The sequence below is a fragment of the Strongylocentrotus purpuratus genome, unplaced genomic scaffold (assembly GCF_000002235.5).
Source record: "Strongylocentrotus purpuratus isolate Spur 01 unplaced genomic scaffold, Spur_5.0 spur5_scaffold_21, whole genome shotgun sequence".
Lineage (NCBI taxonomy): Eukaryota > Metazoa > Echinodermata > Echinoidea > Camarodonta > Strongylocentrotidae > Strongylocentrotus > Strongylocentrotus purpuratus.
The window spans coordinates 31,885,844-31,957,932 of NW_022145607.1; the positions used below are offsets into that span (position 1 = coordinate 31,885,844).

The 72,089-nt window shown below is 36.3% G+C and overlaps 1 protein-coding gene and 1 long non-coding RNA gene across 2 annotated transcripts; one reads left to right on the forward strand and one right to left on the reverse strand.

Annotated features, from left to right (window-relative positions):
- The first annotated feature begins 5,302 nt into the window (after positions 1-5,302).
- LOC105446680 lies at positions 5,303-57,536 on the forward strand. The gene is made up of 17 exons (XM_030994327.1): positions 5,303-5,385; positions 7,658-7,759; positions 10,675-10,875; positions 17,494-17,607; positions 20,557-20,691; positions 21,072-21,278; positions 24,465-24,560; positions 25,156-25,350; positions 30,128-30,236; positions 30,975-31,132; positions 36,089-36,172; positions 37,496-37,682; positions 44,112-44,156; positions 45,098-45,142; positions 46,092-46,136; positions 47,075-47,119; positions 54,856-57,536. The coding sequence occupies exons 2-17, from the start codon at positions 7,757-7,759 to the stop codon at positions 54,900-54,902; spliced, it is 1,716 nt and encodes a 571-aa protein (XP_030850187.1). The 5' UTR covers positions 5,303-5,385; positions 7,658-7,756; the 3' UTR covers positions 54,903-57,536.
- LOC115928016 lies at positions 12,540-12,961 on the reverse strand. The gene is made up of 2 exons (XR_004065822.1): positions 12,712-12,961; positions 12,540-12,640 (listed from the first exon to the last, which is right to left on the reverse strand). It is a non-coding gene; the product is annotated as an uncharacterized LOC115928016 (long non-coding RNA).
- Positions 57,537-72,089: the final 14,553 nt, after the last annotated feature.

Genomic DNA, 72,089 nt, shown 5'->3' on the forward strand with positions numbered 1-72,089 from the left:
TATATAAGGACATATGTGAAGGAGTTGCATCACATCACATCATATTTATATCTATCTGGTAACTTTTAACTTGCTACAAAGGCAGGATTGCACATCAAATTGTTCATTAAAATCATATCATTTAAATCACTCTAGAGTCATGCAATCTTATATGACAATGTAATATATGATACCATAGTAGAATATGATATATATGATGATTTACTTTCACAGAGGATGAATATGTTAAAGCTTGTGTGGATGAAAAAGCAAAGATGCTGACCATGACCCATACACAGGTAATTATCATCTCCATACAGGTATTGTTTTTCTGTTTTTACGTAAACCAGCGAGAGAAAATGAAATGGCTATCTTACTTGTTTAATAATCCAAATTAAAAATGTCAATGAAAGTAATTGTAGAACTCAGTTATGAGCTGTCTCAGACTAAAATGCACTGCAGCGTTTTACAACTGGGATTCCGGGGCATCCTGGGGTGCCGCGAGAGAAATTAATTACCGGTAAACATTTTTGTTGTCAATCAATTTTGTGAAGAAAAAAAATATTAAAAGCCTTTATGTATTTTCATGAAGAAATTACGTTGCAAAGACAAATAAGAGTCTTTTTCCCTCACTCACTTTACTTGCCTACAACATTTAGAAACAGTAGAATTTTAATTAGGCAGTGAAGTGCCTGAATAGCTACATAATTAGTCTCTTTTTGCAGCGAGGTGCTCAAATATATCTTACATTTTTATATCAAAATTGCCTTTTTACCACACTTGTTCGCTTCACTCGCCCTAAACATTTAGGAGCAGGATGATTCTGGACAACAAGATGACCGAATATCCTAATCTTATTCATGAATCGACATGACCAAATACATGTATATGATTTGTTATTCATGGTTTGGGCAACTAGGCTCCTGCATACATGATACCATATCTTATCTAGTGTTTTTCGTTTACAAAAGAACACTCTTACCACTTTAAAAACATCATTGTTATTGCTCACTCGCTTCGCTCGCTCCTAAATTTTAGAAACAAAATGTGTCCGTACGTTTGTACCAGAGTGATGGGAAGTGAATCTTCTGTAAGTAATTTGGGAATTAGGGCTACAGGAAACTTTTTATGTTTCAAGAGGGTGCTGCGACTAGAGAAAGGTTGAAAAACGTTACACTACAGTATGTCGGGGTCGCTGTTTCCTTTCCATATGCATTTCATGCATGATATTTAATTTTGAAACACACGTCTAACAGCCACAAAATATGTAAACTTTTTTAGAAAGCGGATTCTTATCATCATGCTGTTTTGAACTTCAATATCATCACACAAGTTTACATTTAACTCAGTATTAGCCATTCAAGTATTCATAAACCCTAGTACACGTGTTAGCTGTTTGCACCCGGAATGTCAAGTACATAGTCAAACATGCAATGACATACAGAATTACTCTAGACCATTCCAGATTGACAGTGTAAACAAATAAAGAGTGAAATCATCTCATCAACCATTTAAAAAGTATTTCTAGTTGCTAATTGTGATGCGGTTAGTGCAAGATGCTCGATGACAATCTTAATACTGGTTCATTGTGTGTTCAGGATCAAGAAAGTTTAGAATCACACAGCGATACTACTTTCGCCAGAGGCCTGAATCCTGTAGAAGCAGGTTAGTGTATTTTTTTTAATACTTTTTTTGTAAAGTTTGTTTTGTGTTTTTTTGTTTTTTTTAAGATAAAGACCAGTTATGGTCATGCGAAATTGTGAAAGAAACGTAGTGGCATCGATCAGAAAAAGGTTGATCATCTAGCATATAAGTATTGGTGTGTACTGCAAGGTTCTGGAATCATCAAAATTATAAGAAATTTGGCCCAGTCTTCGTAAAGTTACAAGTACTGTACACAGAAAGATATATATGGGACTACGCAAACGTGCGCGACATGTGCGTTTATCTCTCACAGTCCAATAGATAAACTAATATACCAAATATATCAATTATAAGCGGTTTCCCGGCAAAATTGTTATCATCATGTATTAGTCACAACATATTCTTTCAAATGATTGGTAATAAGAGTTTCCATTTCATTTTTGAAATTGGGGCGTTTCCAATACTGGTCTTTACCTTTAACCCTCGATCAATCCTTAAATCATCATCCATAAGATATAAAGTATCAATAAAATTTGATAAAAAATGAGTATTTACCTGTCCTTTGAAAGTGTTATCACAGAATTTTTGTCAGTCACATGAAATATTGTCATAATAACGACTATGATAAAAAATTGTCACATTTCAAGGTCTTATTTAGGTGGTAGAATGAGAGTGCACACACACCACTCCCCTAGAGCGTATTTTGAACAGGCGCTTTTTTTACAAACGCACACATGCCAATCTAACCACATTAACATTCGCATCCTTCTTGGTACCCATTTAACACCTGTGCGGAGAGTGGCAGATGTAGATTAATTATGAATTAATCCTGCAAGCACATATATGTATTTCTTCTTTATTACAGAAGAATTTGTCTTGGATAATGTGGAGGCACCCAAGGCTAAAAAGGAGGATGTCAATATGCCAAATGAAATAGCAAGTTTGGTGGAGAAAATGCTTAAGGAACAGGTTCACCAAAAGGTAGAATTCTATTTTGAACCTTGGATCTTTATGTGGGATAATATGTACAAGATTTTCTACAATGCCTTTGTTTTATTCCAGAATCTTCCACTTCTGTGTTCCATGTTGTTTTGGAATCTATATCCTTGCATGCAGGGGGCCTCGCCAAATGGGGGTGTGGGGTGGTGCGACACCCCCCCCCCCCACCTGTCAGGATATTGTCCGTAAAATTGCGCTGCCGTTGGGGGAAAAAGAGAAAAGGGGGAGGGAAAAAAGAGAGGGAAAGGGAAAGAAAAGAAAAAAAAGAAAAGGAAAGAAAAAAAAAGAGGGAAAGGAAGGAAAGGAAAAGAAAAGAGAAGAAAGAAAGAGAAAACAGAAAAAGAGGGGGGAGAGGAAAGACAGGAAAAGAAAGAAAAGGAAAAAAAAAGGGGGTAATTAATGGAAACAAAAGAAACAGGGGATGAAAGAGAGGAGAGAGGGGGAGGTAAGAGCCTGCGAGAGGAAGAGTGGGAGTAACAGAGAGAAGGGGATTGTTGGGTGGAGTCGTCTCGCCGAGGGACCAAGAAAGACACATGTAAATATGTTGCTGTGTCGGGTCAGCTGTGTCGGTATTCTTGCTAGATCCTCGTGTACTATATCGATGCTGAAGTTTGAAGTCGGTGAGATTTATATTGTCGGTCGGCCGACAAGTTTTTTCCCTACGAACTGTGACTTTTTATCTGCTGTGACTACAACTACAATACTTGTATTTGCTCGAAGTTTACTTTCCTATAATATCAGCTAAAGTAATCAGAGGTTTGAAATTTTTGGGGAAACTAAATTCAAACGAGGTTTAAGAGTCAACAACGGTACGACAAATCGTCTTCCTTTCTCTATATTGTGATGAAACGCCAAAAAATTCCGTTCTTGGCGCGGAAGGTGAAAACTTCATTTAGGCGAGTCGAGAACGGTACAATGAATCGTCTTTTTTATCTAATAATTTAAGGAACCGTCAAAGCTTCCGTGCCTCGCGCTAAAAGGGGAAACTGAATTCAGACAATAAGGGCTTATTAAGAGTAAAAAACGCTACAACGAATCACCTTCTTTCTCTAATAATTTAATGAAACGTCAAAACTTCCGCGCTTCACGCGGGAGGGAGAAGCTTCATTCAGACAAGGATTAAGAGTCGAGCACGGTTCAATGAATCGTCTACTTTCTCTATTTTGTGATGAAACGCCAAAAAATGCCGCTCTTGGCGCGGAAGGTGAAAACTTCATTTAGATAAGGATTAAGAGTCAAGAACAGTACACCGAATCATCTGCTTTTTCTCATAATTTAATGACACGTCAAAGAGGGGGGAGAACTTCATTCAGACAAGGATTAACAGTCGAGAACGGTACTATAAATCGTCTTTTTTCCTAATAATTTAAGGAAATGTCTAAGCTTGCGCGCTTCGCGCGGGAGGCCTAACATCCACACCCACCTCTAATGAACGTGCTCTGCTTTTTAAGTGATTCGCTTGCTCACTACTGCCCCTCCCTAAAATAAGATCCTAGCTCCGCGCCTGCATTAAAATATGTAGCTATGATGCTGACTAAGTTGACGAAATAATTTGTATATTTATGCAGTCGAGGAAAATGACCATTTTCTGATACGCAAGTATAGATAGTCCATAGGAAAAAACAATTTAGCCTTCGGCCCCGGGTTAATAGGGTTAAATTTGAAGATATTGGACATTTAATTTTGTCGGTAATTGGTGGCTAGTTTTGTCTGTAATCAGTGGCCTCTACACCCCCCCCCCCCATTGAAAACAGTCTAGCGACGCCCCTGCTTGCATGCATAATATATCCGCGTGTTATCACAAAATAACAACTTACTGGTAAGAGTGACCTGTAGCAGAATGTAATGAGTCTGTTTCTTTAAAGACGCAACAAACCACATTTTTGCGAAGCTTACAGAATTTACCAGGTTCAGTATATGACTATCTCGAAAGTGACTGTTGTGTAACATGACATCTTAAACGTTAATGGTAACAGAATGGTTTCTACAGAGCTATGACTGCCAGCATCACATATATATCCACCTCTGACAGCGGGTATGCTAATCTATAACAGTTAATGATATCACCGGATTATGTGTTACCGCATGAGTGTATATGAACTGCAGATTATCCATTAGACCCAGAAAGATGGAGAGATGGAAAGTAACAGTATTTCCAAATCCAAGAAAACATACATATGAGCATACCAGCTGATCTCAATCTTATTTGGTGTCAGGAGTGGGATGAAAAATCGATGTTAGATCCTGAGGCACATGAGAGTGAGAAAGATGTATGAAGGGGAAAAAAAGAAAAATTACCTTTATTGCAAAAGATTTCCATAGAAAAAATATCTTAAAAGGGAACAAAACCCCTTTTTTGTTTTACTTGCTGCTCCTTCAGAGACATGTTGGACTACTTCATAAATACTTGTTTGCTGCACTGGAGTGAATAAATATATACAGGATACAAAATGCTTATTTGCTTATGGGATGATTTTGCTCCGGCATACTCTGCTATTTAAAACATGATGCTACAGTATGTGATATAGAAGATTTCTTCATGATACAAGTTTGTACAAAGTGGTATTGAGATTGTCTTTAGGATACTGATGTTCCCATTATTTTTAATTAATTGTTTTTGATAATTGTTCATATAGATGTATATTCATTTGCTTCATTCCTCAGGAGAAAGGAACAGACAGTACTGAAAGCGGTCGAAGAGAACGAGTCTCACTAAGTATATGGGACTTTGCCGGACACGACATATACTACACAACCCATCAGGTAAAAGAACATTTTAAGAACATTAGATGCCTTGTAAATCATAAACTGTGGTGCCATGAAATTAAAGCAAATGCGAAAAGTGTTGTTAAATTCTGGAATTTAAAAAAGATAGAATACATTTTATTGACTACAGTCTCCCATGCATCCAGAATGGCATTCATGTCCTGGGATTTCTGTCTGATCAGTTTCAGTGTAGATATCTCATTCTCAAAGAAATTAGAAATGACTATTATTCCATTGTCTCAATATAATGCTTCAAATTCAGGGCACATGGATTCATGTACTTTTTATAAGCACATTATTACACCCTTATTAAGTATGTGAACAATTCATTTGTCCAGATTTATGTTTCTTGAAAATGTGACATATTGAATACATCTAAAAGTGTTTAACAAAGGTTCTAATTCAACAACTCCACCTTGCATTCATGAGTTATGAAAAACACACAAAAAAAACATCAAATTCACAAGGGGTATGAGTGATTCAGTTGTTAATCGTTCATATAGCTCCGTTTAATCTCATTTGAGAACGCCCCCTATCGGCAGAGTCCAGCAGCCTAACATGTACGATAGCCTATGGACTTTTACCCAAAAAAAAGTTGATAAAAATTCACTTTTTGTTTAAACGAAAAGCACATCCACCCCGACGTACGTTATCACTAGCTCTTTCATTGGAACCCTCATGTCACATTGACTTTTGAAAGTTCACGCACCGTAATTTGATGAAAATAGGTTGCAAGCTCGCCATTGCCTATATAACACATGTACAACAAGTCGAACTTTGGACTCAATTTACCACGCGATTGTAAGGTTATAAGTCAAGCACACAAAGGATAAGATAGATAGATAGAAGATAGAAATGGTTTTTATTAAAAAGATCATCGCAGCCAATGGCTGAATTGCGATCCATTTTACAAGATTATATACAATACAATTGTAATTCAAATTGAAATAACACAAAATATGACATAAATCAATAATCAAACATATAGACATATCATAAAAATTCATTGATCAGATTCAAATTTTTGTTAAAAAAAGAAAGAGATAGGGAGAGGTTTAGGAGAGGGAGAGTTGGAGTCGGATGACAGAGAGAGAAGGAGAGAAAGATAGAGAAGGGGGACGGGAGAGAAAGACGGAAAGAGATAGAGAGGGAGAGAAAGAGAGAGAGAGAGAGTTGAAGAGAGGAAGAGACAGACAAAGGGTACCTTATCATTACAGATGAGGGGAGATGGCAAGAAATATTCAGTAATGCAGAAAATTGAGATAAAAACTATCACAATTCATTCACATGGTTCAATCATAGACTGTGAAATTCTAAAAATATTGGTATTACATTTTATTCAAAAGATTTATAAAGTAAGGAAGAGAGCTGCACTGGAAGCGTTTTGTTTTATATTGGTATTGTTTAAACTTTGATTGAGATCTTAGAGAATAAGTGTTTTGTTGTCTAAGAGGTAAACGTTCTTTAAATTGCGGGTGTTTGACAAGTACATTTGCAAAGTCTATACATAACTGCTTACGTCTTGCTTCTAATGAACATAGATTGGACGTTTTCAATGCTGCTTCATAATTTTCATACTGACGTCCTAAAATGATTTTGCAAGCTCTTTTCTGAATACGTTCTAAAATATATATACATGAGTTTTTGGTAAATTACCATTAAAAACCGGTACTTCTTAAGGCAACGAAACATAAACAACTTCCTATTACACCTTTTTGTGAGATCGGATACAGAAGCATGAATTATCATAGATCACATCTGATTTGTTCATTATGTCCATTTCATCCAACCCCCCACCTTAATTTTTCCATTAAGTATAGGCAAGCATTTTGCCGAGGTAAGCAAAAACATGAATATTCATGAACACCATGGACTATTTGATTATTAACAGAGAGGTGCAATTGTGCACGAAATCAAACTCCCCTACTTTCAGTCAAGTATGTCATTGTATTAGGTTTATAGGTAGGTTTATTTTACTAACTGTTTAATTATCAGATATCAATGATAGTTTAAAGATATGGAAAAGATGCTTTTTTATAATTAGCAAAGCAATCTCACATACAAAATCACTATCAAGTGTCGTCTGATCCGCTGATTGCAGTCTGCTATATACGCGAACTAGCTACGTTTGTGCTGGCGAAAATGAGACAACCGGAGCAATATGTCCCACTGGTCCCTTATTATTATATAAATAAGAGAGCACATAGAAACAATATAGCATGGTAGTTATTAAATACTTATGCATCATTTTTATTCCCTTTTCTTGTAGGTGTTTCTGACATGGCGAGCCATTTATGTGATTGTCTTTGATCTCAGTAGAAGTTTGGATTCTGTCGTTCCTCATGAATCCAGAGACGAGTATTATGCAATGGTATTTCTTTATTTCATTTTATACTGCGTGGTAAAAAAATAAATTATGATTCACAGGGGATAGATACATGGTTGATAGTGTTGTGTTTCTTATTGCCAAACATTTCTTATTTACTGAATAAAGTATTAATATTGTGATAGCTCTTGTTCATTGACATTTCAACTTTTAAAAAATATAGCTTCAACTACCTGTTTCCTTCTGGATTAATACATGTGTAAATTGTTGTTGCAATTAAATCAGTGATATATTAGGTTTTTTTTCCTTTTGAGAGCATTGTGAGAACTTGTTGAAATTTCCATCTCCTAGAAAGTCCATCTCTGTTCAAAAGATTCAAGTTGGCCTACAAGGTCATCCTGCCAATATTCATTCATATTCATATTTATTTCATTTCCAACAGAAAGGTAAACAAAGATATTACATTTGATTTCATACATAATTCATTTTTTCAAGAAACTACACAAATAAACTTTGCACAGAATAAAATTGTTACAAGAATTTGTTAATTTCTGAGGAAATGGGGGGGGGGGGATCCACTAAAAAGCAGTGCTTGTAGGTTGTGGATCCCCCAGAAAAAATAAAAATATAAATGTTTCAAATTTTGCCTAAGAAGACTTAAAAAACACAAGACAATATTTCAAAACAACGTACAATTTACAAACACGAAACGAACAAGGAGAAGTGAAACAGATAAGAAGGAAAGGGGAAAAGGGGGAAGGAAGAAGAAGAAGCAGGACAAATCATGACCGGAAAAAGTAAGTTATAATGTTAATTTTGGGAAGGTAAGATCATAAGACCAAATAAATATTAAATTAATCGAGCAGATGATGAAGACCTTAATGAAAAATTAAGATGATTACCAACTGTTATCAGATTATTCTTGTATATTACTATAAGATTTGAGCAAAAATGTTTTTAGATTTTTCTTGAAAAAATTTAGGGATGGACTATTTTTAATACTTTCACTTAGAGAATTCCAAAATCTAGGACCATCATACATAAAAGACTTCTTCGCTAATAAAGTTCTAAAGAGTGGAAGGTGAATCACTTTCACAGTAGGGCATGTTATTAAAAGCGATCAACTTTTGAGAAAAAAAATTACCAATCATAATAGCTGGTAATATTTTACTATTACAAATCAAGGAGTACTGCTATTTCTCTTGATGTATTTGTCCTCAATATTATATATTATATTATGAAGTTTTTATAGAGGATTGCCAGGCTTCAAGCTTAGTTTATGTTGCAATCCTTCTTCATGATTATTATATGGTAATATTACAATGTAAGTACATAATAATAATAATTGATTCTTGTTGAGGGCTATTACAGAAAATCTCAAAAGAACGCTATTACAACCGAAAAGAAACATACAAATCATAACAATAAAATAAGGAACAGTAATTTAGATATTATGAACAAAATGAAATTTAGAAACTCAAACCTACATTATGGATTCAAGATGGAAAGAGTTGGGTTTTAAGTTTCTTTTGAAAGTGTCTTTTGTACTACATAGGCGGAGGTGTTGTGGTAGAGTGTTCCAGATGGATGGTCCAGCATAAGAGAATGAGCGTTCGGCTGCCTTGGTGTTGGTGCTTTGGATCAGTAACAGTGTCTGATCGTTCCGTGAACGCAGATGGCATCTGGAAGCTGGAGGAGTAGATAGCATATTTGACAGATAGTGTGGAGCAGTATGAATCATGCACTTGCATGTACACTAAAAGTGCTAGTTTGAATTCAATTTGTTCTTTTCTTTGCAACAAGCACCAGGTGAGCCGCTCGATTTTGGATTTTTTTCTTTTTTCTTTTCTTAAGTCTTTTTAGATCCTCGGCATTCAACATTTGCCAAAAAGGAATTTTCATTATCAAGCCTGCTCAAAACTAGAGAATGTACTTCATGACTACAAGCTTTACCTGTAAGGTACTTCCTCATATGACAAATGTTTCTCAGATGGAAATTGGCCACCTGAAACACTCTACGAATATGTTTCAACATTGACAAAGTCTGGTCAAAATAAACGCCAAGATTGTTAACAGTTGTTGATGGATCAACAGTGGTGTTTCCAATCTGCAGGCTCAAATCACCTGAAGGGCGTAGTCTGCTGGATGACAGAAGGATGATTTCTGGTTTGTCTTCATTAAGTTACAGCATATGGCTTGTCATCCATCGACTCAACTCGCCTATACATTTGTCCAGTTTATTGCAGGCTAAATCGAGACTAGCCTGATTGCCTGGATCAAAACTCAATAAATCTGAGTATCGTCTGCGTAAAGGTGAAACTGGAGACTATGGCGTTTGATGATATCTCCAACAGGTCGGATGTACATCGTGAAGAGCTGAGGCCCAGATACTGAGCCCTGCGGAACGCCGTTTCTTGTGTAATGAGTTTCAGAATATTTCCCCTTCACAGAGACACGTGAAGAACGTCCAGTGAGATACGATGTAAACCATTGAAGGGCTGTATGCTTTATACCATACTCAGTCTGAAGTCTGAATGCAGAATAGAATGGTCTATGGTGTCAAAGGCAGTGCTCAGATCTAGTATCATAAGAAGTACTGCCCTCTTCTTGTCAGTCTCTTGAAGAATGTCTTGCTTTACACGAAGCTGTTTCCGTGCCGTGGAAGAGCTTTTATGCTGACTGGAAATGTCAAGAAGCTCATGATCACGAAGATACAACGATAGTACATGATTGTGATAATGTGTTAATTTTATGATTTGATTATCATGCTGTAATCGGTTTGTTATTTTGTAAGATAATGAAGATAATAAATCAATTAATCATTCAACAAAAACAAAAACGAAAATCATGTTGGATATATATATATGCGTTACCCTTGTTAGCATGATTACAAAGCATAGTGGTTTGTGTGTTTTTATCATTGGCCTTATCATACATACCTCTTTACAATTAAAACACAGGCTAAAGGAGGTGCCAAATCAGAACTGACATGTCTAGAGTTCATCAATTTCTGGTTGTGTTCCATCTTCACCCATGCTGTGGCACCCTCCTCGGTCAGGAGTAAGAATACGTCTAAAACAGCCCAGAAATCTCCACCAATATTCATCGTTGGAACCCATCGAGAAAGTGTGAAAGGAGATGCAAAAGAGAAAAAGAAAAAGGTAATGGTTTATGATATACATGTACATGTATTTCGGTAATGAAATAATCATTTTTTTTAACCCCAGGAAGATCCATCAGTATCGGCTGTTCCTCCTGACGGTCCTGCAATTCTTGCTATCGTCAAGAGTATACCCCCGGCCTAAATGCTAAGATGTGCACCTCGTGGTACACATATTTTGCATATACTCTATTTTTATCGTGCAGTGATTTCAAACTTGTCTTGCCTTCGGAGCGACTTTTTCCAGGTCGCATAATTTGGAGGATTTGTTTAAAATTTAACCCAAGTCACATCTCTCATTCAGGGATATCTCTGAAGGTTTTTTTTTGTGTGTGTGTGTGTGTGCGACCAGCACACAACATATCGATTCACAGTATCACACCATATTCCAACTGACAACTCAGTTTGTTAAAAATAGATACAATAATTGCTTACGATATACTATAAAAAGATCCCAAGAGAAAGGTACCACCATCCAACTATTGCTATTACAATGATATATTGACAGCTAACTACAAACTGCCTGACACGCCTCTCCGCGTCCTCCGAATTGGATGGCACAGCCTATAGCCGCACAAAATAGACCGAAAGCGACTAAGTCACCAAGCTATCCCAGAGTGAGTTTAAAAAGGGGGTATGAAACTACATCAAGGTATTTGAAGGCATTGACATAGCGAGAATCTTTATACCTCCGAAGTTGCCAGGTACCCATTTCCACGAGGGTGAAGAGTGGCAAATGTTGATTAATGTCTTGCCAAAGGACGTTAGTTCCGGGTCGGGACTCGAACCCTCTACCCCTGCATTCTAAGTCAGGTAACTGCCTCAATATACCACAACACCTCTACCTACACATGATGTGTTTTGAAATGTGAGTGAGAACAAACGGGCAATAACATGGAGGATACCCTCGATTGATTGATTGATTGATTTTTATTTGTTAAGCTTCCAACATAAAACAATATACAAGAATAGAAGATAAAAAATTAAGTCAACTTGAACAGGATAACCCATGAAAGCTCAAGATATTATTTCCAGTGGGGTCCCTGACATACATGAACAAAATTATTAAGTTAAAATAGTAATATTTAAAGACAGATATGATAAGAAAAAAAAAACTTATTAAAGATAAGAATGATAATAATAATAACATTAAACTAATGATGGAATGATAATATGTACAAGAAGAAAAAAGAGAAGAAGGAAAAGTACTCTTCAAGATAGATAGGTTTATTAAGTAACTTAAAGGCTTATATAAAACCTTCGCACCATCTTCTAGAAATTTAGCTGGAATCATGTCTAACCCAGTACTTTTTTATACATTCAAGTTACGTTACTCTTTGAAAACAAATTGTTCACTGATTGGTAATGACTCGAAGCTGTTTTCATGTACACCTTTTCTTTCGTAAAAATCACGATACAATCATTGTCTGCGATTTGGAAGGGGGGAGTTTGTCTACTAATTTGGCAGCCACATTTTTAAAATAAGAATTAAATTCATAGTGATGGCCATCTTATCATGACATAATTCCCCATGGATTGTAATGACAGATTCTTGTTCTTTTCAGACTCTTTCTATAATATAATATAATTTTCAGGAATTTTTCATATCGTCGGTGGGGTGACAAAACCTCGTATCTCAATTTTTTTAGATTTAGATTTTTTTGCATAATTTTGTAGCTAATGGTCTACGACACCACCTGATAAATCCATGGAACGCCTCCTGTCTCGGTTTTTCACAAATCCACACAAACACCCTTAAACTAAACCTCGTAACTTTCCATGGAACGCCTCCTGTCTCGGTTTTTCACAAATCCACACAAACACCCTTAAACTAAACCTCGTAACTTTAACCCCCTTTGAAGCTGCACTGACAAAACCTCGTAACATAAGATACGTAATTCCTTTTCCTTGTAACTCACACACGGCCTAACAGTACCGAAGTTAGTGTATTCAAATCCTCGTAACTTATTCAACCAAAACCTCTTAACTCATTCAGAGTTGAAAGTAAGAACTCGTATCTCAATTTGAATAACAACTAAAAACTCGTATCTCAATGTAGATAAAAGCAAAAACCTCGTAACTCACTTTCAAATATAAAACAATTATTTTACTGTATTTCAACAATGGCATTAAAAATTGTATAAATATTCCAGTTTTAAAAAAAAAGGACGGTGTCACAGCACTAAATTTGTTGAGACAGGAAAGTTTTTTCGCTCTCCTGAAAATTCATGATTTTTGAGATACGAGGTTTTGTCACCCCACCAACGATATGCTACATTTATGTCAGATACACATAATACATTGACCCATTCTTCTTGGGCTACATCTAAATTTAACGATTCAATATTTTGCTTTTTTTATTTTCTATGCATTGTACAATTATTTTAAGTCATTTTTTGAAAAAAGTGAACTTTAGAAATAATAAATATTGGTAAATGGTCAGAAATATCGTACTACATCAGACCATTTTTAAAATTATTATGAGCTACATTCGAAAAAATATTTACATCTGTACATTCAGTTATTCCTGAACAATCAACAGCAGATTGTTGAAGATAGAAAGTTTCTTCTGTATATTTTTCATGGATCTGATCATAAGTCCTGTGATGACCTATAGCCAGACTCAAATTTTCTGTGTACGGTCGCTAATACCAAGATCAATGACACCACTTTGACTTATTTTGTTTTCTTTGCTACAAATAAATGATCCAGTAGAGAGGAACACGTATGTGTAACGCGCGTTGCGTCTATAATGAGTTGACTAAACCTGTGAAGACTCAACAAGTCAATATATTTTTAGCCAGTGGCGATTTGTGAAGAAGACAAATATTCATGTCTCCTAAAAGAATAATTTTGTAATCTTTCTTTAAAGGGACCTGGTAACATTGTTCAGATGAAATATAGTGGTGCTAAGGTAGTGACTTTAATGCTAGATGTACAATCAAAGATAATCTGAACATTTGAGTAAAAACGGACCATTACTATTCATGGTACAAATTGGGAAAAACTGATCTGATCGATTCCTTAATTCTCCCAACTATATATAATCACAATTTAATTACATTTTAGGTGAATGTAAATTGTCACAAAGCAATAAAATGGCTCACATTCCATTCCAGACATTCAAGTGTTGACAGATTTTGTTAGCCTGTTTTATGTCTTTTTTTCATGGTAAAACAGTTGGGAAAATTCAAAAATGGTTGGGAGAATTTACTGTTAATCACTGTTAGAAGGTGTCATACATTGACGCCTTCAAAGATAACCATAGATATCTTTGTGGTTTGAGAATTTTTTCCAGGATTTTTTGCATGTCAGAGGGTTAGTATACAGTAAAAGGAATATAGAAAGTAACATTTTATACAAAAATTAAGCAATTTTTTTCATCAACCTTCAACAACGTTACCGAGTCACTTTAATATATCAAGAATATTGAACAATTTCTCAATAAACAAATTGTTTTTCAGAGGTCTATACAGAACGCCAACAAGAATTGGTTTTGATCTTGGTATAAGCAAATTAATCCACAGGGATCCCGTATCTCCAGTACTTATAGCATCAATAATATTAAATGCAATATCATTTCTGATATAGAAACATACACCACCTCCAGAGCCAGAGGATCATGGCGTATGATTTTATATTCGTCTATTTCAATTTCTTTATCATTTGTGGAATTATTTAACCACGTTTCCCTGAAAGCAATAATAGACAGCCTTTAAAAAAATATTTAGAAAATTAACTTCCGATATCTTGTGTAGGATAGACCTCACATTACAGTTTAAAAAATGAAGACCTTTTAAACCTTTCTTCAAATTCTTGATAAAGAGAAGTGTTTTCATCTGTGAGGTTTGGCTGAATTGTCTTGCTTATCGCTTGCTTTTCAGGTGTAACGCGTGTTTCCTTCACATAATCCTCAGTAAAAAAATGAATCACAAACAGATGGCAGACAACACTTTAAACAATTCCACTTCTTACCTGGGCATTCATAATATAACCTACGGTACTCTGATAAACTTATAGCTTGACAATCAGTGTAAATTTACCACCTTTTACAATCAGGACAAAGAATTAGGCTGTGTTGATTACATTTGACTGGCTTATCACAGTTCCCAAACGGGAACTTTCATTTCCGACCCTCAACTTTCTTTTTTGGATCATCAATTGATTTTGTCAGACTTTCACTTAATCAATCATTACCCTTCTTACAAATTGAAGATATTTCTCCCAGTCTTTCATTTCCATCTTGGATGGTCTGAAGGCTGGTTTCAGTGGTGACCTCTGACCGACTGCGCTGAAATCCAAAAATATCCCAGAAACAGCTTCAGCATAGGATCTTTTTGGGCTGCTTCTTTGCTCTTCAGCATGAAGACTCTGGTTTTCTAGGTAGATTGCTTGTTGGTGATGAGGCCCCATCTGTTCTCGCTGGCTGCCAACTCCATCAGATAGTTGATCTCATCAACCCGCTTCTTGTCTGCTTCACTCTCCATCTACGATTGATGATCGTTGAGACTGAGACATTAAATCCCTCGGCAGCAACAGACTTGCCGAGGTCTGTGATTTGGTGGCAAACTTCACCAGCACCCTGGAGATGTTGTTGGTGCCAGAGTGAATGATCATTTCTCCCCCTGGCTTGAGATACTTGCAAGGCGAAGAGGTGAAGATGTCTCTCACTTTTGCACCAGGGAAAGAGACGCACTTCACATTCTTGCTGCGGGGAGATGTCTTCGGTCGATGTGTTTGATCATCGAATCTCCGACCACTACTACATCGTGTTTGTTGCAGATCACACAATGTCGGTGGCGGTAGCCTTCTATCTGCTCCTGGTATGGCGGTGAAGTAGTGATAGTAGTACTAGTAGATGTAGGCCAAGATTCTTCTTCACTATACTAGATCATGGAGTCTCTCACTAGTAGAACATCACACTGATTTTGGGTGTTGTTGGTTTAGAGAAAGACTTTAGGTGCTTTGCCTGGTATTCATGAAGTTGACCTCTCAGTGGCATTGATATCTGTTTGGGGAAGACACTCTTGGCACTGTTTTTGGATAATATTTCAAACTGATCGTGCGTTGCAATTGTCGGGAAATCAACATGTGGTGGTAAATACTTGTTGTGCCCACAGATTCCCTTGTTCATTCTCCTGACCGTTCATATGTTGTGCAAGTACATTGCTGAACTTCTTCTCGATTGTGTCTAGGCGACTATTCAAGTCTTTCAGCTGTTTTAGTACATTCTGCAGTAGTTGTCGGTAGTCCACATTATCCTAGAAGACACCATCTTACATTTCTTGTTTATCCTCCTCTACAACTACAGCGGCATTAGTGTTCCTTATTTCGTCTCTTGCATTTTGCAATTTTTTAACAAGGATTGCCTTTACTCCGTTTGCGTTTAAACTTTTTTTTTGTAGCTTGCAGAACGTAGTTGTTTCACACGGAGTCCACCTAAGTTTGTAGGCGCGAAGCGTTGCTATATGCGTTGGTATGGTCCTTTGCGTTACTAGTATGGCGCAATAAATTTGTGCATAATGTTTGGATGATACGCAGAATGTCCAAATTTGAAATATAAATTCGGTAAAATGATTAAAAGTGACCACAAAAAATATATATCTCGGAAAATGTTCACATACTATCGAAAAGAGTGCAATGTCCCCCATCATATGAAAATTTCCAAGATGTAAATATATAACAGTCAAAAGAAAGTGCACTACAAATGAAAAAAATATGGAAATTTACGGAGCACCGAAAAAACATGTCTGTCCTCTCCAAAATCTTGATATATACTCAATTTACAATAACAAGACCGAGACCAAAACAACAAAGATCAAACAAAAAGTACCATACCCTGAGTTAGACTGACAGCTTCAGTCTCTGATATCGTTGGATGTTCACTCTTTACGTCTTCATATATCCGTTTCGGCTGCAATATTACACTCCCCGGTTATGTAAAATATAGCAAAAACTGAAATATATACTATGACTTACGTTAGCTTGCTCATTTAGCTCCTGAATTAACTTTTAATTCAAGAAACAATTTTCTTCAACATGAGTCGTTGTCAGGTTGCCAAATGTCAGTTTTATTAAAGAAATTCCCCATACCAGATGGTTATAACCCTGAGTGGCCATTACATTGGTCATTCAGATTCAGTTAGACAATTGGATTGGATTGGAGCAATATCTGATTAAAAGGTAATGAATTTAAACAAATATTCATTTCATCTAAACAGTTTTTTTTGGTCATACGTGCACCCTAAATTTAATCATTACAAATATGTTTTTACACTGATAAGCTAGAAAATGAAAATTCATTAAATTTGTACTACCAAACAAGTGGGAGAGGACCTCAAAAGATATGTCACAGAGTTGCCAAATTGTGTTTCATTGATAACAACTTCAAAATGTTTAGACACATTTTTGTTCAATTCTTCACTGATCTGTTACTCTCATTTTTTTCCTTGTATTAAAACCGATGAGAAATCATGGTGGACTTTAATTGCATCATGCTATTTCATATTTGCATTCTTTGTGTTTTCATAGATCATCATGTTCTCATCTAAAGTGGTCGAGGTTTGCATTTTGACTAAAATGTGTATTTTCTGTTCATTTCACTCTTTTTGTCTTCTAGATTGGCTCTGCCTTTAAGAAGATCCGTGAACATATCATGAAGAAGCCGTTTGAATGCCACGTGGTCCCCAAGTATTACGCCATTGAAAACAGCTTAGAGGACAAAGATGAAGAGGTACATCACAAACGAGAAATTTAAATTGTCACTGAGGACGAATTAGGTGGTCTGTTATTTAATCTGAATAACTGGAAGACTATAAACATCTTTGAAGGAGATAAAATCATAAACATGGGACGAATTGATGTTGCATTTTAAATTGATGATCATGATGATGGTGATAGGGATGATGACGACTAACGATTAGGGCGCACTCATGCCTTGTAGAATCATGATGTGAATGAAATTCACCTTCCATAGGCATAACACGCAGATGAAGAACATTCTGACACATCACCTTAAAGATAAACTTTAGTACTGGTAATGCGATTGCATTGTGAAAGAAAAGGTGTGGAAAGGATCAAAAACAGTTGATCATGTAGCAAGTATTGGTGTGTACTGCAAGGTTCTGGAGTCATCAAAATCATAATAAATTTGACCGAGTCTTGGTAAAGTAACAAGCACTCACATAGAAAGCTATATATGGGACAACACACATGGTGTCGGGGCTAGTACTATCTTGATTTCCTTGTCTTTCTATGCTCATTACTCAGCCAGTATACATTTTCTTCCAAAATTGTTTGGCACATGTCATTTATTTGTAATCTTGAACATTCAGTGTAAGTTTCGTTTGATTCTGTGAGAATTTTTTTTCTTTTACCAGTACTGGAGTTTATCTTTAAATGGCAAAATGAAAGGGACTAATCTTGTAAAAAATTGTCTTAGCTACAACATATCAAAATTTGGAAGAAAATCAATCAACATTTACAGAGATACAATCAATTTTCCATAAATATGATGACGTCATAATATGCAAATTCGTATTGTGAGTTCCAAGGCCATTATGATAATGTCACAATAAACTTCAATAAAGGCCAAATGAGACATGAAATCATAGTTCCGACTCATACTCTATCCTGATATGAAGAAAAAAATTGGGGGTCCCGGTGCATCCCAAAGAGCTATAATGGATTTTGTATAGGCTTGTTTTTGCCCATATATACTATGTATTACAAGAGCTCGCGCGCACGGACATTCATCTCGAACGAACGCTCATTCCGTTATTAATGGTCATAAAGAGATAAACATGGTATCAAATTGTTTGGAAAAAATGGCGATTCTATGTCGCGTACGGCCATGACAAACGAAAACATGCGCGCATGCGCATGTGTGCGATTTTTTGACAAATGCTCAAAATGGCCTGAAATGTATGCAAAATGAATTTGAGACAATTTGGAGCATTTGTTAATTGCGCGCGTTAATTAACCTGAAATTGACCGTACGGATATTGACCTTGCTCATGCTAAATATGAATGAGAAGTGACTTTCCGTTATGAAGACATGGCAATAACTTGAAAGTACCACCAAAAAAAATGGCATCTGGATGAAAATGTTATTGTCACGTCTCATAACAAGGACCTATGACTGCATGTGCCAAAATTGAAAGAAATTACCAGCACAAAAAAGGGTGAGAAATAAAAATAAGGAAAGAAAGAAAGAAAATTCTGATGAAATCAATAGGTGGTCTGTCAATGTCAATGACAGACCACCTAATAATCATACAATATCATAATTTATAGAAACCCTGTAGCTAAAGTGTATTAATACTGATTATCCATCCAATCCAGTTACATCCAAACCAAAAAGTAAAGTGGCTTTTCCTTGCAGTTACAAAGTACTGCACAAATTGCTCCAAATATTTGGACCACTTCAACGATAATACATGTTTATCACTTCAAAGATTTAAGCTCAGCAGTCCATTGTTCTGTAACAAAATACAATCTACACTTTGTATCTTATCTTGGATCAAGCCATTTGGATGAAATGTGATGGATTTTTAGACTCAGATATTTTTTGGGGGGGCTTAATTGTCCCGATTTTTTAACTATGGCATATATTAAGATGCTCTTTCAAACGCAAAGAGCTGACATACCCACTCTGTTAATATCTGACTTTTTACAAACATAATAAAAGCTGCTCACTTTAAGATGTGATGTTTATTACTTTTTACCGAAAATCTCAATGTTTTGTGATAGTAATCCTAAAATATAACTTCACTCAAAGAATCATATTCTCAAAACTTTTTCAATTTCATGCTAGTTTCCTAGGAGTTATTCAGAAAAATGATATTTCCTTTATTTTAATCTACTGCACATGAAAAAATTATATTATTTAAGTAGTACATGTGATAATACCAACATTGATTTTCATCCACTGCGCTTGACGAAAATCAGTTACAGGTATTTACTACCTAAAGTCAACTGACATTGCTTTAGAAAGTAGTTATTCCACTTAGAAAATTTGACACGAGCTTAATTCTTTAATTGCCTCTGTTAATAATAAAACTGCACAATGTGTTTGTTTTAATGCCTTAATAATTGTGGAAGAAAAATATCACTTCTTTCATTACCCATTGTTGATTCTTCTCCACATGTATGTGCTACATCTGTACAACATCTGTACAATTTCCTCTCTTAAGGTGACATTTTTGTGCAATGAACATGCTCAATTTAATTTATCGTTGAATGACATTGCCTTAATTATTTTGATAAATAATTATCCACATCTTTGTAACATTTTTCTAAATCTTTACTAATATTTCTGTGTGATGCATACATGCCAACTGTTCAGATTAAAGAGGAACATTCCTCTTTTTGGGAGAAGATAATTATCATTTTAATGCAGGTGTTCCTTTTCCTGTACAAATTTGTCTGTAGTATTGAATAGGAGAGTTAGGATTGTTCCTCTTTTTTAAAAATTGGCATAATTTGTACAGATTTCTGATTTTCAGATGTTGGCATGTATGGTGATGTAATCTATTGTTAATTTGTTATATTGCTTTGGTATTTTTAAGTTTCATTATGATGTAAATATCTAATCACTTTATAAAACAGACAATATCAGCCTGCATGTCACGTTCTGTTTTTTTAAATAATTAAACCAACCAATACTTACTTTCCTTTGTAGCTGGTCGCGTTGAGGAGACATATTGAGAAAGTAGCGATGGAAGAACCTTACATGGGAGAAGAGATTCCACTCAGATGGCTCTTATTTGAGGAAGCTCTAGCTGCAGATAAAATCAACTACATGTCATTAGATCAGGTAGGACTGCAACGTTTATTCTTGCCATTTTCAAATATTTTCGTCATAGTTACGTACAACTCTCATGGTATTGTTGGGAATATGTAATGCTCTATTATTTAAATGCATCAATGATACCATTTCAATTTTGAAAATGGCCCTTTTTATGCCTGTCTTTAATAGGATATAGTGCCTTTAAAAATCTTGGCACAAGATTCAGGCTATATGTTGTCTTCTGTAAAATTATTGCTCTATTATTATAGTTATATTCTGTATAAGCCCTGTGTAAATTAAATGTAATCTCACTGTTATATTTATTTATTTATTTGATATATACTATTTGTGATGTTTTTAACCAATCATAAGATGATTTTGAAGCAATTTTTTTTTATTTCTCCCAGACCAAGGAACTGATGCAGCCAGTCATGATGAATTCAGAGCATGAACTTCTCACGATGCTGACCTTCTACCACGACCTGGGTTATGTAGTCTACTACGGAGGCATTGGAGACCAGCAGTCTCTTCTAAAAGACATGGTGATCCTGAATCCTCAGTGGCTAATTGATGTCTTCAAGCAGGTCATAACCATCCTGGATCCTGCAAAGAAGGTGAGAAATCTCCTACTTTACAACCTCATTCACTCTTGCCGCAGAAAGCTGCAGCAGGTTTTTTTTAAATTACGAAATGAATGGGAAGTGGACATCAAAAAACTAATTGCATACCACAAAGGTCCTATGCAGTCTCTCCTACGAAACATCATAGGATGTGGCTAATTGATGTCCTCAAGCAGGTCATTGCCATCTAGTCCAGGCTAGAGAGCAAGGAACCTCGTTTTTTTATATATACGTTTTTTGATGGTTTCTTGTCAATTCAAGGGTGCTGATTCCAAATCCCATGAGTGCCAGACGCGAAACCTAAAGCATTTCTTGTAAAATGTGAAAATTCAAAATGGCCGCCAGGACATTCATCATGTTGCTTGATGTTTTTTTTGCAAATCGATGGCGCTGATTCCAAAACCGTTGATTGCCAGATGCTAACGAGATGCGAATCTCACTAAATCACTTATTATTACGCAGTTTCTTAATTCTTATCATTATAGTGTACAAATTGTTTACCTTAAAGGTAAAGACCATGTTCTGGTCATGCGAATGCATTGTGAAAGAAACGTTGTGGAATCAATCAGAAGAGGTTGATCATCTAGCATATAAGAATTGGTGTGTATTGCAAGGTTCTGGAATCATCAAAATGATAAGAAACTTGGCCCAGTCTTGGTAAAGTTACAAGCACTGTACACAGAAAGATGAAGATGGGACTACGCGACACGTGCGTGATATCCATGCAATCCAGATAGATATAATAAGGCGGTTTACCGGCGAAATTTGTATCATCACGTATTAGTCAAAACATATTCTTTCACATGATTGGTAATAGAGCTTCCATTTCATTTTTTGAGAGTAGGGCGTTTCCAAAACTGATCTTTACCTTTAAGCTCATTTATCTGCAAACAAAGAAACTTTCCTTTATTAGTTTGATTTACTCCTGTCCAATTATAATTAAAATGGCCGACAAACCCAATATGTACTGTAATGTATGCCAACTATATGCATATAAATGGTATACCGAATGTGTGCTTTAATTATCTAGATGTTACTCACACAAGTTTAGATTCAATACTAGATTCCCAGGGTATAGTCTTTATTATGGGTAGCTTAACCATTTTGAGCATCCAATGGTTTATTATTAAAGGGTCAAGACAGCAATCCAGTGCTTCAACTACAGTATACTGGAAAATGCGAGTGATAATAACAGCAAATTTTATCTACCGGTATCCGAGTGGTCCGATACATCAGTTGTGTTGCTTTAACACCTGCATTTTTGCAGTGAATACCGGTACAGCGAACCCAGCAGGCTAGCTAGAAAACATCAAAGTATACTTTTTGTAATGGGAAAGTTATATATGAATAAAATAATGAATAAATGAATATACAGATGATATAGATATTCATTGTAAACCGTATCTTTGTCCTTTATAGATAATCATTTACCATAATTTAAATCTTTTTAGTCTTAACACCTCTATTCAGTTTATATAACGCCCCCATATCTGACATTATTAATAAACATGGTTTACAGTATATTTGCTATGCTGATGATATTCAGTTGTTTACTTCTTTTGATCCACGCTCTCTGGAAAACATTAACGAAACACTTCACCAAATCTCACTGTGTATTGCAGAGATTAGCATTTGGATGTCGTCGAACTATCTCCAACTGAATAATAACAAAACTGAATTCATGGCCTTTTGTTCTTCTGCTCGCCATCTGCAATACATATCAGATATACGGCTTTCTTGTCTTGTCTCTGTTGGCATCCCCCTTTTTCTTTCCCCTTTTTTGTAGTTCCTTTTGTAGTTACAGATTAGTAAATTTAATTACTCATTATTCCTAAGTATCATTTGAGGTGTTCACACTTGTACAAGCATTGCTTTTTAGTGGACCCCTCTGTTTCCAACAATTTTTTCTTACATTTGTTTTAAATGCTTATAATCGATTTGTAATGTTTTGTTGGAAACATAAATAAATTTGAAATTTTGAATTTGAAATTTGAAGTAAATGGTCAATTCATTAATTCCTCTCTCCCCTAAAATTACAGATCTTGGTGTATGCATATGTTCAAATTGACCTCTCATGTAAACCATGTAGTCACTTATTGTAATTATCATCTCCGCAATTTATGGAGGATTTGTAGATTCATTGATTTAAAGACATATCACTGTGCTGTCCGAGCTCTAATTCTTTCTACGTTGGATTATTGCAATAGTCTTTATACTGTTTTATCTGCTAAAGATAGAAGGAAATTTGAAACTGTCCAGAATCGTGCCACTAGATTAATCTTTGGCCTTGGGTCAAGAACTCATACTTCACCTTTACTTAAGGAGCTCCACTGGTTACATCTCCGCCAACATGTTATGTTTAAATTCTGTTTGTATGCTTTTAAAATACTCAATCATTTGGTACCTGAATATCTTAATGACACCCTCCAAATATATACACCAACTCGTAATCCTCGTTCAGCAACCGACACATGTAAACTTAACATTCCCAAATCTAGACTCTCAGCAGCTGAAAAACGCTTTGCAGTAGCTGCATCAAAGAGTTGGAACAACACCCCTCTTTCCATAAGGGAAATTACCTGTCTTGCCACCTTCAAAAGATCCCTCAAAACTCACCTTTTCCCCCAATGATCTATGTGATATACTTCCTGTACTGTACATTTTTGTCCTCTTTTCATATATTTGCATTTGTATTACAGCGCTATGGTACTTATTGTTTTTAGCGCTCCTAAATATTCAATATTGTCATTATTATTATTATTCTATAATAAGAGTGCCGAACAATGTCAAATCTTAGTCTTCACCACTAATATTATGTCGCTGTCACTCTCTTTTGATGTCTTATTCATTTGATGTTGGCAGATCGGAGCAGTGTATTTTATCCGGATAATGCGCGTAGAGAGAAACTGCCTTCGTTGGCATTATACGCTTATTTCTTCAACCGGATAAGTTCTGTATAACTAATAGAAACACACTGATAGAAACATGCTGTATCTTCTTAATTGTGTCATGAAACCCCTCAGCAACTTTATTTGATACTTGTTCATCTGATTGGATCATTGGCATTTACTACTGAATCATCCACACCCTTTACCATGTAGATGTTCACCAGGCTTGAAGGAGGGTGCTTCTCACTGTCAAATACATCTATAAATGGCTTCGATCCAATTCATTCTTTAGTTGTCCAAAGAGGCTGAGAGACGAAGCACAGAGAGCGAGGGTACACTCATTCAAAGTGGATGCGATGATGCCAGAAGGTCGCTTACCATAGCGCGTGTACGTCGTTTCAATGTACATATCGGACCAGATGCCGTTTCAAATAACCTGATTAATGGCCATCACATAAATGTTTTCATAAATTGGCGGCCATTTTGAATTTTTGCGTTTTATGAGAAATGCTCACGGTTTCGCGTCTGGCACTCATCGGATTTGGAATCAGCACCCTTGAATTGACAAGAATCCATAAAAAAACATTGTTTATATGAAAAAAAAACAAGGTTCGGACCCTTTCCTATGGGGCCTAGCCTGGACAAATCCTAAGTTTTGCAGAAAGGATGAGAATTAAACCTTCCCCTCCATTTATAATAATAATCTGGGTCTATACAGAGCTCAGTACATCAACAATGTCTGTATTAGCTTTACATATGAATCATTTCCACCGTCATCGGATTCAGATGTGTTTAATGAAAAATAAAAAATTTGAAGAACAGTACACTTTAAAAAATCTTGAGGTAATTTAGACAATGATAGGACATATTATTTATAATATTGATGTAACAAAGCTATCACTTCACCATGTAGTAATGGTTTACAATCTATACTCCTATGTCCAGTTTTTCCAACTATCATCAATATTGTGTTTTAATTCCAGGATGGAATCATGAATGATGCTTGGACCACTCTTCAGAAGGATGGTATCTTAGAGGATAGGTTGATTCAGTATATGTGGCAAGGTTTTTCAGAGCATAAGAAGGCCTTAGTCCAGCTCATGGCCAAGTTTGATCTCATCTGCGAGGCTCCGGTAGAACGACTCCAGCAAGAGCAACAGGATGGAGTAGACACTGAGGTAAATCTCCAGCTAAATGGTGCTCCGACCCATGCTCCTACAGCAATGACCCAGGATTTATTTAATCAAAAGTAAAGGGTTACGGTTATGGTATATTTTGGGGGGCCATTGCTAAAGTTAGGAACTAGGTTAGGGTAGGATATTACAACCAAAGCAATTATTGCAGGTGCTAAACATCTTGTTTTACTCTAACCTGAGTGTTTCACGTATGTTAACCTCAGAACATTGTGACTAGAAATATACAGACAATGTAGGAGCAAACAAGGGACATGCACCAGCTTTTGTGTATATATATTTATATATATGCATAAGATGATCCGATATTGGGATCGTGCTGTCAAAGGTCTAAGGTCACAAGGATCGATTGACATGTAATTGCAAGCTTTTCGTTCTAAGTGTTCTCGTGGTCGAGTGGTTTAAGGCGCTTGACTGGAGATGCGAAGGTCGAGGGTTCGAATCTCGACACAGCACCAATATCATTTGGCAAGATATTAACCTACTCTTGTGACTCTTCACCCAGGTGTTAAAATGGGTACCCGGTAGGATGCGAACGTCATTGTTAGTCAAACAGTTTTTGAGCTTCAAGTAACCCCTGGCCGGAATGCTCCCTAGGGAGTGGACTTTGTGCACACCTTTTTTTTATTACATACATATATGTGCAAGTATTGACTCAGGGTTGAGAATGGGTACATAATTTCCAAATTGTAAATGTGCTTCATTTTGGATACTGTAGTTTTGTGTTGTGCTGTAAAATGTATAGGGTTTAGTTTCGAAAGTTTTTACAAATGGTATCAAAATGTCTATTTCTGAAATTTGAAATCAAAATTGACCCATAAGCGAGTTTGTAATTAGGCCCTGTGTACATGTGGCGTCAGAGGTCACAGGGTCATTTGGGATAAACTGCAGGATCGCGGGCACTGCGCTTTGCCTTTTCTGGCGCGTGTATGCTATGTGTACAAAGTAAATGAGAATTTGCATGTGTTGTACCTTCCACAGCATTTCAAGATTCAAGATTCAAGATAATTTATTGTCTGATTTCAAAAATATAGAAATTCGTCCTCCACTGGCAAACAACATAAACAATATATAAATATATTCAAGGATACAAAGAAAATACAACAATGATAATAACTATAATGGAATAACAAAACTGACATCATAAAATTGAATCTCAAAAATGCACAAAATGCATGAAATAAAAGTGCTCTGAACACTCACCCCTTCTCTCCCAGAAATATATGAGTAACAAAAACAGAGATAAGAACAAAAGAGAGAGAGAGAGAGGAGTCGCATAGAGTAGAACAGAAAGGAAAAGTGAGGGAGAAAGAGAGGTGACAGAAAATGAGGAGCTCTAGGCGTTGTGGCGTGCGCCTGTAATCCAACTAACAGTGGAAGTTACAAACTGATTCAGCCGAGAACGCACTGGTTCGAAACTGAGTCACGTCTTTCGGATGGTGACGTTAAAAGTCGGTCCCCAGACGTAAATAATCATATCTGATTGATACCGTATCAAGACAATTACCCCCTGGGCAATCACCCCCCGGAAAATTACCCCCCGGAAAACTACCCCCTAAGGACAATTACCCCCTGGAAATTTACCCCCCGGAGAATTACCCCCCGAGGACAATTACCCTCCAAGGACAATTACCCCCCGGAAAATTACCCCCCGGAAAATTACCCCCCGGAGAATTACCCCCGAGGACAACTACCCCCGAGGACAATTACCCCCCGAGGACAATTACCCCCGAGGACAACTACCCCCGAGGACAATTACCACCCGAGGACAACTACCCCCCCCCCCCTCGAAACACCATTACCGCGGCCCGAGGACAATCACACCCAGGGAATTTGTAACACTGTGACGTATAATGCGAGCTCCTCTTCAAATTGCTATTTAGAGAAAATGTCATGAACTTTCATTTTCTTAGTTATTTATGACGGAATAGATTTGTTTCGTACAGGGGTTGTGTATAAATTATACTTATATTCGTAGCTCACATTCAAAGCCCTCGTACCCATCTGCCAAATCTTTTTGCTTGACGTACATGTATCCTCCTAGGAGGAGATTTCACCCACCCCTCTCGCTCTGTATCCATTCCACCTTTGTGAAGTTTGACTTAATATGCCACGTGTATTGAATCAAATTCAATTGCCAGAAGACGCATGTATAAAATCGAATTCAATTGCCAGAAGACGCATGTATCAAATCAAAGTACGGAATTTACATTTCTTAGAAATTTAACAATACATTGCGCGCAGATGAGTACGCGTTAATACAGCTAGTCTCCCCAAAAATGGCCCAACAAAGAAATTAGGATGTAAGATATCGTTATTTATGCATCCTCTGTAACTTTTCTAATCAGCTGATCGTATATTTGTCTTTGTATGTATAATGGGCCCTCATCCATGATCTATTCCAAAATTAAGGTTCTCTTCATGTTTATAAATGTAATGTAATATATATATATATATATTTCTGTTGTCATGGTGAACTAAAATATGTTTTCTTGTACTGTAATTTATTTTGAAATAAAATTGCCTTCAAGTTAAATATATGGTATGTACGGTGCCATATTAAAAGAAAATAAGTATCCGCACTTGGGTACATTCATCCCAATGATTTTGTAATTCCAGAGCAGCGTTTTTTCAACTGGGGTGCCGCAAGAGAATGTTAGTTACATGACAATTTTTTTTGGCAAACGTTGATTTTGTGAAAAACAAATATCAGAAACGGGTAGAGTATTTATTTTCATGAGAAAATAAAATGTAAACAAATAATAAAATGTCTTTCTTCCTTGCTCACTGACAATATTTTGCGAATATATATCTTTTATTTCGACATCACAATTATAAACATGATGAATCAAGGCAACGAGAGGCCCGAATATCCTCATATTCGTGTATCAAGGTCATGACCGAATATTTCACTTTATATTCGTGTACATTCGGCGGTGAGGCGCCCGCATACCTTAAATCTGTGCTAGTGTGTTGATTACAACATTATGTTTTACCATTTTGAAAATGTCTTGTCCTTGTTTTTCTTGCTCGTTCACTAAATCAAGAAACAAATGTGCCCATACGTGTGTACATAGCACTTGACGAGTGCCAGAGTGATGCAAAATAAATAGTTTGTGAAGAATTTAAGATTGGGCGAAACTTTTCATTTCTTAAGAGGGCATCGTGTCGAACAAAAAGTTGAAATAACGCTGCACAAGAGAAATCCTTCGTAGAAAACAGCAACCACAGTGTTGTTGCATAGATTATAGTTAAAGAAAAATGTGTAGTAATGAGGAAGATCACGCGCAATTGTCCTCGGGGGGTAATTGTCCTTAGGGGGTTATTGTCCTCGGGGGGTAATTTTCCGGGGGGTAATTGTCCTTAGGGGGTTATTGTCCTCGGGGGGTAATTCTCCGGGGGGTAATTCTCCGGGGGGTAATTCTCCTTGGGGGGTAGTTTTCCGGGGGATAACTTTCCGGGGGGTGATTGCCCAGGGGGTAATTGTCCTAGAACCGATTGATACACGTCTGTAAAAACCCAAATACACACACACACGGGAAGAGATGAGGGTAGAGTACAGGCTATCAAGAGCAGTGCCCGTGGTAAAAAAGACAAACAACGAGTCAATCAACATTTGACATTGCAAGCTAGAGATAGACCCTGTACGTGATGTTGAAAATTAAAATTATGTCGAGTAAGGCACCTATCCATTACACATTTACATTTGCGAGTTTGATATCTGCTAGTCGTTTCATTTTCGTTCAATTTTGCTTTTTTTCCTTGAAATGGATGACGATGAATCTGTATCCATTGACGAGATTTGTTTGTGGAATGCGTCACATTTGATGTGTTTTCTCCGCGAGCGTAACCTAAAGATTTCTGTGAAGAAAGATGAGCTTGTCACCATCGTCTTTGCGGCAATGAAATTGACAGATCTTGCCCCTGAAGCCACAGGGTTTTCGGGGGGCAAGAAGAATCAACAGTACGCTGATTCAGTTCAATTAAGGAATGGCAAAATAACAAACAAAATGTGCATAAGCCTAGATCATGTACGCCAGAATTATTTTGAGCGATATATACCGGGCTAAAGTAGCAGGGACAAAGAGCCTTCATATGAATTATCCTTGCACCAGTTATTAAATTTTAAAGTCAGAATCACAATTTTTGTTCTTCAATGATTGACATTGGGAGCAGACAGCTTACACAAAACATAATGTATGGGGGCAACGGTCAGGACACGGCATACCTTCGCCTCTGTGGAGGCGCTGCCGATGGCACAGAAAAATAATATTTAATGATGTGATAATCACGTACAGAATGAAGAAAAAGAAGGAAAATATATCCAGTTGCCTGCTCAAGACGATTTGTAGTAAAGAATTAAGTGATGTCAAAATCTTTTATCTAGAACGTAACCAATGCTGAAATTTTCCATTCATTGTCGTGTGTAAGCATATATAGCGCCAGCCAATTTTTTCGCGCATGCGCAGAATGTAATTAGTCTACAAACTCGCTTATAGGTCGATGTTGATGTGCAATTAGCAAGAATTTATTGGCAGGAGCGGAATGTGTGAAATGAAATGTTGAGTGAAATGTGAATTGCTTTGTTTTTTGCTTAGATTTCTCGAAATTAAATTAGTTAGTATCTTGTTATATATTTTGTTTTGTATATGTGTTTAGGTATAAAGGGCTGAAACGAAAACCAGTGCTGATTGGGCTAATATCACCTTCCATAATTCATGTCATTCTTATTTCCCTTTTTTATTTATTTTTATCCATTTAGAAGCGCTACTATGTTCCTTCCAGGCTGACGTCCGAATTCCCCCCAGACGAGTTTGCACAGATCAAAACTTCTACAGATTTTTACGTGGACTTCAGGGGCTTCTTACCAGGTTAGGATGAATTCATCGTATGTTTACAGCCAGAAGGGTGTTAACATGTGTAATGTATCATAGAGTTAATGCCCTTCTTGCTCCAAAGAGACTATGTTGCAATTAAATTGCAACAAAGTTTGTATAAAGTCAAACCTGTCTAAGTGGCCACCTCTCTAGAAAGGCCATGCATTTTGTCTCTTCTGAGAAAGAAATTTCCTGAAAGACCACCTGTCATACAGTGGCCACTTGCGTTTTGATTTGAACATTTTAAGTAGAAAGATGGTAAGCTCCAGACTATGATAATTTATTTGTATCAGATTAGCCTACAATATTCTTTTCATTTGCTTTTATGATAATGATAATTTCAACATTGGGTAATGTAATAGTGCACGTATCCACCACGTAAGGTGCTCAAGGTGCTCCAATGTTACCCCAGCTCTTATGGGCTACTGGTTGTAGGTTGCTCCTAGCAAATCAAGGAATTCCTCCCTGCCGGTACCCATTTAACACCTGGGTAGAGAGCGGCGAATGTAAATTAATGTCTTGCCAAAGGACGTGCCAGGGAGGTCAGGTGTACAAACCAGGAGACATAGTTATGGCTATATTAGTCCATCTTGTTAGAAACTTGTGTTTGTTTCTCAGAAAAATATGATTGTCTTGAAATAATATTGAAGCTAATATATCTTTTTGAGCTGGCTTTCAAAACGTCACTAGCCATAATCTAATGGTCATCTTTCTTGTTTGTCATCTCCACAGATGGGCTGTTTCATCGGTTGATGACGAGAGCAGTCAGATGGATGGATGAAAGAAATGGAGTACCAGTCAATCTTTTCCATCGTCACATCAGTCTAATGGTTGATGAAGTGCATTGTGCCTTACTAGAGATGTTACCTCCTCTTGAAGCAACTATCAAGGTCTGAGTCAAGTGTCAGCGATAACCTCTTTTTTTCATGGTGAACATATTGAATTGTAGGTCAAGTTTTTGAGGCTGTGCGTCGGATCCGTTCATAGGCAATGAATAGCCTCCGCCAGGCAATGTTATAGTCTTTCTCCTGAAGACGATCATACTGTAGATACGTAAAGGACCAAGATCTCTTCAGGGCTCTTTTTCCTAAAGAATAACATTGTGTAACTCTGAAAAACTTACCAATAATTCAGTATCAAGGTCTGGTTTTTAGTGCTCTAATCTGACTAGCAGAACCTCGTAATATTTCACCTTTGTGTTTTTAATTGGTTTTAGATACACATACATTCTAAGCTGATAAGTGTTTTTAATGAATTGTAATATTGTGTTATTCTATAATTCTTTTGTTAGGTGATACGTAACGAAGTCTACGTATCACCTTTTAATTTCGTCAAGATTTTTCTTTATTATTATTATTATTTATTTATTAGGTGATACGTAACGAAGTCAACGTATCACCTTTTGATTTCGTCAAGATTGTTATTTATTTATTTATTATTTATTTATTATTCTTCCTCGAATTTGTTCGCAGGATATCTCAAGACTCAATAAAGCCATTGTTATGAATCTTTCACTGATGATAGATCTTAGTCTAACTTAGAACTGCGTGACTTTTTAAAGACTCAAAGTCATCGTGACGTCATCCAGGCGCCATTTTGTAAAAATCAACTTACGATCATATCTTCATAACGGAAAGTAATTTTACATTCATATTTATCAAGATTAAGATCAATATCCGTCGGGTTAATTTGAGTTCAATAAATGCGCGCAAAAATGCGCGTACGCGTAGGCGCGCGCGTTAATGCGCGCGTAAAATTTTAAATTGCTCAAAATCGTCTAAAAATTTTTTTGCATACGTTTCAGGCCATTATAAGCATTTCATAAAAAATCACGCAAAACACGCATTTTTGCACGTTTTCGTTCGTCACGGCCGAATGAAAAATAATTACCCCTCATTTTTTTTTGACAGGATATTCCTCATATTTTTCTGAACAATTTGATACCATGTTCATCTTTTTTATCACTATTAATAACGGAATGAGCGTCCGTTGAAGATAAATATCCGTGCGTGCGAGCTCATGTATTACATAGCATATATGGGCAAAAACATGCCTATAAAAAGTACATCGGGATGAATAAGGACTGCCAATTTTGTTTCATATTTAGATACAGTATGAGTCGGATATATGATTTCATATCTTATTAGGCCATTAAATACATCTTGACGTCATCATAATGGCCTTGAAAGTCAAAATACAAAATTGCATATTATGACGTCATTATATTTATGGAAAATTTAGTGTATTTCTCATAATATTGACTGATTTTCTTCCAAATTTCGGTATCTTGTAGTTGAGGCAATTGCCTTCAAGGTAAATACACACTACTTTTTATTTCATTGACGTCATCATAGTACAAAATTCAATTAAAGGCCACATTTCAGAATTTTCTTAATTTGCGTGTTATGCCTATGTAAGGTGAATTTCGTTCACATCATGAATCTACATGACGTTGATCTTTGAGCACTATCTAGCTTATTTGTGCTCTATGTTCTTCCAAATTTTGATACGGTGTAGCTAAGAAAATTATCTACAAGAATGGCGTAATCATTTATCATTTTGATAACATCATCATAGTGAAAAATTCAATTGAAGCGGACATGTCAGAATTTTCTTAGTTTGCGTGTTAGGCGACTTTTTTCTGAAATCCTGATTCTACAATCTCTATCAAAAACCTAAAGGGGGCGCTATACCACTCTTAATCATGGTCACCAGGGAATTTCAGTATAAACTTTTACATAATATCATATTTTGTAATGATAAACTGTATCTTTTTGGATTAACACAGTCAAATGTATGTTCCTTTTGTAGAAAAGAGGTAAAAACCTATCGTCTTATCTTCTTTGAATGTTCTGAAGGGTCCAGAATATGGAATGAGGTGGAAAACAATTTAAAGATTTTTCAGTTTCTTAATATGCAATGGATTAATGTGTTACTTGGTTTCATGTTCTGCCCCTCTCCCTTTTTTGGTCTGTCTCTGCATCTATCTATATCTCTCTCTACTCTTTCACCCTCTCCCCCTCTCTCTCTACTCTTTTACCCTCTGCCTCTCTCTCTCTCTTGCCTTGCCTCCCTCTTATTCTATTGCTCTGTCTCCCTCTGCCCTACACAGTTGAAACTTGACTCATGGATAGACCATGAGTCAACCCTGTATGAAACATTGATGAAATCGTGAAAATGCGTTCTTCATTATGTTACACATGAGCAAACTTACGTATCACCTAATTCGTCAAAGTGACGAATTAAAGTCTAGTTTTTCTTATTATTCTTCCTCGAATTTGTTCGCAAGATATCTCAAGAATGAATAAAGCTATTATCATGAAACTTGTACTGATGATAGATATTAGTCTAACTTAGAACTGCGTGACTTTTCAGAGACTCAAGATCACCGTGACGTCATCTAGGCGCCATTTTGTGAAAATCAACTCATGAACATATCTTCATAACAGAAAGTCTTTCCTCATTCATATTTATCATGATCAAGGTCAATATCCGTCCAATCAATATCAGTTTAAAAAAACGCGCGCATGCGCATATGTCCGCGCGTCAATGCGTGCGCAAATTCTTAAATTGCTCCAAATCATCTCAAATTCATTTTGCATACGTTTCATGCCATAATAAGCATTTTATAAAAAATCGCGCAAACGTGCATTTTCGCGCGTTTTCGTCCATCACAGCCGAACGCAAAATAATTACCCGTTAATTTGTTTTGACAGGATATTCCTCATATTTGTCCGAACAATTTGATACCATGTTTATTTCTTTATCACTATTAATAACGGAATGAGCGTCTGTTCAAGGCGTATGCGCGAGTTTTGTAATACATAGCATATATTGGCAAAAACATGCCTATAAAAAGTCCAATATAGCTCTTTGGGATGCCTATAGACATTATTTTTTCATATTTGGATAGAGTATGAGTAGGAGATATGATTTCATGTCTCATTTTGCCATTAAGTACATCTTGACGTCATTATAATAGCCTTGGAAGTCAAAATACGAATACGCACATTATGACGTCAGCATATTTATGGGAAATCGAATGTATCTCTGTAAATATTGATCGATTTACTTCTAAATTTTGATATGTTGTAGCTGAGACAATCCACAAGATCATTCCTAATATTTAGTCATTTTGTTGACGTCATTATGGTAAAAATTGTGATTAAAGGCGACATATGTCAGATTTTTGCTAAATATGCGTGTTATGCCTATGGGAGGTGATTGATACTACATTCCAGTCTAGACTTGTTCATTATGTTGCGTATGTAGTGCGTCGAAATATCAGTTCAATGAATGGTAGGCTCTGCAATCAGGCAAAAATTTGAGCTTGTTTAGTAAATTAATAGTTTAATCATATAACAATTCTCTATCGAATCAAAAACCAAAATTTCATCATCATCAATATCGTCATTATCGTATTTATGAATATTATCATTAGATCATCATCGGCAAACATTCATGATACAAAAATAGCTTCGTATCACCTAATTCGTCAAAGTGACGAATTAAAGTCTAGTTTTACATTGTATTCTAATAGTATAATTTAGTGAGTGCTTTCTTGCAATTCAGTTTATGTATGCTGGTGAGGAGCATACTCTATAACACAACACAGAATAGATAAATTTATAAATAAATTAATAAACTAGACTTTAATTCGTCACTTAGACGAATTAGGTGATACGTATGATAATGGTTTACATAACGAATAATGCATTACACGATATATTATTTTGTAAAATGCTTCTCCCATTTATATGCTTCTCCCATTATGATCTATTCATATGTCAAGATTAAATTGTGTCTCCTTGATCATCATGGATCTAGGGAAGATAGATTGAAACAATATATGACCTTTGACCCTGTGCAGTAACCAGTTACACATTTGACTCTAATTTACATCAGAACACCTTTTGACGATTTTATCTTATTCAAAGAAATGAAAATGTAATTGATAAATGATTATCATCATTATGATAATGATGATCATGATGATCATGATCATGATCATGAGCGCGATCATGATCATTATTACAAAAATGAGGGTTGATTTAGATAGCATATAGTCTCAGCTTCAACATACTCAAAAATCAACAAAATCCAAGCCGAAATAACGGCGATATTGCTCGCAAAAGACAGGAATGTAGACTCCAGATTTGAGAAAAAGTCATCTCCCATAGGAATTACACGCAAAAAATAATGGATTAAGTGAAAATAGGGTAATAATAAAGTAAAAAGGGTTATTTATGATATTATTTGCAAATCTACGTGTTTAAATAATCAAAGGAGATGGTACATGCTCCATATGGCCTGAACCGTATGCAAAAAAAAATTAAGAAGATTTTGAGCAATTTAAAATTTTACGTGCGCGTTAACGCGCGCACAAACGCGTACGCGCATTTATTGACCTGAAATTGACCGGACGGATATTGATCTTAATCCTGATAATTATAAATGAGAAATTCCTTTCCGTTATGAAGATATGATCATAAGTTGATTTTCACAAAATGGCGCCTGGATGACGTCACGATACATTTGACTCTCTAAAAAATCACGCAGTTCTAAGTTAGACTAAGATCTATCATCATGGCAAGTTTCATGATAATGGCTTTATTCAGTCTTGAGATATCCTGCGAACAAATTCGAGGAAGAATAATAATAAATAATAAATAATAAATAAATAAATAATAAAAATCTTGACAAAATCAATAGGTGATACGTAGACTTTGTTACGTATCACCTAATAACCCTCACAAACTTGAGGGAAACTGTGCACAATTCCACACTATCATATTATATTTTTTTCTTACTCTTTTTACCTTTACCTTTGATGATGAACATGTCAGGTCACTGTATTCCGAGGAGCGGTTGCTGATTCAGATCACGATGGGGATAGTCACAAACCTCCAGCCCCAAGTGCTGTCAGAGAAGTAGGTAGCTCAACCGGATGGTTTCAATTACTACACAATATAAATGAACAAAGAAGGAGGCGCAAAACAGTTCTCTGACATTTACTATGAGCGTTCACAAAATATTCTTTTTTTCGATTGGAAAATTGGTAGCCTGCTTTAGAATGTACACAGTAGGAGTAGAAGTACACATCTGTGAAAGGTCTCTGAACCACAAAATTGAAATTGTCACTGGTAAACTATTTTTGGCTGTGTCATAGAACATAATTGTTTCTAATAGAAGGTACAGTTAACTCTGCATGAGTCGAATCGGTTGGGACCGCAAACAATTTGACTTAGGCAAAATTTTGAAAATTGGATGGATAGTAATTCTTTAAAATGTTGATATATTTGGATGCCCCTGTGGATGTATTATAAGCACTAGAAAATTTGGCCCCTAAAACACTTCTGCATGCTTTTGAGCAAATTGATTAATTAAAATCTGCCGGTGCTCCCGGTAAATTTCAATTTTTTTCAAATAGCGCCTTAGGCCATTCCATGGTAGCTGCGACCATGGAAATCTCAGAATATGCAGTTCTGATATTTATTTTCCAAACGGGAATAGCAAATTGGTCAATTGCAGTCTAGAATTATTATTTTAAAGCTATAGTAATATCAGTCTTGAGAGGGAGCTATACAACATAAAGAGTTTATTATTTACATGTTCATCACTTTAGACTCGATTTTAACTGCGACAACGACCATTGAATATTGTAAAATCGCATATGCTTCCAAAATTTACATTTTAATCAAATTCATGACCCCATACCAAAACTTTGTAATACCTTTAAGAAGTGTAAATAACACACGATTTGCATAGGTTTTTCAAAAAAATGGATTTAACTAACAAAAGATATAAGACCTGTACTTGATCTGAGTTATTTAGAGTTAACTGTATTGATTTCACACTAACGATCCCACGGTCTGAAGTGTGGTGAAACTTAGAGTCCTGTTAGATTGGAGGACAGTAAAGTTAGACCATCTATATTATGTGGTAACACAGTTCAGCTATCAAACTGAAACTTTGTGCTTCATCAAAATGATTAACCTTTCTCAAACCATGTCCGAAGGATTATAAACAATTGTAAATGAACTTCCGAGAGAGAATGTTCCCAGACTTTGTTAGGTTAAGAGGCAATATCAGCCAATGTGACGTGTGATCAATGCACTATCCTAATGGCAGTTTCATTGTAGATCTGTCTACTCTGAGGTGTGAATTTAAATCAAAGTCATGTTAGCTTGAAGTAGCCAAAAAGAAATTTAAATAACATATCTGTCTTGGGTCTGATTGTGTATTTATGGCAGGTGATGGACTTTGTAACGGAAACCCTTGATAGCCTTAGGCAGCACTGGGCTAGGATGATCGAGTATGATGTCTGCTTTCTGTGCCCGAAGTGCAGTATGAAGAAATTGCTTAAAGACTGCTACAAGGGAATGTCACTCAATTGTGGAATACATATCATCCCTACGGCTGCAATCAGGTTCAAGTTTGGTAGGTCTATAAGACTTGGTACCCCGCCAACTGTTATTGGGTAAACACTTGAATGGTGTCAAATTCCCCATGAGAGCCCACTACTATGCATCTTAAATATAGATAAAAGTCACTCATGTGTAGACTAGTTGACACACCTGTACAAACTGACATAGGGCCTGCATGGAACCCAAGTCCAAATTTAGTTTTGTATTATGGTATTTGTTATTCGTATATGTGGGGGTTATGTTATACTTAATTTTCTTCATACTCCTACTAACGCATAGAATGCTAGGTAAAACTGTGTTCAGTTGATTTTACACCTTCTAGCTGTACACAAATTATATTTTGGCTGATTGGCGCACTTGGGGGTTATTGAAGCAATTATTGTACATCTGTGTATAAAAGTATTCTTGGTACTCCTGTTGGTGTAAAAAGGCCCTGCTTCTTTTTTTAAATTGTTTTAATAATTCTACAACTCGCCATGATGATCTGTTTCCACATTTCACTTTCATCAAACAAATACTGATTTTCCACAAACGATGAGATTGGTGATGAATTGGTTAAAAAATTATATCCCATCATGCCTCGCTTCATTCATATATGATATGTGTATATAGTCATTTTTTTAATCCCCTCGCCGACGAAGTCGGAGGGGATATAGTAACGCTGCCGTCCGTCCTTCCGTAACAAATTTGTTTTAGTAATGTTTTGACGGATTTTAATGAAATTTGATATGAAGGTACATATGGTATCAAAATACAGGCTAAGTTCGATTTCGGAGTATGTAGGTCAAAGGTCAAAGGTCATAGCTCATTAATTATGCGAACAAATACAAATCTGGTTTCCGATCGATAACTTCAGTAATGTTTGACAGATTTTATTGAAATTTGATATGAAGGTACATGGTATCAAAACACAGCGTAAGTTCGATTTCGGAGTACGTAGGTCAAAGGTCATAGCTCATCAAATATGCAAATCTGGTTTCCATTCGATAACTTTAGTAATGTTTGACGAATTTTAAGGAAATGTAATATGAAGGTACATATGGTATCAAAATACAGCCTAAGTTCAATTTCGGAGTATATAGGTATATATATATATATATATTTTTTTTTTTTTTCTTCTTTGGTAATATCATACATAAAATGAGCTGTAAAGGGTACGTGAGCATTTGTCTTCATCAATAACCCACTTTTTGTAATGGGTAAAATGAATGTTTGACAAATTTTAATGAAATGTAATATGAAGGTACATATGGTATCAAAATACAGCCTAAGTTCAATTTCGGAGTACATAGGTCAAAGGTGAAAGGTCATAGCCCATTAAATATGCAAAAACACCTAATTATATATATATATATATATATGAAAATGTGGTGAACTTCCTTGCCTAGTAATATAATAGTATAGTCAAATGGAGGTAACTTGTTCTGACGTATATAGGCCATTTGTACCCTGCGAGGGGATGCTACGCTTTGCGTTGACTTGTTTGATCGGTTTCGCTCATGAAGTTCTGTTTTTTTTTGTGTGTGTGTGTTTTAGGTGCTTTTTCTTTTGGTTTTGGTACAATTTAAAGATGCTATGTCCGTTTTGCAGCCAACATCATAATATGTAGAACTTTGCAGGAATTATGAATACGTCATGTATGTCCTATTTGTGAAATTAAAACATTAGCTATGTCCTGATATTCAAGTTATGCAAGGAAACCCGTTTACTTGCTAGACTTCACTGTCAGACACTATTGAGTGACTGACTGGCTTTTTTCTTCTTTGGTAATATCATACATAAAATGAGCTGTAAAGGGTACATGAGCATTTGTCTTCATCAATAGCCCACTTCTTGTAATGGCCAAAATTAAACTGATCAAATCTTTGCGCGGCACAAAATGTACGACCATTCGGTACAATGGTCTGAAATCAGACTATTATCACTTATCATATTCCACATACTAATAATTTTACCCTACGATTGGTCAAAAGTAAATCACGTGATAAAAGATAGTTCGCCCATCACTGATGGGAGAAGAAAAGTTCGTTACACTGTGTAGATATTATTACTATCTACACAGTGCAACGCACTTTCACTGAAGATAGAAGTACTATCTATACAGTACAACGCACTTTAATTGTATACGCTGCGTATTGCTCTCCTCTTTAAGCGCGTTTAGTGTTAGTACGCGAACTATATGGTTACACCACCATACTGCATGCACTATGCGTATCATATGCCGTTTGCTAGCTGTTAATTGATGACTTGTTGCTCTAAAATGACAGAAGTGAAATGTTTCCGATGTGGAATATAAAGCAAATAGTCACATTTTGGTTTCAGGAGATGGCAAACTATCACTTCCTCGGCGATCTGAATGTATACGCTATCTTTTCTCAGCTTCGCTTCGGAAAGATGGCTACATCCAGATTGCCTTGGAAGTGATACTTTGTCCCATCACCTTCACCAACGGTAATTATGTGTTTATTAGCACGTAGCACTTAAGTCGATTAAAAAACTAATAGCAATATTTTCCCACTTAAAGACAATCGGTGGTATTCCGGTAGCGCGAACTAAGTTAGAGCGTACTAAGGTAGTTCACACTTTTATGGAGTGCCTGTTGCGAACTAATTTACCCTGTAATTATTTTAATCCCTCAATAAAAAGTGTCCAAAAAATTAATTTTGCAATGAATCGGAAGAAAAAGACAGTATGAGTATGAACTGAATTTCAACAAAGTCTCTGGTAGATTATCTTTGTCATGAATATTGAAGGAGGGTGATGAAACCTAGCATTCCATAGAAGTGTGAACTAACATTCTTGTTTAGTCTGGACTTAGTCCCGGCTTAACTTATGAGAATACCACCCATTCTCAAGCACCCCCCCCCTTTTTTTTGTTAGGGAAGTTCTAACTATTATCTTTCAAATGCCATTGGAATTTAATTTTTTCATTTTTCAAATGGGACATAATACCTTTATAGAGAATATAATGTTATCCTGAATCATGGTGTCAAATTTTTTAGTTTGAATCTGGAGTTTCTATTCAATAACCTCACAAATATCATACGTTCTATATAAATAGTACACAAACATACCAAGCTGTGAGAAAGTATAGTGAAAATTATTATCTGAAGAGGGACTGGCATAGTTCTATTTTCAGTCCCTCTGAAGATATATAATTTCCACTATACTTTCGAACTAAATGCTTGGTATATTTGTGTTATATCTTTTTCTTACAACTTATTTAAAAAAAAAAGAAAACATAAGACAATATAGCTTAGGGCTAAAGTATCGGTGACTTGCGCCGATACTGCAGGTGGCAAGGTTATTAGCAGTCTGTATAAGGACTCGCTCAACGGGTTGTCTGCTCGTTCAAATTTTACACAAATGTTGTCAATGAACAGTGAACATGCACAGCAGGGCCTTGGAAGATAATGAAATAGAGCATACGCAGTTCTGCCAAGGAAAAAAATAGTGAAAGCTTTTAGGAGCTCTGGCAGAGATTTGTTTTTCCTAGTGAAATTATATTGTATCACATGAGCACCAATTGACCAATCATGTATTTAGAATACTCATGAATATTCATAGAAGGGATATAATATAGAATATTATGTCTCATTCTATTTGGTGTCAGGAGTGGGGTTAAGTTCACACTTATTGCACCTGAAATGTTTATGGCCAAAGAATCATTTTCTTGATATTTCCAAACCATTTCTAGATTTGTGTAAAGAAACTCTGAACTCACAAACCCGAATGTAGATGTTTATATATATATATATATATATCTTGCCAGCAGGGGTGTCGCTAGACCTTTTTCAGTGGGGGGGGGGGGGGTGTAGAGGCCAACGATTACCGACAAAACTAGCCACCAATTACCGACAAAATGAATGTCTGATATCTACAAAATTAACCCTATAAACCTGGGGCCGAATGCTCAATTGTTATTCCTATGGACTATCTATAGTACTGGCATATGCGCAAATGATAATTTTCCTCGACGACATAAATATACAAATTATTTCGTCAACTTAGTCAGCATCATAGCTATATATTTTAATGCAGGCGCGGAGCTAGGATCTTATTTTAGGGAGGGCTAGGGGTGGTAGTGAGCAAGCGAATCACTTTAAAGAGCGCGCTTTGGTGTGGTTGATAGGCCTCTCGCAAAAAGCGCGGAAGCTTAGACGTTTCCTTAAATTATTAGGAAAAGAAGACAATATATTTTACCGTTCTCGACTGTTTATCCCTGTCTGAATGAAGTCCCCCCCCCCTCCCGCGCGAAAGCTCTGACGTTTCATTAAATTATTATAAAAAGAAGACGATTTGCTGTATCGTTCTCGACTGTAATCCTTTTCTGAATACAGTTTCTCCCCTTCCGTGCGAAGCGTGGAAGTTTTGATGTTTCATTCAATTATTGGAGAAAGTAGAAGATTCGCTGAACCGTGCTCGACTCTTAATCTTTGTCTGAATGAAGCTTCCCCCTCCCGCGCAAAGCGCGGACGTTTTAACGTTTCATTAAATTATTAGAGAAAGAAGGCGATTTGTTGTACCGTTTTCGACTCTTAATAAGCCCTAATTGTCTGAATTCAATTTCCCCCTTTAGCGCGAAGAGCGGAAGCTTTGACGTTTCTTTAAATTATTAGAGAAAGAAGACGATTCGTTGTACCGTATTCGACTTTAAATACGCCCTATTTGTCTGAATTCAGTTTCCCCCTCTTGCGTGAAGCACGAAACCTTTGACGTTTCCTTAAATTATTAGAGAAAGAACACGATTCGTTGTACCGTATTCAACTTTAAATACGCCCTATTTGTCTGAATTCAGTTTCCCCCTCTCGTACGAAGCGCGGAAGCTTTGACGTTTCCTTGAATTATTAGAGAAAGAAGACGATTTGTTGTACCGTTCTCGACTCGTCTAAATGAAGTTTTTCCCTTCCGCGCAAAGCACGGAATTTTTGGCGTTTAATCACAATATAAAGACAGGAATACGATTCGTTGTACTGTTGTTGACTCTTCAACCTTGTTTGAATTTAGTTTCCCCGAAAATTTTAAATCTCTGATTTCTTTAGCTGATAATATAGGAAAGTGAAACTTCGAGAAAATACAAGTATTGTAGTTGTAGTCACTCTCGAAGTCGTCACAACGGATAAGAAGTCACAGTTCATAGGGAAAAAACGTGTCGGCCGACCGACAATATACATCTCACCGACTTCAAACTTCTGCATTGATATAGTACACGAGGATCGAGCAAGAATACACACACAGCTGACCCGACACAGCAACATATTAACCCGTGTCTTTCTTGCTCCCTCGACGAGACGACTCCACCCAACAACCGCGTTTTCCCTTTTACTCCCACTACTCCTCTCTAAGACTCTTACCTCCCCTCTCTCTCTCTCTCTCTTTCATCCCCCGTTTCTTTTGTTTCCCTTTTACTCTTTTTTCTTCTTTTTTTCCTTTTCTTTTCTTTTTTTTCTTCCTTTCTTTCCTCTCCTCCCTCTTTTTCTTTTTTCTCTTTCTTTCTCCTCTTTTCTTCCCTTTCTTTTCCTTCCTTTCTTTTCTTTTCCTTTTCTTTTTTTTCTTTTCTTTCCTTTCCCTCTCTTTTTTTCCCTCCCCCTTTTCTCTTTTTTCCCGACGGCAGCGCAATTTTACCGACAATATCCTGTCATGTCGGGGGGTGTCGCACCCCCACACCCCCCCCCTTGGAGACGCCCCTGCTTGCCAGTGGATAGCATTGCTGTGGCAGGGATTTGAATCAAATACCTTGTGATCCCGGCCCTCTGATTTATCAACTAAATGCTTGGTATTTTTTTTAAAATATCTTTTCTTTACAACTTATTCCAGGGCTAAAGTACCGGTGACTTGCGCCGATACTGCAGGTGGCAAGGTTATTAGCAGTCAGTATAAGGACTTGCTCAAAGGGTCGTCTGCTCGTTCAAATTTTACACACATTTTGCCTCAATGAACAGTGAACATGCACAGCAGTGCCTTGGAAGAAAATATTAAATTGAGCATGCGCAGTGTTGCCCAGGAAAAAATAGTGAAAGCTTTTCGGAGCTCTGGCAGAGATTTGTTTTTCCTAGTGAAATTATATTTTTTCACGTGAGCACCAATTGACCAATCATGTATTTAGAATTCTCATGAATATTCACAGAAAGGATATAATAAAGAACATTATGTTTCATTCTATTTGGTTTCAGCAGTGGGGTTAGGTTCACACTTATTGTACCTGAAATGTTTACGGCCGAAGAATGATTTTCTTGATATTTCCAAACCATATCTAGGTTGGTGTAAAGAAACTCTGAACTCACAAACCCGAATGTAGATGTATATGTATATCGTGCCAGTGGATGACATTGCTGTGGCAGGGATTTGAATCCAATACCTTGTGATTCCCAGCCCTCTGATCTATCCACTAGATTTCAACTTTTTTCAATTTGAATTTATTTCTTCTCATATTTTGATGCAGGTATGAGTGTGGAAGGAGTGGAGCCAGGGAACGAAAGTCCAATAAGTAAGTATGCAATCACTTCATCCTTTCATTCTCATCATTTTCACCTAGAATCATGTTGTAAGGAGTAGGATTTAATTTTCTTAGTTTAATTATCTGGACTGTCTATTCAATAACCTCACAAATATCTTAACCCTTCTATTTAAATAGTATACAAATATACCAAGCTGCGAGAAAGTATCGTGAAAATTATTGATCTGAGGAGGCACTGGCATTGTACTATTTTTAGTCCCTCTGAAGATATATAATTTCCACTATACTTTCGAACTAAATGCTTGGTATATTTGTTTTATATCTTTTCTTTACAACTTATTCCAGGGCTAAAGTACCGGTGACTTGCGCTGATACCGCAGGTGGCAAGGTTATTAGCAGTCAGTATAAGGACTTGCTCAACGGGTCGTCTGCTCGTTCAAATTTTACACACATCTTGCCTCAATGAACAGTGAACATGCGCAGCAGTGCCTGGGAAGAAAATATTAAATTGAGCATGCGCAGTTCTGCCCAGTAAAAAAATAGTGAAAGCTTTTAGGAGCTCTGGCAGAGATTTGTTTTTCCTAGTGAAATTATATTTTTTCATGTGAGCACCAATTGACCAATCATGTATTTAGAATACTCATGAATATTCACAGAAGGGATATAATAAAGAACATTATGTTTCATTCTATTTGGTGTCAGGAGTGGGGTTAGGTTCACACTTATTGCACCTGAAATGTTTACGGCCAAAGAATCATTTTCTTGATATTTCCAAAACATTTCTAGATTGGTGTAAAGAAACTCCGAACTCACAAACCCGAATGTAGATGTATATGTATATCGTGCCAGTGGATGACATTGCTGTGGCAGGGATTTGAATCCAATACCTTGTGATCCCCAGCCTTCTGATTTATCCACTAGATCTCAACTTTTTTCAATTTGAATCTTTTTCTTCACATATTTTGATGCAGGTATGAGTGTGAAAGGAGTTGAGCCAGGGAACGAAAGTCCAATAAGTAAGTATGCAATCACTTCATCCTGTCATTCTCATCATTTTCACCTAGAATCATGTTGTAAGGAGTAGAATTTAATTTTCTTAGTTTGAATCTGGACTGTCTATTCAATAACCTCACAAATATCTTACCCTTCTATTTAAATAGTATACAAATATACCAAGCTGCGAGAAAGTATCGTGAAAATTATTGATCTGAGGAGGCACTGGCATAGTACTATTTTTAGTCCCTCTGAAGATATATAATTTCCACTATACTTTCGAACTAAATGCTTGGTATATTTGTTTTATATCTTTTCTTTACAACTTATTCCAGGGCTAAAGTACCGGTGACTTGCGCCGATACCGCAGGTGGCAAGGTTATTAGCAGTCCGTATAAGGACTTGCTCAACGGGCATATGACGGGTCGTCTGCTCGTTCAAATTTTACACACATCTTGCCTCAATGAACAGTGAACATGCGCAGCAGTGCCTGGGAAGAAAATATTAAATTGAGCATGCGCAGTTCTGCCCAGGAAAAAAATAGTGAAAGCTTTTAGGAGCTCTGGCAGAGATTTGTTTTTCCTAGTGAAATTATATTTTTTCACGTGAGCACCAATTGACCAATCATGTATTTAGAATACTCATGAATATTCACAGAAGGGATATAATAAAGAACATTATGTTTCATTCTTTTTGGTGTCAGGAGTGGGGTTAGGTTCACACTTATTGCACCTGAAATGTTTACGGCCAAAGAATCATTTTCTTGATATTTCCAAACCATCTCTAGATTGGTGTAAAGAAACTCCGAACTCACAAACCCGAATGTAGATGAATATGTATATCGTGCCAGTGGATGACATTGCTGTGGCAGGGATTTGAATCCAATACCTTGTGATCCCCAGCCTTCTGATTTATCCACTAGATCTCAACTTTTTTCAATTTGAATCTTTTTCTTCACATATTTTGATGCAGGTATGAGTGTGAAAGGAGTGGAGCCAGGGAACGAAAGTCCAATAAGTAAGTATGCAATCACTTCATCCTGTCATTCTCATCATTTTCACCTAGAATCATGTTGTAAGGAGTAGGATTTAATTTTCTTAGTTTGAATCTGGACTGTCTATTCAATAACCTCACAAATATCTTACCCTTCTATTTAAATAGTATACAAATATACCAAGCTGCGAGAAAGTATCGTGAAAATTATTGATCTGAGGAGGCACTGGCATAGTATTATTTTTAGTCCCTCTGAAGATATATAAATTCCACTATACTTTCGAACTAAATGCTTGGTATATTTGTTTTATATCTTTTCTTTACAACTTATTCCAGGGCTAAAGTACCGGTGACTTGCGCTGATACCGCAGGTGGCAAGGTTATTAGCAGTCAGTATAAGGACTTGCTCAACGGGTCGTCTGCTCGTTCAAATTTTACACACATCTTGCCTCAATGAACAGTGAACATGCGCAGCAGTGCCTGGGAAGAAAATATTAAATTGAGCATGCGCAGTTCTGCCCAGGAAAAAAATAGTGAAAGCTTTTAGGAGCTCTGGCAGAGATTTGTTTTTCCTAGTGAAATTATATTTTTTCACGTGAGCACCAATTGACCAGTCATGTATTTAGAATACTCATGAATATTCACAGAAGGGATATAATAAAGAACATTATGTTTCATTCTGTTTGGTGTCAGGAGTGGGGTTAGGTTCACACTTATTGCACCTGAAATGTTTACGGCCAACGAATCATTTTCTTGATATTTCCAAACCATCTCTAGATTGGTGTAAAGAAACTCCGAACTCACAAACCCGAATGTAGATGTATATGTATATCGTGCCAGTGGATGACATTGCTGTGGCAGGGATTTGAATCCAATACCTTGTGATCCCCAGCCTTCTGATTTATCCACTAGATCTCAACTTTTTTCAATTTGAATCTTTTTCTTCACATATTTTGATGCAGGTATGAGTGTGAAAGGAGTGGAGCCAGGGAACGAAAGTCCAATAAGTAAGTATGCAATCACTTCATCCTGTCATTCTCATCATTTTCACCTAGAATTATGTTGTAAGGAGTATAGGATTTAATTTTCTTAGTTTGAATCAGGAGTGACTTTTCAATAAGCTCACAAGTATCTTATCGTTCAATTTATGTTTGTATAGAATATTATGTCATGTGTCAATCAAGAGAGGTTTTACTGTTACTCTATTTCGTATCAGGAGTGGGCTTAAGTACACACTGTCAATGAAGGTATAATCCTCTGCAGACAAAATGGTGTTGTGTTGTTATTTCAGAGACACCATACTTCAATTGAAGTGTTTAGCAGCGAGTTGATTTGCCCAACAAAAATAGAACGCAAGGAATGAATCGTGTCGGTTGTCACTCTTTTGTGTAAACCAGAGCCCTGTTTCATAAAAAAACGTTATCAGTAACAATAAAAAAAATTATGTAACAAATTATCTCCCAGCCAATTAAATGCCACAATTCCAGTAACTCATAACAGGTATTGTTACTTGATATTGATGACAATTTGTATGAAACAGGAACCAGATTATACAAAAATGGTATCATCCAGGGGTGGATACAGCCTTCTTTTTTATTTAAAGAGGAGCAGTCTACTCCAAAAAGTTTCTGACAGGCAAAACAAACGGTCATCAGATTTTGTTTAGAAGCAGATGATGTTGATGCTGTTTTAGTTTTCATGGCAAAGATTATTTAATTATGAATACTTACGCCTATGGTGCCGCCTTTGTATTACAAATTATCTGACAAAGAAAACCCCAAAAACGGTTATCATCTCAAAAGTGTCATGATATATGTGTAACTTATAAGTCTATAGCTCAACCTTGTGGTGACATGTCAGGCATGTACAACAATTTGGGTACATCTCTGTATAGATACTACAGTTGAAGTCTCATGTACTGATAAGTATGCTTCAACTAATAAAGTTTCTTTTGAGCTTCAAACTAGATGTTAAGCATACATATTACAAAAAGGATTTTGCAGAATTTTGGTTACAAAACAAGGGGTGGGAAGACAGGCCAGATGCATCCTCCCCAATCTGCTGGCGGTAGTACATGTATCTCATATCCATTGTGTAAACATGCGATTTCAGCTGCAGCGCTATTTCTCAGTAATAATGTCAGGCTAATATTATACATAATATGTTGCCATCTCTTTGCACTTAACAAATAGCAAAAGAACAACCTTATATCTTATATATTATACAACATTCGGAATAGCTACAGTAACTCATTTACATCAGTTAAGAAAGTATGGTGATATATATGATTAAATACAATACTTAATTGAAAGCAACAAACAAAATTGAGATTGAAGGAGAAACGTGATAAAATATTATCTTAACTAATAAAATAATATAAATTTCAGTTCAGACTGCTTGAAATTATTGATGGAGGGTGCATCTTGGAGCTGGAGAGGAAGTGCCTTCCATAGTGAGGGTGCCAGGGTGATATAGTTACCTCTTGTTGTATGATGACATCATCGTCTCTCAGATCTCTTCCTCAAGTGGTCCACTTGGATGAAGAAAATCCAACCTTATATTGAATGTGATGTCACTGGTGGAAAAATGCAAAGGGATGCACAGCCAGCAAATACATGTGTAGAAATAATACATTCTAAACTTTTGATCTTTCTTTGACTGTACATCTGTATCATGGTTCATGATTAATGGGTGCGTCTATCAACTCTTTTCTAGCCTATATTCAGTGTTTCAAACGTGATTCAGGCAAATTTGCAATATGATAAACAATTGCACGTTTTCATACGTCTTCATATACGTGTATATTGAAACGCCCCCCAAAATGCGTTTTTAATGTGAGAATGAGCCAGAATACCTTGCGGTACTTGGCAGTTGATGGTTCAATACCATGTTTGTATTGTTCTAACCATGGTTCAGTACCTTGGCTGTATGGTATTAGCATGGTACATGTATTTTTTTCCCTTAAAGTAGATATTCATTGATTTTAAAAACTAACTTTATTTTCATTATTGCAAAGTTGAAACTTTGATTCGACAAGGTAATCAAAATTCATTGCTTGGGAACATTCAAAGTAATGATTATTATAAATTACAAAACGCTTAAATACAGCCCCGGCATAGCACCTGCAGAACTCTCCGAAAGCTGCTGAGATGTGTGAGATCACAGTATGGACATGATTTGCACAAGCAGACGATGTCCCATGACATCTCACAAATTTTTAGTGCCTTTTTTTTCATCTTCACTTGAGTTCTTTCTCTTACTTCACTACCGTCAGGCTAAATGTATAATCTATTGCCTCTAAACCCCGCGCATGTTTTTATTTTGATGACAAATGCAGCGATACAAAAATAAAGGAATCTTTCGCTTGTAAACAAAATAAGACGCCATTGTATATTCAGCTGCACCCACCGCGGTATGGTCGGCGGTTCAAGAGGGAACAAATGCCGTCCTTAATATCATTCCGGGGGTTTTCAATTTGAAAGTCTGGTTTCTTTGATTGTTAATTAACCCCTATCCTGAGTATTTACAAGCAAAAGATTTTAGTTATCAGAATCGGGTCATATCCCCTTTTGTATGGTTTGACATGCCATTACATTTATTTACACTGAACTCATTATAATTTGACAAATAATAGCTTTGCAATTATGTTCATTCTTTATGGGATGTCGTCTGCTTGGGCAGTATTGGTCCATATAGTGCACTATGTCATGACGTCATTAAAAAATTGTTATTTTTCCGGCAAATCTCTTGTATATCCCAGCTACTATGAAGGTGGTTGTATTTGTATTTTGATAAATCACCCGATATGTAGTTGACCTTAAACTTGTACGATGGCCATATGTTAGCCTACCAGTTTTTAGTGATACATTAGTTGACATATTTGTGATTTTCTTTGAATTTCACCTTTAAGTTTGCAATTAATTCACATATCCATCGTGGGGAAACAAATTGTTGATGTAATTTCATAGTCCTTTAGTTTTTTGAAGGTTTTATTTGAAATGAAAAACTGACAATTAAAAAGTACAGCTAGGAATCTGACTTAAATTTATTATATTAAGACACGCATTAATGTAGTTAAGAGGTTTCCAATTATTATTAGGAGAAAACATTTATCAATGGTGTGTAAATGTAGAGATTGTGCAATTAAGATATTGAAATATCGTAAAGAAGGTCTGCACTAGTCAAGACTATGTACCTACAAGCCACAAACCCACACAACGCGCACTACACATGTATACTATACAACCGTTGTGTACATTCCCGCATTTTTTGAATGGCTGCAAGTGTGTATGCTGAGAACCATGGTAACCATGGTTTGGTGAACCATAGTTCGGTGTACTATGGTTACCATGGTTATTTGTCCAAATTACCATCCACCATAAGTACCTGGAAACGCAAAGCTGTTTTGGAACGCGTATATATTTCGGACCTTCCCAGGCTAATTTCCGGTTCAGAGAAATAGCACGGAGTAGTTGCTACAACCGGCCGTGTCAGACACTTTGCCCCGGGGTGCGAGATAGGACTATTATGCGCTGTGTCATGTTGTACAGGCATATCTACGGATCTTGTTCATTGTTTACGTTTATTGCGATATTAACTATTCGAGTGTATTGTCATGTTGAGCCCACTATTACCGCCAAAGACATGTCTCGAATATGAACATGTACTCCCGGCATGTTTACAAAACGAGCCAGATTTTTTAAACTTTGAATTTTTAATGTGACAATATTACTACGCTAGTATGTAAAAGAAAGAAGATCCGTAAACCATGGATAACGGAGGAAATGATAGATAAGATGGATCAGAGAAGGACGGTGAAAATGACAACGCAGCAGAAGGCAAAAGGGGTTACATTTAAGAGGCTTAATAATGAACTAAGAAGAGCTACATACAGAGCCCGAACTAACTGGTGTGAACAACATTGCAAGGAATTAGATAATCTAAACCGCATTGGGAGAACAAGTGAAAATTCTTAGTGACGATTTGAACAAAGGGAAAGGAAAGAACAACATGAGGGGTTCCCGGGGTTCTGGATGTGAACGGAGAACTGCTAACCGACCAACTGGACATAGCGGATAGATGGCGTCAGTATATGTAGAGGAGTTGTACACAAGGGACAATAAACCAGTCGAGCTGCCCTTGGAAATGGAAGAGTATGTCATGGCGGATGACGTTGGTCCTCCCTTACTTCCAGGAGAGGTGCATGCTGCAGTCTGTCAGTTAAAGGAGAAAAGGATGGCTGGTGTAGATAACATTACTGCTGAAATGCTCAAGAATATGGGGGAAGCTGGCATAATGGCACTGACTGAATTATGTGAACATTTATATGAACAGGGAATCTGGCTAGAGGATTGGACAAGAAGCCAGTTGATAACTATTACAAAGACTACAAAGGTAATCCGATGCGAGGATCACCGCACCATCTGGTACCACATGCTTCAAAATTATTGCTAAATGTACTCCACCATCGGATTGAAGCGAGGTCCAAAGATTATATTGGAGTTAACCAATTTGCCTTTCGTAGATTGGGTCACTGAACCTGTCATAAACCTACAGATCACTATTGATGGTGAAAGGGGTCGGTACTCGAGAAGCAAATGCAAATATTAAAGGTAATGCAAAGTTTTAGGAAATTTTGGAATTGGACGGATAGTAATTCTTTAAATTGTTGATATACAGTGTGAGTATAAAAAAAAGTTTACACCTAGAAAATTGCTAATTATGTTTGGAATCATCTATGAACAGTAAATTAGTTTACATCTTATGAAAGAGTGTTTTATCCCAAATCATTTGGTATCATTTTTGTGTGATATATGTTCACGCTTGATTGAACAGGAGGCATTGTTTGCGAGAGTGCAAAAATCGACTTGCGCCAAAGTTGCTATGTGATGTTTGAATAAAACAATTGGGATTTGGGTATTAATTCGGTCTTTGCAGATCCAAATAACATCCCTATCAAAATTCATAATGTCACACATATCAAATATTAAATATCAAATATCAACGAACATTTGTGCCTGCGCGTGTGTGACTTTGCTTCTGCAAAAAGCATATGCAATGCATTACATTTGATACATTCAATTCACTCTGTCACTCTGCTAATCCCAACATTATACATACTGTAGGCATCACTTTGGCGCAAGTCGATTTTTGCACTCACGCAAACAATGCCTCCTGTTTATACTTAACTGTTTATAGATGATTTTTAAAATAACAAAAAAGAAGAGCAATTTTCTAGGTGTAAACTTTTTTTTTACTCACACGGTATTTTGATGCCCCTATGGATGTATTATAAGCACTACAAAAATTAGCCCCTAAAACACATCTGCTTTCGAACAAATTGAATAATAAAATTTTACCGGTGCTCCCGGTAAATTTCCCAGCAAATATTTCAAAAAGCGTCTTAGGCCACTCTATGGTAGCTGCGACCATGAAAATCTTAGAATATGCAGTTCTGATCAATAATTTCCAAACGGGAATAGCAAATCGGTCGATTGTAGACAAGAAACGTTGTTTTAAAGCTAAAGTAATATCAGTCTTGAGAGGGCGCTATACAACATAAGTAGTTTATTATTTACAATTTCATCACTTTAGACTCGATTTCAACCGCAACAACGATCATTGAATATTGTAAAATCGCATATGCTTCCAATATGTTCATTTGAACAAAATTCATGACCCCATACCAAAACTTTGTAATACCTTTAAGTGAGAGATGTATACAGCATGATCAGGACCTATATATATATCTGTTTTGTGGACTCAAAAAAGGGCATTTGATCGTGTCAATTTGACTAGGCTGATGGAAGTGCTGTCAGCCATTGGTGTTGATTGGAAAGACCGTAGACTGATTGCATCCTTGTAGATGTCTCAGACTGCAAGCATTCGCGTTGGAGATGGGGTCCCTGAACCAGCTGGCATTGGACGTGTATTACGTCAGGGATGCTTCTGCATCCTCTTCTCTTCAAAATCAATGCAGAGACAATGGTGAGAAGCTCTGGCAACATTAGAAGAAGGAGTGAACATTGGAAGAGTGTTAATTAAGTCTGTACGGTACGCTGATGATCAGGCCATGCTCGCTGTCACTGCCGATCGATGGCCTTCAAAGATAGATGGTACAGATTGACCAAGTGGTCAGGAGCTATTGCATGAGAATAAATGAGAAGAAAACAAAGGTGATGATGACAAGTAAGGTCAAGACAAAATAAATAAACATGATAAATGGCAACAGACTAGTGCAGTATCTAGGCAGTGTGCTGACTGAGGATGGCAAGTCTGTCAAAGAGGTCAACTTGCGCTCAGCATTGACAATTAAGAGCTGCCTTCTTTCAACGACAGGATATCCTGATGAGCCACAATATTGACCTTACAGTTTGAGAATGCGTCTTGTGAAATCTCTAGTATGGAATGTACTGTTGTATGGGGCAGAGAGTGGACACTCGCCAGGAAGGACATTCAGCGATTGGAGGCGGTCGAAATGTGGTGCTTGCGTAAATTACTAGGTATGAATAGGTGTTGTATCGAGCTCAAGAAAAGCGGACCGGTGCTGCTTCAAACGATTAGAAATAGCAGAAGAAATGGCTTGGACACACAATGCGGCATGATGTCGGATTGATGATTAGAGTCCTAGAAGGTCGTCTACATGCAAAGAAGATGAGGTGAAGACCTCGTAAAGGCTTTCTAGATGATTTAATCGCAGAATGTGGAGCAACAGCTAGGGTATGAAATGCTGAAACGGATGGCTTAAGACTAAGGTACTTGGAGAGACACTTGAAGTAGAATTCTGATTGTGTCACTGAACCTAGCTGTCATAAACTGACAGTGACAGATCACTATTGATGATGAGTAGGTAGTAGATATTAGTAAGGATACAAGAGGCGAAAACGCATAGAACGCGAGTCGAGGATGCACACGTTACGTTATGGACCGGGCTGCTAGCTATAGCTTGCTACATATACATTATATGCCACTGCGGTCGATCAAAATTAAAAATGCGCACGCCCTAGTTGACGTGTGAGCAACTCTCTGCTTCCCGGGTCAAATGGTGCATAGCAGCTACGCAGAGACAAGGCTTTCATTTCGAATTGTGACAAGTTCACAAACACGACATCTCGCAAATCACGTTTGTATATTTCGTCCTTGTTTTCACGAAGTGACGGTAGTGAGGAAAATCGTCACGCAAAGTGAATACATTTTTTTTTCACTACCGTCACTTCTTGAAAACAGCGACGAATTATGTGTTTCTATAAACCCATATAGAAACGCTCTATCTTAGTAGCAAAAGTTGATAAACGCACCCTTAGTATTATTTAATTTTTTCACAGTGGTAGGGGATCACGTATCTGTATAATATATTTTTATGTCCATATTATATCAAAAAACAAAAAAATTAAACATTTGTCCTGAATTTGTGTCTGGATCCTTTAGCTGAGCACACAAGCATTTTGTCTTTAAATTAATTATTGTTTGCATAGACTCCATAGGTCACCATTGATTCATTGTCCTAATCTGAAATCTTGGAAGAAAAGCAACATACTGTGCGCCCATTGCGTTCGCGATTTTGCACAGCAGATAGGATCTAACCAGATTATTATAAACTTCATAGTTCACCACTAATTTGTTATCCTTATCTTACAGCTTGCAAAGAAAGCAAATTACTGTGCGACCTTTACTTCAGTGATCTTGCAGAGTAGATTATTATAATCTTTACAGTTCACCATAATTTATTATCCTTATCTTACAGCTTCCAAGGAAAGCATCAAATCGGTCCCCCATTTATTTCACGTATGATAGATCTGATAGGAGCACTGGCAAAACCTTGGATATTAGCTACTATCAAGCATAGCGGATATGGACTACATCAAAGAGGTCAACCTTAGAGCAGAGCAGTGCATCTATACTGTGCTACAACTATGGAAAAAACGATTGTCATGTATGAATGAGGGGAAGGTGGAGAAGCTTTACATGGCCATGAATAGCTGTAGCATGACAGATCTTGCAGATAAAGTAAAAAAAGACGAAGGAATCTGCTAAATTTCACATCCATTGGACATTGTATTGAGGGACAGCTAGATAACTACTTGCGTTTCGCCCTAGTTTTTCAGAGAAGCCACTTAATATGGTAGCTAGGGATATATCGAGTAGGCATCATGATATTATCACTTTAATAATCTTCCCTTCCAATATTGGTGCCAATCCATTGCATGAATATACGTGGGACTAAAACTGATAGGAAAGTGCCTTCTGTACTGTGTGCCTGATCTCATGTACAGTGTCATGGTATAGTGGTTCATACACTTAAGGCTAATCAATCCAAGGGTTGGGGGTTCAAAGCTTGGCAAGACATAATTAATCCACATTTGCCTCACTCTACCCAGGTGTAAGTGGGTACCTAGTATTTGCAGCAGGGGGAATATAATTGCAGGACCCTCAGGAAGAACAGAATTGATGCTTATGAGGCTTTCCTGAGTAAACAAGATCATTAGAAGTATTATGTTGATATTCATATGCATATACAGTCTGAACAACATCTAAATACTGGAAGGTGTAGTTTACAAAATACATCATTCAGGAAAAGATATTCGCCTTCAAGTAAACTTGATTGAAAGGGTGGAGTGTCGGGAGGTTACCAGATCATGAGTACTTGTGGAAAATATCGCTCTGATTAACCTTTTCGGGACAGGATATAATTTTTGGGCTAAATTGATCACATATTGTTCTTCAAATCGGCAACAATAATTTTGTTTATCACTGCAATGATAGATCATGAGTACTATTGGAAAATACTGCGTTGATTATAAAGACATCCAAACACTCTAAGATTTCAGGTTGATCTTCATGTTGATGTTTCCTAAGGAATAATTTTTCAAGAGACATCTCTCAAATTTAAAAACATTCCAAAACACTCTGAATCTGAAAATAATATTGCTTAACTCTCATGGTGGAGGTAAATGAGTTGGACTAGGTGTGCGCTCACTGAAATGCTGGTGTACATGAGCCTTGTATACATCAGGATTTGAATGTATATCTATGGATGGTGGTAAAGAATTCTAGCCTGTAAGTGTTTTCACAGTTGTAAACTTTTGATCTGTGATTGTCAAAAAGTGTATGAATAATCTTTGATGTTCATGTATGAATAATTTGTTTCATATTGATTATTTTGGAAAAGGTATTAAGAAACCATATCGCAGCTCAAGCTCTTAATTACATGGAATTTATACATTGTACAAAGTCATAGAGATATAGAGTAAAATAAAATGTGATACGCAATTTGATTTACATTTTTTTGACAAAAATTGTCATTATAAAACAAAATAAGCAAAGAGATGCACAAATATCAAAACTTACCAATTTCTTTATGGTGAGCAAATGGTGGGCAAGATCAAAGGCTTTGAAAAAAGTCTTCAGAGGGACCGTTGATAAAGATCCTGCTCGATTTGCTTGTCTCTGCTGAGAGTTGAGGGCATCTACGAGGCAACGCGTGGTAGATAGGGTGGGGTACAGACATAAACGTATGAAGGTCACAATTCAAGGTTATTCTCACATTAATTTGTGAGAAGCAGGTGTAAAATGAAAAACGAAAAATGAAAACAAAAAAACTCTTGGAAATGGAGCGATTATTCAAACCCAAGGGCTTAGGAAGAAAAACATGCATGAACTGAAATACATTAGCAAACGGGGTCGTTGTTGTTTTTTGTGATTGGGCATTCTTTCTATACAGAGATGTACATGTTTCCTACTTGTATAAGTCAAGTGGTTTGAAAAAAACGGCTGCAGATGTGAAGGTTGTGGGTTCAATCCCAGCGAAAACAGTGCTATCCTTTGGCAACGCATTAATCCGCATTTACCGCTCTTAACTCGGGTGTATATAATTACGTACTAGGGTTTATTCATTGAAACGAAATGATGATGGCTGCATGAGTCATAAGCCATAATCTTTAATTGCATTGTGAATGAGCTTTACAAAAAATAAGAATCATGCTGCGCTTAACTTGTTTGCTGTATAATTCATTATGAATTTACTAGACTTTAGTGTAATGAGTAAGTATTTTACTTGGCATTTACTTAGCTATTAAAGTATTACATATTTATTCAATTCACTACTTGGATTTAATCAGTATTTTACTTAGCATTTACTTTAATATTTAACTAATATTCAGATCACATGTGAGCATTTTACTTGAGCAAGCCGGTTTTCAGGTAGAAAAGTTACTGATAATCATTGCAACAGAAAACGATGTGATTGAGAAAAGCCATCTGATTGCCTCAACGTGTACTTTCAAATGAAATGAAATGAAATGACAATAAATTACCCCCAACCCTGACAATCACCCCTAAGACAATAAGTTGGTTTTAATAAAAGCAGATTTTTTTCGGGGGTAATTGTCTTCGGGAGGGGAAATGGCAGTGGCGGAACCAGGTAAAAACAGGTAATTTTGAGACGGGCCCCTCCTCTGATGCTCAAGGGGGGGGGGTGCAATTTTTGAACTTGCAATGGAAAAAGAAAATTAGCGCTCACTATCCCCCCCCCCCCCCCCCCCCCCCCCCCCCCCCCCCCCCCCCCCCCCCCCCCCCCCCCCCCCCGCTGGGCTTATTCACCTGCTGGCTGAGTGAACGCTAAATATTTCCAGAAAAAATTGGCCCCCAAAAATAAAAAAGTGCCTCATCTTGGAAAAATCACTACTTTATAATAAAAAGTGATCAACTCGTGATATAATATTCAGTATGTAAACAGTTTTTAATACTGTAGGAAACAACTAAGCATTTTTCCTATCATATCTTTCTAAATATTATTATTCAACTCCTCAAAATATTACTTATTTCAAGTTGGGAAATGAAGCATGTACTATAATCCTTGGATTAAAAAAAAAGAAGATTTAAATGCATTTAAATATATTTGGTCACTACGGGCTCTGATAAAGATAGGATTTAATAAGTTACCTTTATGTCATTGTAGATACAGAAAAGATGACGAACGTACATATGGTATCAATCCTTTCGACCCGGTTTGCAAAGCCTTTAGCTTTGATCACAAAAGTTCTCAGAACCTCTTAGACTTGAACGATTCAAATTACAATAAAACCTACGAGCACCTACTGAGCTAGATGAGTTACTGGAGACATCAGGAATAGTATTGAAATGGGATTACACAAAAAGCGCTCAAAAGTAAAAATCAATAGTTGACTGCTTTATTTCATTTATTTATGAATTTACTTGACAAACTTGTAACATGATCACAACTACTTTCTAAAATTAAAATCAATGGCAATTTTAGTGGCCTAATTAATGCATATCCTCCCAAAATAATGTTCGCATTGAGAAATACGCCATTGTAATGTTCGCGTATTTCTAGAGGTGATGGACGAGGGAAATGTCTGAAGTTGGCAACAGAAGTTGGCGGTCTCCTGCGTTCATATATACTGTTTATTGTAAAAAAAAAATATAATTTCAAATATGTGTTTTTTCTTTATGTTTTTAAGAGTAATTTGTTAATATCTGTAAATATACTAATGAATGTAATTCTGCATAAAGTTATTGAACGCATTTGTTTAAAAACAAACAAACAAAGAAGTTGATTTTTCAAAAGTAGTTGAGATCTTGTTTTGTCTATTATTCATGCATTATCTCATATTCATTATTGATTGCCATTGTTATATACATGTATCTTATCAATGTTAGCTGTATGCGAATTGTGAGTACCGGTATGAATTTGATGAATTTTCTTGTGACTGAATTTTACATAAACTATACTGAATTTAGAGGGGGTGATAACATTTAATCAGAATGTATACTTCGGTTTAAAAGGAGTTTTCTAATTTTGCTTCTATTTTGATTATGTACATGGTATAAATAAGCCTATTGAGCATTGCGGAATATATACAACTGTCAAGAGGGGCCTATCTATCAACGTTTACGTGTAGACATATTTGGAAATAAAAATATATTTGACAGTGAAAGCAAATGATCAATACAGTGTAATGATCACATACTATTGTAAATGTCTTATCTTGTGACGAATTGTATAGATCATGGAGATTATTCTAAAATGGTGTAGAAAGAAGATAGAGTATAAAAGACGCTTGCTTACATTATATTTTATCACCTGATGAAGTGTTGCAGCGGCACACGAAACGTCGTGATCTTTTAGATCCCTAATTGACCATTTATTGCGAGACAAACGAATATCACTAGCGATATTATTTTTGATAACTTTAGTAATGTTTGACGGATTTTAATTAAATTTGATATGAAGGTACTGTACATGGTGTCAAGACACAGCCTAAGTTCGATTTTGGATCGAGTATGTAGGTCAAAGGTCATAGCTCATTAAATATGTGAATCTGGTTTCCGTTTGATAACTTAAATAAGGTTTGACGGATTTTAATGAAATTTGATATGAAGGTACATGGTATCAAAACACAGCCTAAGATTGTTTTAGGAGTATGAAGGTCAAAGGTCATAGCTCATTAAATATGCGAATCTGGTTTCCGTTCGATTAGTTTAGTAATGTTTGACGGATTTTAATCAAATATTTCTGAAAGTGTTGAATATATACATTTGAGTAAAATATATTTGTTGAAAGTGTCGCATATATTTATTTGCTTCCTTAAAGGCGTGTCATAAGGTTCTGAAAATGATTGCAATCACTAAAGTCGGTTCGACAACATTACCAACGGTCGTTTTTTCCCCACAAAAATACATATTCAAGCCCTTTCGTTTTGAGGGAAGTTCTTAATTAGTATTATCTTTAAAATGCATGTGAGGACATAGTACCTTTAAGTGGAACAAACTCTATGAAACTTAGAGATTTACCTTGTTATGTAGTGTAACCTTGTAATATCAGGATTTGGGACTAAACTAAAATAGATTATAAGGAAGTGGGAATGGCCAAATTATCTTGCTTGAACCTATAGAAGTTGAGATTTTTTTCATTTTCTAAATTAATCCACTTTTCCTCCTTAGATTAGCAAAAATTAATCCCATTTTCCACTCCTTCATATTTTGAAGGAAAAAAAATGTTTATTAAATGAACCAATGTCGAAGAAAATTGCAAAATGTAATTAGAAAATTGCCAATTTGTACATAGAAATAGTGATTTGATGTTATATTGTGTTCCGCGTTGCCAAATTAGAGACTTTGATGATTAGTTACAATTTTTTCCCAAAATGGCACAATGTGCCGCATTTGAAATAGACCGTCACATTTTCTCTTATTTTTGCTCATTCTGCTAATATATGATGTGTAATTCCCAGCATTCTGGATCGAAAGATAATGCACAAAAGTCACCAATAAAGGAGACATAGTACTGCTATGTTAATTATAATGAGTTTGTGATAACAGTGTTCTTTACGATGAGGTTTCACTGCATTGTTTTGTTTTAAAGTTCCCAATATGATATATCGAGGAATTGTCTCCTCTTCTAGTTTGTCTTGGCATCATTGCAGTGTCTAACGTATTTCAGATATGAGCTCTATTCATGTCTCCTAATGTAATATATTGTTATATTCCCGAAATCTCATTGAGATGCTTCTTCTTGGTATACAGTACAGTAGGAAATGTACATTCCAGTGTAGGAAGTGGTGTAATGTTAAGATGTGATGTTTAGATGGCAGAAGTGTGTACTATCAACTTGAACTTGAGACTTCATATATTTTAATGAATTTTTAAAGAATTATAACGTTATTTTGACTCTGTATTAGTGTCACTTGTTTTTATTGTATTTCAACTGATTTATATGATATCCAATACATGTAATTATCCTGTTCGCGATCATGCAACACAACCGTCTACGTTTATATAATGTTTATGGTATATCTATAATGTATAATAGTTTATTTGCGCAGTTTAGCTTGGTATTTTACCAAGTAGGTAATCGCAGAATAAATGTTTTTAAAGCATTATCTACGCAGGGTGTGTTGATTTAAGGCTGTTGTTGTTGTTGTTATGATAGAAATGGTCTGCATGAAGACTTGTAGACTTTCAGAAAATAATACAGAATTTCTTTTAATAAAGAATTTGATACCAAATTTCCTTGTTGCTTTGTTGTTGTTTTTACTTCAATTTTAACTGCTTTGGATGTGTTGCAAACAAAGGCATCACCAGGGTCTCAAACGTGGAGGGTGGGAGGGGGGGGGGGGGGTAATAAGTAACGGCATAGGGGATGGCTTTTCAAATTACAGGTGTTAAAAGACATTTTGGTGTTTAGTTTTAAGAAGAATTCCTTTAACATTTTGAGGACTGATGCTATGATGTCCCCCTAATTTTGGTTGGGATAAGGGGGTATATCCCCCTCTCCACTGCTTGTTGGTTAGATGTGATCAGAATTTACATTTTAAAATACCAATGAACTTCAGCTACTCGAATCTGCGTGGGATATACATTGTTTCTGTTGGTTCGAGTACAAAGTAAATGAGTTATTGTTCTAAAGGAAACCAGAAAAATCAGACGTGCAGATCTGATTGGTGGATGTGAACCTAAGAGAGCAAACAACAAGAGAATTGTGATTTGTAAAGAGTTGTACATGATTGTGATTACTATACATATTATGGGAATTTAAAATATTACACATCAATATTCTTCGAATTTGACAAGTCAAGTCATGATTCGTAAAGATGAAATATAATGCGCAGAGGGTCAGGCACGTAGCCACGGGGGGGGGGGGGGGGGGGGGGGGGGGGGGGGGAGGGGGGGGGCACGTGCCCCCCAAAATTTCCATGGATGGGTTGAACATTTTTTTACCTCGATCGATTACATGTATGTGCCCCCCCCCCCTGTTGTTGTTATTGTTAGGCCAACTTGGCCATTGTGGTAAGTGGTTTTGCAACGTACAATGCTACCCTGTACAAATAAAACTACAAATAAATCAGTTAATAAAAAATGTATTGTGATGACAACAGAGATTGAGTTTCGTCCTTATACAAATAGCCCCCCCCCCCCACGCTCTACTTACAGCATCCCCATTTATTTTTCTTAAAGAACCAATCCTTCTAGTTCTATACAGTGCGTATAAAAAACAAAGTGTACCCAACTTTGAAATCTAATCACAGAATTATAACTTATGTGACCTTAAATCATATTTAATTGTAAAGAAGAACTAAGAACATGTCTATAATGATACCATTTTCATACCATAATGCTGCCAAGGATGACTCAACAGCAGGCTTTTCAAAAAGTATTGTCAAAATCCGCTTGTACCAAGGTTTTGGGTAAAGTAATGCATGGGGGGGGGGGGGCGCTGGTACTAGATGCGTTTCGAAACTCCTTTTTCTCAACATGTGATTTTAGTTGTGCAGTGGATCCGTTCTAGCAACGTTGAATATCATTCATGCTGAAGACATAATTTGTTCGCCTTCTTCAATCGAAGAAGAAGTACATTCACCCTTCTTGGTTTCTTTGATTGCTTACCGGAAGTATTGGCGACTCAACTAGAAATTTGAATTAAAAAAGGGAAAATACGAGACGATGCGACACCCTCCCACATCTTCCTCCACTTGAGGGCACTATTTTCTCAAGTTTCATGAAAATCATAAAGTAGGTGCCCCCCCCCCCCCCGCATGAATTCAGTACCCTGCCAATGGGATCAACTTATGCTACTCCATAGTCAGAGGTGACCATTGGCGCATATAATATATTTATATGTAGTCATGACGATAATTATTAATTATTTTTATTGCTGAGAGACTTAACGGAGATTTTCTGATTTCATAAGGTTCACAAGGTTCATAAATATTGTCTATTTATCGATCAAAATGTGTTGTATGTACATAATATATATGGAGACATAAATGAAGATATACTTTCATTTAAAAACAGTATTGTAATAGTGTCTTGATGCTCGGTCTTGGTCTTAAGGCGCCGGCCTATTTGTCCGTGCATTGGTCTGGTATGCCTTAGCCTTGGCTTTGGCCTTGATGATTCAATGAAGCTAATACCAATTTCTGCTTAACACGAACACGATAGGCCTAAACAAAATAAAGCATGCATTATCATTATAACGAAAGGAGCATAGTGCTAGTATAAGTCGGCTGAAATATGCTTCTGCTTATCTGCTATATTATACTATATAATGAACATCTTGGCTTAAGTCGAAATTAGTAGTTAACCATCCACCGACATACCAAAAGTTATGTTCTCATAAATATTTCACTCGGCAGCAGCAGAAGAACCCCCCTTTTTCAAAATCAAGAAAATATTTTAAGTGCCTCTCCTGTAGAAAATCCTTCTAATTAGTGAACAAAACAATGCCCCTCCTAATTTCCTGTGACAGAAGAAGTGTCCCCTTTTTATCTGTTATCGTTTGCCCTCATTCAAGGAAAAATATGCATTTGTTTAAATGTAAGCCTAGATCTACTTTGGGTTTGTGTGCTTTGTTTAATCACTGCAGCCCCCAAAAAGGGAAGAGGGGGGGGGGGGCAAATAAAATATATACCCAAAAGCTTTTGGCAAGAGCTTAAAACGGGGGGTTGAGAATGATCATATTCGATGACCATATCGGATCAAGCATCCCAAATCCTAGTCTTACATTTTGTTACTGTGATGTAAGAGAGACCACACAGCTTGTATAAACAACAAAATGGAAACAAGTTATACAATTTTTTAATGAGCATTTATTTAATCCGAGCTAGAAATCTAGCTCGAGTAAAATATTCCAAACACATTCGCAATATAAAAATAGAAATGCAATCGTGTCACAACGATGTGCGTGCAATGACGCCATGTTTCTATGTGTCAAACGAAGGATACTCTCGGAATATCCAGAGCAATATGTGAGAAATCTGTAGCTTCTGTGATATAGTGGAGTTAGGGCGAAAGAAAGGTCACCAAAACGGCCCGAAACGGAAAAAATGGTGCCTGGACGGTCACGCATGAGGGTTTTCGGAGAACGAAGAATTCAGTGACCTTGAAGGAATACTAGAGACTACGCCTACGAATTTTGAAGGGAATCGGAGTAGAGGAAAGGATCTAGAAAGGGCTCGCAAGCACTGCGTGCAAAACCAATAGGATTTGGTGCATGATGAACATGTTGCGACGCGTGCTTTGGCACAAACGGCCGCCCATACTAACACAACCGAATAACATCTAAATCCAAAAAAGGGTTCGGGTCTGCTAAGCCATAATGGAGATAAGGCAACAAAAAGAAAGCCCATTCCCAGAACTTTAGAGGGCGCTATTTATGTTTTGCATAGCCATTAGAGCGTGAAATTTGGCATGGCTATGTGCAATTATAAGATAAAGATACTGTGAGATTTAAAAACAAAAAAATTTTTATATGAGAAAGTTATGGCAGTTTTAGATTTTTAGGGGTCCATTTTTCAAGAATTTTAAAGATTTTTGACGGAGTCGGTTTTATATTTAAATTTCGAGTACGAAGATGGCATTTTGAAGGTCAAGTTATACGTCGCAGATAAAAGAACATCTCTTAGACTATTTAGAGGAATGTGTTAGAAGTTTGTAGGATCTAGGATAGTGGAGATAGGAAGGAAGAAAGAAAGGCCTTAAAATGGACCAGAAACGGACAAAATGGCGCCTGGACGGTTATGCATGAGTGATTTTGAAAATCGAAGAATGTAGTGACCTTGATGAGATGCTAGAGATGATGCCTACGCAATTTGAAAGGAAATGGACATAATGAAAGCACCTAACTAGGAATGACAAGCACTATGTGCAAAACGAATGTGATTTCCGGACGATAAGGAATATACTAAGGAGAATATTAATGTGGCAGAATGTGAACGAAAACAAGGCAATGACGAAGGTCGTCATTGCAAAAATGACGTCATAGTCGATACGTGTTATAATTGGGCGGAAACTCGGCGGAATTCTTATAGAGACCCTTGTTCAAATGCGATTTACTCACGATTTTCTGTGTGAACATAAACCATACTTGGTATCATTCGAAAGGGCACTTCATGGCGGTCTGTTTGACACCATTGTCATTTGCGCCCAATGTATTGCACGCATTAAACGCGCTATCACGTAATGCATAGTAAAAACATAATTTTTGGCGATAACTTTGCGCTGACATAAGGGAATTTTACCAAACTTAGCAGACAGTTGTCACGTATATGGATACATATGTCTGCCAAGTTTCATTGATGTAGGTATAAAGATCGCCATTTTAGAGCAAGTTGAAGTTTTTTCGGAATTTTCTTGAAAATGGCGAATTTGGAGGGCAATTTTTTCAAATTTGGTCAGTGATAGGGTAAATAATTTTGTATATGGCTGGAAAGGGCATATCCTCAAGTATCTAAATCCAAAAAAGGGTACGGGTCTGCCAAGCCATACTGGAGATACGGCCACAGAAAGAAAGCCAATTCCCAGAACTTTAGAGGGCGCTATTTATGTTGTGCAAAGCCATTGGAGCGTGAAATTTGACATGGCTATGTGCAATTATGAGATAAAGATACTGTGAGATTTAAATACAAAACTGAATTTATATGAGAAAGTTATGGCAGTTTTAGATTATTTAGGGGTCAATTTTTCAAGAATTTGAGAGATTTTTGACGGAGTCGGTTTCAGATTTGAATTTTGAGTACGAAGATGTCATTTTGAAGGTCAGGTTATACGTCGCAGATGCAAGAACATCTCGTAGACTATCTAGAGGAATTTGTTAGAAGTTTGTAGGATCTAGGATAGTGGAGATAGGAAGGAAGAAAGAAAGGCTTTAAAATGGACCAGAAACGGACAAAATGGCGCTTGGACTGTTATGCATGAGTGATTTCGAGAATCGAAGAATGTAGTGACCTTGATGAGATGTTAGAGACCATGCCTATGAAATTTGAAAGGAAAAGGACATGAGAAAAGCACCTAACTAGGAATAACAAGCACTACGTGCAAAACAAATGGGATTTCCGGACAATAAGGAAAACAAGGAAAAGGAGGAGAATACTAGAAATGCAATCGTGTCACAACGATGTGCGTGCAATGACGCCATGTTTCTACGTGGGTCATTTCACGTTAAGTGTACACTTTTTTTCTCACTGGGGGTCAAAAATGAAAATTGTTGTTAGAGCAAAAGATGCACAGATTCTGAAAGTTTGGGGTATATGTCAGAAATGTGTAAAATTATAGAGCGTCAAGTCCATGTTTACATATAGAAATATTCGATTGAAATACAGTAACAAAAATAGGCGTTTGGAGAGGACATTTTGTTTAACAAAGAACACATCAGCTTTATTATACCTGTAAATGGTATACACATAGTTTTCTGTACTTTTATATGCCTTTTTATACTTATCAGATGTTGATGCACGTATTTCCTATTCACTTAAGCCATATTTTGCCATAAAATTAGTGTATTTTATAGGAAACTGAATTATGGGGAGGTTGAATTTATTTAATGACATGAGAATTTCTTGTCCTTCTTCTTATATAGACTTCAAATTTGGTATACAGTGTTGCATTTATGTCTAAATTATTTGATGCTGTGTAAAAAAAACAAGTGAATGCAAGTTTTAATCAAATATGAGCTTCCAAACTTAATTCATTGACGTGTTTTGGAGAGGACATTTGTTTAACAACAAATCTTAGCAATATGAACTCTTACTATATTAGTTGATATGTAAATTGCTATGCATCATTCATTTCTAACATTTCTGTAAGAACATGCCAATAGATTATTGGAACATTATATGAGCCAAGTGACATATATTGGAGAGGATAAACTTCAAATTATTCACCATCATTACAACTCCAACTTTATCTCAGAATATATGGCGTGAAAGTTTTGTTATTCATACATTGTTTCATGTTATTTAAACAGTATTTTACAATAAAAATAATACTGATATTGTCTATTGATACACCAGTTTTTATATACAAGTCTTATTATTTATTTTTTCTATAATCCAAACTCTCAAAGAGTGACTGGTTGATATACATTGTATGTTATGGAGAGGACACTTTGTTCAACAGTGACATCTGAATGTTTAAATGCAATTTACTTCTTTTGTAATCAATACATTCACCAGTCTTTATTTTTGATTTTCATATACCAAGTTAGATAACGCAATATAAGGTAGGAAATGTCCCGATACCATGCATATTGTCAATTAAACTAGTATTTATAGTGAGTAATAAGCAAAAAAAAAACATCTTACTTTAAATTCCTGCAAAAACAATATGAGAATATAGGTTTCCATAATTGTTGGTATAACTGATCAGAAAGTCCTAACTGATAAATGAATAACAGGTACTGTAACAAGTTACTTGCTTGTCTTTAAAACCGTTCTATTTCTCAACAGTAACAAGACACTTCTTGTCTTTAACAACTTTTTTTTTCTTAACAGATAACAAGGCACTTGCTTGTCTTTAACACAGTTCTTTTTTAAACAGATAACAAAACAATTGTCTTTAACAACTTTTTTTTCTTCACAGATAACAAGGCACTTGCTTGTCTTTAACAAAAAGTCTATACCTTCATATATTGACTGTTCTTGAGAAATTTTCAGATCAAATCTACACATCAGTGTCGTAAAGTGATATAGTTTTCTTTATATATACTTTTAACTTTTTTGTTGCTATAAACCATCAACAGTGCTGGGATCATCAACATAAAATGTGTATCTATTACAAATATAATGTGTAGGTGATCCCCCCCCCCAAAAAAAAAAAAATAAATAAATAAAAAAGTCCAATCATGAGATGCACTTATACCTGTAAATTTAATAAACACAAATGATACTTTTGAAAGCTGTGTAAGGAAATGCCCTCCTCATCTCAATTTTGCATAGATGGGTCATTAGGTCGAAGACCAAAGGTCATTTTACCTATAAATTAAGCTTTCATTAGTTAAGCATTGGATACAGTGAGTATCAGTATTGATAAATTAATTATTAAAAAAGAACATTCACATGCATCATGTACCGGTATATCATTTTAATTCAAGTATGATTTTTTTTTAATGAATATTGCAGCAAAGGAAATTGGTGTCTGTAAAAATTAAAAAGTATGTCAAAGTTTTTGAAAATCTTCAATAATCTTGGATCAACCATTTTGGCATTTAACTGATTTATTTGTTGCAAATTTATTTGTCCACCTTTTCCATTCCACCTCAAGACACATTGTCTCACTGTACTTATTATGTTCACTTGCCATTGTTAACGTTTTAGATTAATGAATCATTCTTTTCTTTGTGTTTCCTTGATGTCTTGTGCCGATTCTTGCTGTAAAACGAACAATAGAGGGTGAAAACCTTCAATGTAATGTAACCAATTGAAAGAATTGAGAGCATGAATGTGTAATGAGGCTCAATTTCAATGTTGTCTGCAAAATTATAAGTTAAACGATCAATGATATTCAATCCATTTGAAAGAAACTAGATTATTGCTCCCTTGAAAGCATATTTTTGGGGATATTCATTCCAAGTTGACATATTATAGCATACATGTATGCCATAGAATATTGCCACAAACATGACTACCGGTACCTATCACAATTTATATTAAATTGCAGTGACATATTCTGGCTTAATGCATCGTACAAATACATGCATAATATGTGATGCAAGTATTAAAGTCCTCTTCGAAATCTACATTCCAAATTGTGCATTAGTCCACCCTCCTTATTGTGTTGAAACAATATGCATCAGTGGACAAATTGTTAAATGTTGTAAAAATTTAAATCATGGTCACTCAATAACTGTAATCTTTTGACTTATATTTGTCAAGGCTGCATAATTTGACCAACATCACACATGCTCATAAGTAAAAGTGGTGCATTGCAGTTGGTCCAAGGAAAACACTGCTATGTGCATGCACTCCCATGCTCCAATGTATTGACTACATAAACATAGGGATGGATGTATATGGGGCAAAGGTCAGAGGATTTGTTTTCCCTACTTGAAGTGCCTGGTTAAAAAAATGTGTCCTCTCCTTAACAACCTAATGGCATACATTATATTGCTACCAGGGTGGTAAATGATTGCAATGATCAGTAGATTTTGTCAGTTACACACTTACAAATATTGCACTTTAAAATGTATTTAATATCAGACTATGTTGTGAGAATATTTCTGTCTTTGCATTCAGAAATTACCCAATTACATAGAGGAATTAATGAAAATCAATACCAAAATAAAATTATAGCTGTTGACATGATATTTAATGAATTCTTATACTGAGTGGAACAACATATCAATGTTTTCTTACATGAAGGAAGTGATTATACTATAAAAAAATAATTGTTTCTGTACATTGTTAACAATGGGTAACTCTGTTATGGAGAGGACATTCAGTTTAACATTGCATTAGTGTGAGATACTGACCATCTATAGATATGTAGATGGAAAATCACATTTCATGATATTAAATGGAGGCATATTATTATTGTATACCAGTGCCATAGATAGTGCAAGCCTCAGTGCTTTAATATATGAAGAAAATACCTGTTATGGAGAGGACACACTTTTAACGGAAAATAAAGTCATCAAATTAACCAAGCAATAAAATATATATCACATATTTTGTTCGTTGATTTGAGACATGTCCTCATTTTCAAACATTCTGAAGATTATTTAAATAGAGTTTAGGCCCATATATATCATTTTAAGTCACTACTGCTGGCCTCAATGTTATGGAGAGGACATGTTTTTTAATTTTAACGGAAAAGATGCCTTTTACAAAAATATTCATCATTTTCACATTTATTGGTCAAATTTGGTCAAATAAGTTTTATGATGTTACATAGTGGCTGTGCTGACACTAAAACATTAAAATTTTACACAACTCTCAATAGATTCATGTAAGATATCAATGAACATTATCAAAATTATGAAATGAGAATCCCTTTTCCGTTAAAAATGCACTAAAAATGCTGAAATTAACAGAAATAATGTTTGCAGTGTTATGAAAATTGAACTGTAGGTTGCTGTTGATAAGGTCCATCAAATAAAATGGCCAACATAAAATAATAATTGTTTAAAAGATGCCAAAATGGGGAAAACCCCATTTTTCAAAAAGTGTACACTTAACGTGAAATGACCCACGTGTCAAACGAAGGAGCTACTCTCGGACTATCCAGAGCATTATGTAAGAAGTCTGCAGCTTTTGTGATAGTGGAGATAGTTAGGGCGAAAGAAAGGTCACCAAAACGGCCCGAAACGGAAAAAAATGGTGCCTGGACGGTCACGCATGAGGGTTTCCGGAGAACAAATAATTCAGTGACCTTGAAGGAATGCTAGAGACTATGCCTACGAATTTTGAAGGGAATTGGAGTAGAGGAAAGGATCTAGAAAGGGCTCGCAAGCACTGCGTGCAAAACCAATAGGATTTGGTGCATGATGAACATGTTGCGACGCGTGCTTTGGCATGAACGGCCGCCCATACTAACACAACCGAACGACAGTCTTAAAAAATGACGTCATAGCCGATACGTGTTATAATTGGGCGGAAACTCGGCGGAATTCGTATAGTGACCCTTGTTCAACCTTGTTTTCTGTGTGAACATATACCATACTTGGTATCATTCAAGGGCACTTCATTGCGGTCAGTTTGACACCATTGTCATCTGCGCACAATGTATTGCACGCATTAAACGGTACGCTATCATGTAATGCATAGTAAATACATCATTTTTGGCGATAACTTTGCGCTGACACAATCGAATTTTACCAAACTTGGCAGACAGTTGTCACGTATATGGATACATGTGTCTGTTAAGTTTCATTGATGTAGGTCTAAAGATCCCTATTTTAGAGCAAGTTGAAGTTATTTCGGAATTTTCTTGAAAATGGCGAATTTGGAGGGCAATTTTCTAAAATTTGGTCAGTGATAGGGTATATAATTTTGTATATGGCTGGAAAGGGCATATCCTCAAGTATCTAAATCCAAAAAGGGTACGGGTCTGCCAAGCCATAATGAAGATACGGCCACAGAAAGAAAGCCAATTCCCAGAACTTTAGAGGGCGCTATTTATGTTTTGCAAAGCCATTGGAGCGTGAAATTTAACATGGCTATGTGCAATTATAAGATAAAGATACTGTGAGATTTATATACAAAACTGAATTTATATGAGAAAGTTATGGCAGTTTTAGATCATTTAGGGGTAAATTTTTCAAGAATTTGAGAGACTTTTGACGGAGTCGGTTTCAGATTTGAATTTTGAGTACGAAGATGGCATTTTGAAGGTCAGGTTATACGTCGCAGATAAAAGAACATCTCTTAGACTATCTAGAGGAATTTGTTAGAAGTTTGTAGGATCTAGGATATTGGAGATAGGAAGGAAGAAAGAAAGGCCTTAAAATGGACCAGAAATGGACAAAATGGCGCCTGGACGGTTATGCATGAGTAATTTCGAGAATCGAAGAATGTAGTGACCTTGATGAGATGTTAGAGACTAAGCCTATGAAATTTGAAATGAAAAGGACATGAGGAAAGCACCTAACTAGGAATAACAAGCACTACGTGCAAAATGAATGGGATTCCGGACGACAAGAAGAAGGAAGAAGAAGTAAGAATATTAATAAGAAGAATGTGAACGAAAACAAGGCAATGACGAAGGTCGTCATTGCAATTAATGGGGAAGAATGTGAACGAAAACAAGGCAATGACGAAGGTCGTCATTGCAACAATAAAAGTAGGTAGTCTATTTAAATAGCGAAAGACCGCTGCTCATCAAGTTACCCCGCAAGTTACACTAAGTTATTCAATTACACAACAATATGAATTAGGGTGCGTTTAATCGACACTTTTTCACCCTAGAATCACGGTTTCTAAAGACGTTTAGTTTAAAACGCAATGCGTTCAAGCGATTTTTTCGTCGGTCGTAAAAATAAACGTGTTTGAAAACACAAACATGAAACGCTGAAAAAGATGCGTTTTGTATCATGATTCAAAAGAATCACGGTCGCTAAAATTCGATTGAACGGACGGAGTTCTCAATCATGATTGTATGACGAAGCCTCTTCCGGTTTGGGAAAAACCGCGCGCCCGCTTTGCATGCAATTTGCGTTCACTATACCATCGTGGCCTGTTCCGTTAT

Excerpts from the sequence above, each read along its gene's own strand:
- LOC105446680 (XM_030994327.1), top strand. Across the intron at positions 31,133-36,088 it reads CTCTTGAAGCAACTATCAAG|GTCACTGTATTCCGAGGAGC; the intron begins GTCTGAGTCAAG and ends TGAACATGTCAG. Across the intron at positions 44,157-45,097 it reads AGGGAACGAAAGTCCAATAA|GTATGAGTGTGAAAGGAGTT; the intron begins GTAAGTATGCAA and ends ATTTTGATGCAG.